Source organism: Polypterus senegalus, chromosome 13, assembly GCF_016835505.1.
Source record: "Polypterus senegalus isolate Bchr_013 chromosome 13, ASM1683550v1, whole genome shotgun sequence".
In the NCBI taxonomy this organism is placed as follows: Eukaryota; Metazoa; Chordata; class Cladistia; order Polypteriformes; family Polypteridae; genus Polypterus; species Polypterus senegalus.
The window spans coordinates 127893477-127965565 of NC_053166.1; the positions used below are offsets into that span (position 1 = coordinate 127893477).

The 72089-nt window shown below is 38.3% G+C and overlaps 1 protein-coding gene across 4 annotated transcripts; it reads right to left on the reverse strand.

Moving 5' to 3' along the window:
- Positions 1 to 28023: 28023 nt before the first annotated feature.
- Positions 28024 to 53218, reverse strand: zfand2a (zinc finger, AN1-type domain 2A). Of its 4 annotated transcripts, none has more exons than XM_039775104.1 (11): positions 53032 to 53213; positions 52392 to 52510; positions 41238 to 41326; positions 41040 to 41134; positions 40786 to 40917; positions 40534 to 40685; positions 38056 to 38178; positions 37623 to 37707; positions 34272 to 34345; positions 30032 to 30116; positions 28024 to 28373 (listed from the first exon to the last, which is right to left on the reverse strand). In XM_039775104.1, the coding sequence occupies exons 3-11, from the start codon at positions 41290 to 41292 to the stop codon at positions 28335 to 28337; spliced, it is 840 nt and encodes a 279-aa protein (XP_039631038.1). In that variant the 5' UTR covers positions 41293 to 41326; positions 52392 to 52510; positions 53032 to 53213; the 3' UTR covers positions 28024 to 28334. The 4 variants fall into 4 exon arrangements, with proteins under 4 accessions (XP_039631038.1, XP_039631040.1, XP_039631039.1 ...); XM_039775106.1 differs by having other exon boundaries at positions 29987 to 30116; XM_039775105.1 differs by lacking the exon at positions 52392 to 52510.
- Positions 53219 to 72089: the final 18871 nt, after the last annotated feature.

Genomic DNA, 72089 nt, shown 5'->3' on the forward strand with positions numbered 1-72089 from the left:
AACCCGACTTGCAATAACAAAAACAAGAATGTCACATGCACATCTTTTCACCAGTTTATTTTTTCTTACAGATTAACATATTTATGCATTTCATTGATTCCTCAAAACATACCCGTTACCCACTCCTATTGATAAATCTTTGGAATGCACGATCAAGTCATATATTTTTTCCGAGAAATGCAAATCACTAACTATGCATAGAGCTGTCTATTAAAATTAGTCTAGATGATAAATTTACTGGACAATAAATGAGATACAGTGCAACTCACCAAGATCTGCCTGCCAGCAAAAATTCTATTAAATTTTAGACACACTTTATCTTGATATTTATTCAAAAGTAACATACATGACCATTTGAATTTCCCATTCAGGGATAATGAAGTTTGACTTGAAATTGCTCTTTACTTTGAGTAAAATTTTAACTCAAAAAGAATAACTTTAGTAATAGAAAAGAAGAAGTATTCCTTGAAGAGGCATGGGAGTTAAGAACAAAGTACTCCTTGGTGCTGCGTTGATAGACCTGTAAACAACTTTGGGTGAATAGGACTTAATTGAAAATGTGTTAAAAATTACACCATTAATAAAATATAATGTACACCTTTAGAACACGGTGAATGCGGCCCCAAGAGGACGTGGCCATTCCTCCTAAACCCCCTCAAACAGTGATACAATGGGAAACAAACATAGCTTTTCATCTCTTCTTTGTAGATCAGCTGCTAGCCTGCTGCTTGCTGCCGTTCCACGTGTTCAGCATGTCACACATGGTTTTGAATATTTAAAAGACCGCACCACAGCTGTCCTAGTGTCTCACTGCCTTGTCTCTCTTCCCCGAGACATCCTCTGCTTTATTCTTTATGCTTTATTAGGCTGTGTTTAAATAAAGTTTCTGTTTCTTGAAAACCCTGAATGAATCTGTGCAACTTTGTGACCCAAGCATTAGAAGTGGTACCAGAAGTGGTTGCATAGACGGATCCTCAAGACTATGTTTCTGGGGGCTCATCATGTTCCACCTACTACGGACCCAGAGGATCTGCCACCTGTACCTGCTGTTCCACCGAAGGACCTGCTGGCAAAGATGGGTCCTTCAGACGACCCTAAGAGGTCTCACTGCTTTGTCTCTCTTTCCCCAGACATCTTCTGCTTTATTATGTTGTATTCGAATAAAGTTTCCATTTCTTGAAAACCCTGAATGAACCTGTGCAACCTGTGACCCAAGTGTGACATCCTAGAAATCCACATTTTCCTAGCAAAATCTGCCATCTAAATTCAACCCAGTTGAACCATTCCTTTTCCCTTACACTTTCCTTTGATTATTTATGGGTAATGGTATGTATCCTTTTTAGGGCAATTTGTTTCAACAGATACATTTTCATTGTATTACTCTAGAACCATATTACATAAGTGAATGGCAGTTTAGAATTTCTAGAATCCTGTAAGACTGCTAAGTTGCTTTCTCCAAACAAACATTAACAAGGCCCTAGGATCAGTTAAATATTAGCCAGCTAATTAGCCTTGTGGGCCCAGATGTGATTCTCAAATGAAAAAATATGCCTGGGGACAACCAGTTGAAAAATCTGTAGTGAATGGCAGCGAAAATTGGTGCTACAAAGGCTACACCCGCATTCTTCTTCCTAAAACACTCGCCCCAAATTCCTTCAGTTCATGCACTAAGCTGAACCGTCAGGGTTCAGGGAGAGAGCAAAAGAAACTGAATAAAAGACTTGACGTTCAAAGGAACTGCTGTTATCCACACAGAAGCTCAGTAGTACAAGGCTTACAAAGCTTACAATGAAGCTTAGTTATTAATTTGTATGTTGTAAGAAGCCCGGCAATGAAAGAGACAGACAGACACACATAGACCACGTGTTTGACAGATACTTCTGGGTGCTATGGTACAGTTGTGCTTGAAAGTTTGTGAACCCTTTAGAATTTTCTATATTTCTGCATAAATATGACCTAAAACATCAGATTTTCACGCAAGTCCTAAAAGTAGATAAAGAGAAACCAGTTAAACAAATGAGACAAAAATATTATACTTAGTCATTTATTTATTAAGGAAAATGATCAAATATTACATATTTGTGAGTGTCAAAAGTATGTGAACCTTTGCTTTCAGTATCTGGTGTGACCCCCCTTTTGCAGCAATAACTGTAACTAAACGTTTCAGGTAACTTTTGATCATTCCTGCACACCGGCTTGGAGGAATTTGAACCCATTCCTCAGTACAGAACAGCGTCAACTCTGGGATGTTGGTGTGTTTCCTCACATTAACTGCTCGCTTCAGGTCCTTCCACAGCATTTCAATTGGATTAAGGTCAGGACTTTGACTTGGCCATTCCAAAACATTCACTTTATTCTTCTTTAACCATTCTTTGGTAGAACGACTTGTGTGCTTAGGGTCGTTTTCTTGCTGCATGACCCACCTTCTCTTGAGATTCAGTTCATGGACAGATGTCCTGACATTTTACTTCCTTTCCTTCCTAATTCTCCGATATAATTCAGAATTCATTGTTCCATCAATGAAGGCAAGCCATCCTGGCCCAAATGCAGCAAAACAGGCCTAAACCATGATACTACCACCACCATGTTTCACAGATGGGATAAGATTCTTATGCTGGAATGCAGTGTTTTCCTTTCTCCAAACATAATGCTTTTCATTTAAACCAAAAAGTTCTATTTTGGTGTCATCCGTCCACAAAACATTTTTCCAATAGCCTTCTGGTTTGTCCACGTGATCTTTAGCAAACTACAGATGAGCAGCAATGTTTTTTTGGAGAGCAGTGGCTTTCTCCTTGCAACCCTGCCATGCACACCATTGTTGTTCAGTGTTCTCCTGATGGTGGACTCATGAACATGAACATTAGCCAATGTGAGAGAGGCCTTCAGTTTCTGAGAAGTTACCCTGGGGTCATTTGTGACCTCGACGACTATTACACGCCTTGCTCTTGGAGTGATCTTTGTTGGTCGATAACTCCTGGGGAGAGTAACAATGGGCTTGAATTTCCTCCATTTGTACACAATCTGTCTGACTGTGGATTGGTGGAGTCCAAACTCTTTAGAGATGGTTTTGTAACCTTTTCCAGCCTGATGAGCATCAATAACTCTTTTTCTGAGGTCCTTTCCTTTGTTCGTGCCATGATACACTTCCACAAACATGTGTTGTGAAGAGCAGACTTTGATAGATCCTGTTCTTTAAATAACACAGGGTGCCCACTCACACCTGATTGTCATCCCATTGATTGAAAACACCTGACTCGAATTTCACCTTCAAACTAACTGCTAATCCTAGAGGTTCACATACTTTTGCCACTCACAAATATGTAATATTCGATCATTTTCCTCAATAAATAAATGACCAAGTATAATATTTTTGTCTCATTTGTTTAACTGGTTTCTCTTTATCTACTTTTAGGACTTGAGTGAAAATCTGATGTTTTAGGTCATATTTATGCAGAAATATAGAAAATTCTAAAGGGTTCACAAACTTTCAAGCACAACTGTATCTTTCTGTTATTTTGACTATTGTATCACTATATAGCTTACCAATACAATACAATTTATTTTTCTATTGCCAAAAATCACACATGAATGCCATTGTACAATATAATCTCAAGTTGCAGAAAGGCTTTTTTGAATGTTAACAGGTTACTTTTATTTTTAACAGGTGCAATGTGCTCTCTGCACATGTGAAACACATAATAGGGCTTTTTTGGAGACATTTTGTAATCAAAGCTTGCTGTCTGTCGGACCAGGTTAATGAGAGTACCTGTAATCTTTACAGCTTAAAACCAATGTCCCTACTTTAAGTGCCACCCTCCTGAGGGGATGGATTGGTTTAGAAATGTGACACTCAGTGAGTTGTCTAATTGTTACCACCCACTTTTTGTCTCTGGAAGTATACATTATATGTCTCATTTTGGTGAGACTACCGGGTAACAAGATAGGTAAACTTTAGGGTGTCTCCACTTTTTAAAAAATATTTTTATGTTTGATTGGAAAAATCAGATAATCGGCTCAATTCTGCCCACTGAGTGTGAGAATGAATTGGAATCTGACTGAGATAAGTCAGAACACTTTCTTGATGGTCCTTACTTTTTGACACTGAGTTCAGTCTTGAAAATAGTCATCCATCTAAGACATTCAGGATGAATTAGCAATGTGTGACTAAAGTTGGGAAAGCATTGACAGTCTGATTGCGCTTTAGAGTGACAGGCATACACATCACAGAAATGTAATGTCTGAAGGAATAAATGTCTGCTATACTAGGAGAAAATATCAAATTCTCAGAAAGATGAAGCGTAGTAAAACAGAAACACAGCATACACTATGATTCTAGAACTTTCAGCAAAGAACCCTGCTCTCCGTAAGAAACATCTGGACCAGAAAGAAGTGAACTACAGAGCATAGCTTCATAGTCAGCAAGACAGCATCATCACAGTGCCAGGTTCTGAAGTTTGTGATAATTGGATGAAGGAGCAACTTTGTCGACATGAATGTTTCTGTTGCAGCCTCAATGTGTTTCTGTAGTGTGTGACAATGCTGGACACTAGCTAGGACACCTGAGATAAAGATGACCCTTAACACCAGAGCAACTTGCATTGTGCAATTGTATGGAGGTGGCTGATGTAGCATAATGAAAATCACCATTGCTTATTAACTCTTACAGGAAGGATGTCTACTTATGTCAAGAGGAGGTTAATGGCTATAAATGGTGACAAAACCTGCCGTTATGTTATAGTTGGACTCTCTCTGCTAGAAGGAAAGTTAGCTTCATTGGTTTAAATGAAATTATCTGTGCTTCCATGAGTAGCGAGGAGCAAACAATGACATCTGGCAAGAGATCAAAGCGTATGCATCAAGCAAAATAGTCCATGGACAATGTTTTGCCTATTCTTGTTGAATTGAACTTTGACTTGTTGGACTCCAAGTGACTGAAAATGAATGTGAGGTAGCAACATCAGCTGACTGATCCCCAGCTGAATGTGTGGCTGAACAGGGTTGTGTAGCTGACGCACCTACGGCAATGTTCGCCTGGAAGGACTGCCACTTACAATGACAAGAGTTACAAACCAGATTACGATGCACTGTGACTGTGACCACCTCTGCTGCCCTCTGCCCCCGTCACGCAAAGACAGCCTGGCAGCCAGCCTGCCACACATTCCTGGCGAACTGGTAGCCATAGCACACATCAACATCAACCATTGCTTTTTGTGCTATTCAGAAAACTGTGTTTTTTGGAAATGATATTCAACTCTCAAAGAGTTAAAATTTAGGTCTTTTGGGTGCTGGAACCTGTCCCAGTAACTTTAAACACAAGTCCTGGATAAGGTGCCAGCTCATTCTAGGGGTCATTGAGTCCCCAAAGGACCAGTCTAGACTTACCAGACAGTCCATCCTGCCCATTTTTGGGATATGGGAGGAAATCCATGTTGACCAGTGGAAATGTGTATATTTGACCAATACATTGCCAGAAAGGCTACATAATTTCACATCATTTAATATTCTTCCCCTGTAGTAAATCAACTCAGTTATATTATGGCTGTCAGAAACCCAAGTCTTGGTTTATACAAATCAAGTGGGCAAAAAATCAATAGAAGGAAAGAGATTTATGACAAATCAGATGAAATAAGAAAAACCTGAATGTGGGGTGGCCACGAAGTAACAAAAAAGGGGCTGCGAAGATGTGAAAAAAAAAACAAGAATCAACAATATGAAAAATACATCTATTGAAACCAAAACAAATTAACATTCTGATACTAGAAAAATATAGAGTTAGATAAATGTCGGTCGATAAAAGTTAAGTAGGTGTAATAAAATATGCATCTATGATATATCATTAATTTGAAAAGAACAATTTGGTATTAGTGGACTCCTTTCAAAAAACGTTAAGGGGGCGCGAATAAAACTGTTATGTAAACTGGGGTCACAAATACTTAAATGTTGATAAAAGCTACTCTAAATAATGCATCCAATTGAATAATTTGTCTTTGAGGTCAGATATGCCTCTATCCTCTGACAGTTCATTAATTTGTTGGATGTACAGGTCCATAGTCAGGTTTTCTTCACCCTCTTTGATTTTTATATGTTTTCTCGACATGTTGCCACTCATTTCTTATCGTTTCTGATAAAAATGCTGGACATCTCAACATAAGTGCATGCAAAAAAATGAATAAAATGTAGAATTCAAAAGATAAGCATGATTCTACTTGGTGTGGACACTAAAGGGCACTGTTGCTTCTCAAACCTAACACAACAGACACAGGGCACAGGTTAAAAGCACAAAGAGCTTATTTATTGTTAGGAAACTCTTTCCAAGGTGTTCCCCTCCAACACATCTAAAAATACATAATAGGCACCACACACAATTCTTCTTCTTTATCTTTTGTCCTCCTACCACCTGACTCTGGTTTGTCCACGTGAGGTCAGTCAAGTATTTGTGACACCTCGTGTAGTGAGAATTGGGGGACACCAGCCTATACTCTAGGTGTCTAGTATGTGGGACTGAGTGTGACTAGGATGATGGCGTAAGACAGGGAAACAAAGATACAATATGGTCGGGTTTTTGCAAAAATAAAGTGAGATTTTATTTACAGGTGCACTTAAAATAAAACAAAAATAACATCCTGCAGAAAATATATATCAATACATAGTCCAATACCGCAAAGGACACACAAAACAGTAATGCAATGGAGGCCAAAATGATGACTATATACAGTATTTACAGTGCTGACTGAAAGTTCAAAAGGAAAAAGAAAAATGCACACATGGACACATCTACAAAGAGTGGCATCTCCTGCTCCGCAACTGTGAGCAGCCAGCGCGCACGCACATACACTCACCTAAAGGATTATTAGGAACACCTGTTCAATTTCTCATTAATGCAATTATCTAATCAACCAATCACATGGCAGTTGCTTCAATGCATTTAGGGGTGTGGTCCTGGTCAAGACAATCTCCTGAACTCCAAACTGAATGTCAGAATGGGAAAGAAAGGTGATTTAAGCAATTTTGAGCGTGGCATGGTTGTTGGTGCCAGACGGGCCAGTCTGAGTATTTCACAATCTGCTCAGTTACTGGGATTTTCACGCACAACCATTTCTAGGGTTTACAAAGAATGGTGTGAAAAGGGAAAAACATCCAGTATTAAATGCCTTGTTGATGCTAGAGGTCAGAGGAGAATGGGCCGACTGATTCAAGCTGATAGAAGAGCAACTTTGACTGAAATAACCCCTCGTTACAACCGAGGTATGCAGCAAAGCATTTGTGAAGCCACAACACGCACAACCTTGAGGCGGATGGGCTACAACAGCAGAAGACCCCACCGGGTACCACTCATCTCCACTACAAATAGGAAAAAGAGGCTCCAATTTGCACGAGCTCACCAAAATTGGACAGTTGAAGACTGGAAAAATGTTGCCTGGTCTGATGAGTCTCGATTTCTGTTGAGACATTCAAATGGTAGAGTCAGGATTTGGCGTAAACAGAATGAGAACATGGATCCATCATGCCTTGTTACCACTGTGCAGGCTGGTGGTGGTGGTGGTGTAATGGTGTGGGGGATATTTTCTTGGCACACTTTAGGCCCCTTAGTGCCAATTGGGCATCGTTTAAATGCCACGGGCTACTTGATCATTGTTTCTGACCATGCCAATCCCTTCATGACCACCATGTACCCATCTTCTGATAGCTACTTCCAGCAGGATAATGCACCATGTCACAAAGCTCGAATCATTTCAAATTGGTTTCTTGAACATGACAATGTACTAAAATGGCCCCCACAGTCACCAGATCTCAACCCAATAGAGCATCTTTGGGATGTGGTGGAACGGGAGCTTCGTGCCCTGGATGTGCATCCCACAAATCTCCATCAACTGCAAGATGCTATCCTATCAATATGGGCCAACATTTCTAAAGAATGCTTTCAGCACCTTGTTGAATCAATGCCACGTAGAATTAAGGCAGTTCTGAAGGCGAAAGGGGGTCAAACACCGTATTAGTATGGTGTTCCTAATAATCCTTTAGGTGAGTGTAGCTGTGCCAGCCTTTGAGACGTGTACTGAACTTCTCCCAAAAGTGTAAGTAAGCACTTTTTTTCTTCCCTCCCCAGAGCTACTGCCCAGACAACTGCCGATATGGGATCCCTTTTATAAGCTGAGGCAAGCTGATACTAAGACACTTTGCACTTTGTAAATGGACAAAACGGCAAGTTTTTATTCCTTTATATCTATTTCTCTTTTCTTTTTCCATAACAAATGCCTCTTTTAACACTGCAGAGGACATTAAACTAAATTTATTTAATGACTGGTAATGCCAGTGAGGCATCTTACCACAGTCCTCCTTCCTTTTTCCTCTGTTCCCTCCTGTTTTTTTATATAGTAATGAGCTGGATGTAACTGATTGATTGTAAACAGGTTTTTTCCATCTTGGGGCTGCGGTCTCCCTCCATCATCTGTTCCCTCTGTATTTACGGGGACAACATTCACTGACGCACACATGATAAACAGCAAACGGGACGATGGAAACAAAATGCACTCAGCACAAACATTGACAACACTATTACTACTATGCAGCTCCGCTACAACATTGTAAGGAAACCTCAAGCCATTTGGCTCCTCAACTTCCACAGCACCCCCGGGAAGCACCTATGGTATCCAACAGGGCTGAGATATAGAAATCCAAGTCCCATAGTGCCCTGTGGGAATCTTGGGCACTACTGCAATCCAGGGGACCTGCTATCTAGTGTTCTGGGGGAGGCACTGTCCTAAAGAAGCTCATCCTTCCATCTCCTGGGTGTCCTGGCTGGGTTGGGCTGCATTCTGGCTCTTACATTGGCTAAACCAGCAAATCTGTACAGATCTGATGAAATTTGAGTGATAGGTTGGCCAGAGTTTTGGTAACATGTTCAGTTCGTGACTGAATCTCAGACTCCCAGCGAGACAGACAGCAGAGATGATCATTTACAGAGGAGAGATGTTTACAGAAGATAGAAGAGAAACAAATGTTGAGTAAATAAAAATTGATTGGTAAGTGGAAATTAGTCCAGTTTGAGGGAGTGTACATGAATGTAAGATCTTGACCTCAGGAATTATCTACAATAATTTCATAGTTATTTCCTGAGACCTGTTGGGGTTTGTTTGTGTTGAGGTTTTATTTGTGAGAACTTCGACAAATCATTTTCTACTCAACTGACATTGTTATGGAAATGAAGTAAAGTAAAGTAGGTGCAGCTGATGAGCATCTCATGCAGGGTTAGCTCCTGATTGCACACAATAATATTAGGATGCCACCAGCACCACACAATCCTGAAAAAGGAAATACAGGTTTAGAAAATGGGTAGATAAGTGGAATAGACTTGAAAGGCATGATAATGGCAAGTGGGTCATACATCTTGTTCATAACTTCAGGCACCAAAATTTGATTGCTGGCTTAATAATTGTGTGGAATTTCAGTCCTAAGATTCCCTCCTGTAGTCCAGAAACACAAGCCCAGCCTGTGACAAAGACGACATAGAGTACTCCCACCAAAAAAAGCAGTGCACAAGAGCTTTAAGTCACATATACTGGACAAATTTAGGCATTTTATATGAACTCAAGCCAGACTGCTGGCCTGGTTATCCTATATCTGTTCATCCCTCTATTATTTTTTTTTAAATAATAGAAATGGATCAACACTGACTACATTTTAAGAAAGAAAAAAAAAAAAAAGCCAAAAACAAATGTACTAATATCTGTTTGATTTTTTTTCCACTTATAGATTCTTTTGTTGTAAGAATCCACTTAGGATGTGTTCTCAATTTAAGTGTATTTTAAAGTGGAAAGCAGACACACACAGAATAGAACATTCCGAAGGACCAGGATGAAACTTTGACAGGATCAGTTAGGAGAAGGACAGAAACATCAGTACCGCGCAGACATCCAGCCTGTGAAGGACAATCTTTTAAAGCATGTATGTTTGGATGGTGGGCCATATAATACCCTCTTCATTTCTGTTACTAAGGCAACATATTAGACTGGGATGGCCAAGCAAAGAGGCAAATGTTAGATGAGCTGGTGATGACTGAAGGCACTCTGAAATGGACTGGCCACTCCAGATGGCCTCCCGACAGCTCTTTAATGGAGAAATGTATGGATTGATTGATTGATTGATTGATTAAAGAATTAAACCTGAGTGATGATGTAGTGCCAACCCAACAGATAGGCCATTTTATGAAGGGTGTCATTGTCACTTTTTTAGAAAGTCAAACTAAATTTTAATATGAATACACCAAACATCATAAAAAGGTGTCCAAAATATAACTTTTGAGATGTCAAAAAATATAACACTTCTATGGGATAAAACCTCGGAATAGATACAACCTGCAAATTTTAAACCTGAATCCTCAGAGAAAAGACTTCATTCTATTCAAAGAAATGACAAGTATGAAATTGGGAAATTTGTGAGATTATTGCTGGCTGAGAAGAGTTACAGATGGGGAAATGTAAAAGATACTTATCTGGAGGATTATGACTCTGTAGCCGTATTTATTTCTTAGCCAACTGAGCTCACTAACGTTATATTTGAGTGCTTTAGGAGGCTCATTTTCTCTCTGGACAAAGGTGAAAAAATCTTCTTAGGTATAATAATTGAACATTTATGCAGATTGATTTCACAGCTTATAAACTTTTGAAAATAAACTGCAGCTAAATTCAACATATCACAAAACCATATATTCATTTTACTAAGTGAAATCAGAAAATTAATATAAATGAATTATATGGAGGTGGAAAACTCTCTCTAGGGTGAAAGAAGCACAATGTCATCCTACAATTAACTTTAATCAGGATCCAAAATTGCTTATAGCATTGCAGAGCTCAAGTGCTGAAATTGTTCAGTCCTGGTATATGTGTTCAGCTATAAGAGCAAACTGATAAATCTCTGAGGAGGATAAATGGAAGAAAGGCCATTGATGGGACTTCTTTAAGTGATGCCTGAATTGTCTTTAACCCTACAACTCAACCTCTCATCAGAGGTGCGTGGAATATGAATTTATATTCCTAAAGAAAACACAAGTCAAAAGGCCCATGTCAGCAATGAGTTAATACATTTTCATAACGTGTTTCTAATTTTTATTGCTATTTTAGTGATGTCATTTCATCACAATTTGGGTGTTACACTAAATCAGGGGTGCCCAATATGTCGATCGCGATCAACCGGTAGATCGGAAAGGGAGTGCAGGTAGATCGCGTTGCATTCAAAAATTTTTTTTTTAAATGTTAGTCTATCATGTATCCTCCCTATGGCATTTGTCACTTGATTGACATACAGGGCGGCCAGTCTGAGATCTCTTTTCTTCTAACACATCGGTCATCCCGCATGCACGATCAAATGCGCGAGCTACTGCAAAACTCCGGCTATCTAAGTGATCTAGTTAGCCTTCCAATTTATATCGACTAAAGAAGGGATTTAAAAAAAAAATTGTTGTTTATGGGCTGCATGTGGAATTGGAAAAGGATTTTTTTCTCTCACAATGTCACAATCGAAGTGCGTTTGTCTGATCTGTCGATCTATCATTGCTATTCCAAAGAAAGAAAATGTGGAAAGGCACTTTCGAACTGTTCACATAAAAACTACGAAACTGACTTCCTTCTGAAAATCAATCTGAGAAAGAGAAAGGAAAGGGAACTAAAATCGCAGTTAATCGGGCAGCCATCATTTTTCACTCGGCTGAATTCAAAAGCAAAGGCAGACATACCGAGGCATTGTTCCGGTGAGTCACTCGATCATTAAGATGGAGAGATGATAAAAGATTCCTTCGTTGAGGCAGATGGCTAGGGAGAAATTCCTGCTGAGATTTCAAGACCCCTGGCCGGAGAAAAAGGAGTTTGTCATTGTCAATAAACATGCAGAATACAAGCAACTTAATAACGATCAAAGGCCGCTACACTTGATATTTTTTCCCGATCTGACCAACATGTTTAATGAGCTTAATTTACAGCTGCAAGGAAAAGAGAAAACCATGGCCATTATGATTAGCTCAGTTAATGCTTTCAAATGAAAAATGCAACATCTATCCTCAAAGCTACAGCACCTTGATTTAGGGAACATCCAAAACCACGCGTCAGAGCTGGAGACGCAATGGAAGGCATGTGTGCAACTTGACAGCATACGCTACACAGAGCAGATTGAAAATTGTCTGTCAGACTTTATCTAATGGAAAAAAAGTAACGATTCAAGTGTTGCCCAATGTAAAAGAGTAAGAGTAGCATTGATTCTTCTTCACAAATGTACTCAAGTAAAAGTAAAAAGTACGGTGCAGTAAAACTACTCTTAGAAGTACAATTTTTTTAAAAAGTTACTCAAGTAAATGTAACGGAGTAAATATAACTCGTTACTACTCACCTCTGATACTCAGTATATATGTATATATGTGTATTTATCTATATATATAAAACTAGCAAAATACCCGCGCTTCGCAGCGGAGAAGTAGTGTGTTAAAGAAGCAATGAAAAGAAAAGGAAACATTTTGAAAATAACGTAACATGATTGTCAATGTAATTGTTTTGTCACTGTTGTGAGTGATGAGTGTTGTTGTCATATATATATATATATATATATATATACTGTATATATATATATATTTACACACACATACATAAACATATATATATATATATCTATAAATATACACATATATATACATATATATCTACATATATACACATACATATACACACACACATAAATCCATACATACACACAAATACATATATATATACATACATACACACACACATATATAAACATATATACATATACATACATATCTACATATATACATACACAGCTATTTCGTATCAGTGCAATACGCTGCATTTGTTAAAACGGATGACTCCCGCTCTTACGTGCAAGTCTGCGTGGATATTATGAACTATCGTATTTGTTCAAGTTCTATTTAAATTTTAAATAGAAGGAATTTTTATTTAGTCGACAGAAATATCTTTGGTAGGAATGGTAAAAACAGACAGGAATATTATTCGTGAATAAATCAACTCAAACCTTAAACAACTTATAATATTTTGCTCTCCATAAAAATATATCCTGTCTAAATTATACAAGTTAGAAATAAAGTAAACGTTAAAAGAACAAACATTCAAATTTCTTTACTCTTATGTAATTTTATATAAAAAATAAACTTAGATTTTAAATATCCCAAAAGATTTTGCTCTCCATAAAAATATATCCTGTCAAAATTATACAAATTCAAATATGAACATGCTGCATAACAAAACCTGGAAATATAAATAAAATGTGTTCCTTTCAGCAATAACAAATCAAATCATTCAGTTGTCTTTGCTCATATGTCATTTTAGAGCTGGACGCCTGGCATCTTTTTTTGGCAACAGGTTCGTTTCTGTTTGCTGTGAGGTTCTGTGTTGTGGAGATTCTCAGGATGGATTGCAGGTGCTCATCAGTGAGGCGACTCCTGTGTGCTGTTTTGTTAGTCTTTATCACTGAGAAGAGCTTCTCACACAGATATGTGCTACCAAACATGCACAAGGTTCGAGCCGCATGTAGACGGACTTTTTTTGTTCTTCAAAGTCACCAAAGCGCCGTGCAAACTCAGTGCGCTCAGTTTATCAGCAAAGTGCGTATTTGGGAACACCGTAGTGACGACTTGGTTTAACATTACTTGGCAACAGGGAAAGTGGGGCAAATGCACTGGTGCATTTGTGTCTCCCATAAAAGCAGCTTCACTTGAAATCACTTTGTGATTGTGCACGGGTTAAAACGTCCGCTGAAGTGTCAGATTCTTATTTAATTATGCTGCTTTCTGTATCTTCTGCATTGCATTCAGGTTACCCTGATGTTTTATCTCATAGTGCCGTCTTAGATTAAATTCTGTAATTACAGCCACATTAGCTCCACAAATGAGACACACGGGGGTTCAGTAAACATATACTCAGCCTCCCATCGGTTTTTAAAGGCTCTATTTTCAGAATCAACTTTTCTCTTCAGCATCATGTGAGCTAGCTTCGCAATAACTTGTTCGACAAGGCGGCTGAAGCGCTGCATTATGGGATCTGTAGTTTATTGTGTTACCAGCGCTTCATATACCCGGGCTTTAATAACAATAATACAGTATATAAAATGATCTCGGGCGGATATAATTACACGCGGGTCGGATGTGGCCCGCGGCCCTTGAGTTTGACACATATGGACTAAATAGAACTTGAAAAGATATATTTTTTTCAAATGTGATCGCGCAATTCAGATAGAGTTGACGCGCACTACAGCCTGCATCCTACCCTCGCTGTTACTTTTTTACAGTTCATCTAATGAATACACTGAGTATGGCTTTACCAAAACAATCATTGATGGTGAATAAAGTATCCATTATTCGAGTATGTAGATCGGCATATATATATATATATATATATATATATATATATATATATATATATATATATATATATATATATATATATATATATATATATATATATATATATATATACCAGCGTATCGCAGCGAGAAGTAGTGTGTTAAAAAGGTAGAAAAGAAAAGGGAACATTTTAAAAATAACGTAACATGACTGTCAATATACAGTATTTGTTTTGTGAGTGTTACTGAGTGTTGCTGTCATCAAGGATTTGATTATCATTATTTCTTTCAATCAGGTTCGTATTTGTAGGATGTGTTGTGTTCAAGTTACATTCCGTGTTTGTCAATCGTTGTAAAGATGACAGGTTTCATTCATCGATTCGTTTCTTACTGCATCAATAAACAGCTCGTCTTCTTCTTTATCTGAGACCTGACACACTGCATGCACGGGTTTTTTTTTTTACACTGTCTTCCTTTAGCGGGACATTGACTTTTTCCACCGTGTGCTTTGTTTCCGCAGTAGCTGGATTTATGAATATGCTTATCAGACGCTTCATATTTTTGCTGCCTTTTCAATTGTGTAATTCGGTTTTGTTCAGCTCTTTGGAACTGTTGCCTTTTATCTGTGCACTGCGCCAGTTCACGTGAGCGCTTCGGTGTACATGCATCGAAGGTTCCCAGCTGTGCTGGTGCCATCTCGTGCTATGTCCATGGCTGTATTTAATGTTACCTTAGTCCTGGCACTTAAAACTTTCTCTCGCAGTTTCGCTGAGTTTGTGTCAAACACCACCCTGACCATCTCATCTTCCTCTCCATAAACACAGTCCTTCACCCGTGAATATTTAGTGGGAGTTTGCTATTGGATTGCCGCTGACGGACGGCCTTATATGGGCAGGCACTAAATTACAAACGCCAGCGGCAGTCTGTCTATGAACTTAATTTAAAGTGTAGGTTTACATCGTGCTTCGTTTCCGAAGTAGCAGAACTCATGAACATGGTTGTATATGTCACTCGCTCGCTTCTTATTGTTTCGCTGCCTTCTCAATTATATAATGCATGTTTTCTTCAGCTCTTTTCGAGGTCACAGTAAGCGGAAACACGTGACCTCCACAGTCGGAGCGGAAACACGTGACCTCCACAGTCGGCGGAGACCGCCTTCAAGCATTCACGCATGCGTTAAACAGATTGGGCTGCACCGTAAAGTGTGTGATGACGTAGCCTTTCAATACGCACGCGCACGCAGATCGGGCAGGCAACGAGAGGTCTGGCTGCGGCCACTGTGGAGTATGGAGGAATATTTCGGACAAAATGAAATAAATAAATAAATGCGTAAATAAATAAAAGTACTGTGAAATGTGAGCATAAATAAATAAATGTGTCATGAAATGAGAGCATAAATAAATAAGTCACGAAATATGTTTTTCGTTGCTTATTTATTTATTTCATTTTGTCCGTAACATTCCTGCAAACCATCATGAAATACGGCTTGAAATAAAACTGTCACTTTCACTCGTCAAAGTTGAGAGGATGGGTTCTAACACGCCCTCTAGTTACTGACTGGTGAATCGATAGCACAAGAATGAATTAGAAAAATGCTTACTACTGCCGATGAAATGGATTCTGCCGAAGATATTACGTATTTCAGAGAGAGAACTGAAGATTTATCGGAAGAAATTACAATGTTGGCGGCCCTTTTAGACTATAGATGAAACTATTTTTGAAATTATCGAAGAACAGGTGGAACGGACTCGACTACACTGCAGTTCAGGTGACGCAGTTCCCTGCTCTGGACGTCCATCCTTTGACATTCCAGCTGAGTCAATAGAACACCTTCTGTTATGCGGTTTAAAAGTACGACAGATTGCAGATCAATATGGTGTATCGGAGAAGATGATCACAAGGCAAATGAGCCAGTTTGATATACGGTAAGCTGCAACGGCTGTATTAGTTTAGGTACTTTGACATGGAATGCCCAAAGCAGCGTCAACTAATATTTTGAACTGAGTATTTGACCCTTGTTTTACGAGTATAAAGTCAGGTGCATATTCGCAGCTACTTTTTCAAACAACTCTACAGCTCTGATCAGTGGTAAAGTTGTTCAGTTCAAAATATTAGTTGGAGCTGCTTTGGGCATTCCATGTCAAAGTATGCTACCTAAACTAATACAGCCGTTACAGCTTACCGTATATCAAACTGGCTCATTTGCCTTGTGATCGTCTTCTCCGATACACCATATAGATCTGCAATCTGTCGTACTTTTAAACCGCATAACAGAAGGTGTTCTATTAACTCAGCTGGAATGTCAAAGGATGGACGTCCAGAGCAGGGAACTGCGTCACCTGAAGTGGAGTGCAGTCGAGTCCGTTCCACCTGTTCTTTGATAATTTCAAAATAGTTTCATCTATATCGGAGTCTAAAAGGGCCGCCAACATTGTAATTTCTTCCGATAAATCTTCAGTTCTCTCTGAAATACGTAATATCTTCGGCAGAATCCATTTCATCGGCAGTAGTAAGCATTTTTCTAATTCATTCTTGTGCTATCGATTCACCAATCAGTAACTAGAGGGCGTGTTAGAGCCCACCCTCTCAACTTTGACGAGTGAAAGTGACAGTTTTATTTCAAGTCGTATTTCATGACGGTTTGCAGGAATGTTACGGACAAAATGAAATAAATAAATAAGCAACGAAAACATATTTCGTGACACATATTTATTTATGCTATCATTTCATGATACATTTATTTATTTATGCTCACATTTCACAGTACTTTTATTTATTCACGCATTTATTTATTTATTTAATTTTGTCCGAAATATTCCTCCATATCTCAGGGTGTTTTACAAAGATGCCTTGAAATAACATTAAAAACATCACTAAGAACAAATGTATTATAAATATGAACTATAGCAGCAAGCAACTTACTGTAAAAAAATTGATCAAATAGATTGGTTTAAGTGATAATAGCTCATTTCCTTAATTTAAGTCTGTGGATATAAAGTTAAACTTATTTGTAAGATTAATAGCCATTGGAATAAATGAGTATTTGAACCAGTGGCTTTATGCACTTCATTTCTTCGCATCTGACCTGATTGCACAACTCAGAACGAATTAAAGAATTTTAACAAGTGGACAGTAACAGCACTAAGGACAGGGACAGTCAGCGACACAGTGTTCTTTTCTTTTTTTGAAAAAGGATCATACATTTCTTTAAAAACTGGTTGGATACGTTAGGTTTTATAAACCTGATGCCTTAAGACAAATGGCAGTTTTATTAATAATAACTGATGTCTAAAGATATCCTTAAACAAACACAATTTGCTCATAAGAGGAAGTTTCAACAATAGATCAAAACGGAAAGGAAACTTTATATGATTTACATGAGTGGGAAAATAAAAACACTACATACTTATATATATATATATATAGTACAGTACCTGCCAAATAATACAAAGAGTACACCGCATGTGGTTCCCCCTAATTGGGGCTTATCAGGTGTGCACACCTAAGCTTCCTCTTACGGCGGTTGAACATTGGACATCAACGTTACGCCACAAAGGCTGCTTCGTTTATTTTGCAGGATTAATATTTTCATTTTGGTCAACTAATGTGGAACTAAAATGAATAATATACTGTAATGTCAAATTGTACATCATGCACTGTTCCGATCGGGCCGTAAAGTGGATATTTTTGTTTTTAATATTTTTTTCATTAAGCGCATGCGGTGTGTCACTACGTGATTCCCGTTGCCGGCCCGATCTGCGTGCACGTGCGTATTGAAAGGCTACGTCATCACACACTTAACGGTGCTGCCCAATCTGTTTAACGCATGCGTGAATGCTTGAAGGCGGTTTCCGCCGACTGTGGAGGTCACGTGTTTCCGCTTACTGTGGAGCTCCACAGTGGCTGCAGCCAGGTGCTCTTGATGTACTGCGTGATTACGTGGGAGGCGTGATGATGTCACACGAAACTCCGCCCCCACGGCGTTGAAGCTCATCTCCATTACAGTAAATGGAGAAAAACAGCTTCCAGTTATGACCATTACGCGTAGAATTTCGATATAAAACCTGCCCAACCTTTGTAAGGAAGCTGTAAGGAATGAACCTGCCAAATTTCAGCCTTCCACCCACACGGGAAGTTGGAGAATTAGTGATGAGTCAGTGAGTGAGTGAGTGAGTGAGGGCTTTGCCTTTTATTAGTATAGATTCTTTTTGCATTTGAAATGGAAATTACGTATAACCGCGCAAAACGGAAATTATGTATGACCACAGAACATATTATAATACAGGAACTAATTACTTTGTTTGTGGATGACATTTTTATATCGTCTTTACGAATTGTTATTATTTGTGTGAGAGTTATTTTACTGATATTAAAAAGAAGTAAATACAAACTGCCACATTGCAACTGTTTTTTAATTGCCAGTACTTGATAGTAGAAGAGATGAGGAAAACATCTTTGCGTCTTTCTACTTTTTAACTGCTCCAAGCTATAAACAATGTGAAGACGAGACCACCTTCAGCGGCGAGGGGTCGTGAGAACAAAGTGGATGCTGGGAGGCGAGGAATGTTGGGCTGCTCATGGCGGGTCGAGAGCTTTGCAGTTTCGGGCAGCGTCCTCTCTTCTCGCACTGTTTGTGACACTTCGAGTGCCCTGTTGGCTCCTGGGAGAGTGGAAATCTTTGCGAATGAGTGTAATCGGCGCCATTGAACCAAGACTCTTTTTGTAAATTGCGCTGCACGACTACTTATTGTCCCTTAGTGTTCGGGTCACTAAAACCCGGCAACATTCAAGGTTGCTTTTGTGATGAATCCTTTTAAGAAGATGGAGGGTTTACATCAAAGAAGATGTACCGACCTCTTAATGTAAAGTATTGGACTTGGGAATTGTTTTGCCCGTTAAGCACGGAAGGGCAGCGTCCACATTTCTCAGAATAATTTTTCTCTTAAATCACAGTCATGTAGTACAACGTTGTCAGGAAGAAATTTGGAGGATCACATAGAAAATGTTATTTCCGTGCCGTGTAGCGCCTTTCACAAGGGATTTGCTACCGAGAGACGATCCAAATATGTTTAAGCTGCTGTTAGTACTACTTACCTGTTGTGTTATAGCACCTTTAAAATGTACTTTACCCGAAAATACCTCAGTAGTGCTCAATGTATCTTTGTATATAATTTATTATATATATATATTCATATGTATACATATATATATACTGTATATATGTATACATATATATAAACTGCTCAAAAAAATTAAAGGAACACTTTGAAAACACATCAGATCTCAATGGGAAAAAAAAATCCTCCTGGATATCTATACTGATATAGACTGGGTAATGTGTTAGGAACGAAAGGATGCCACATCGTTTGATGGAAATGAAAATGATCAACCTACAGAGCCCTGAATTCAAAGACGCCCAAAAATCAGAGTGAAAAATTATGTGGCAGGCTAGTCCATTTTGCCAAAATTTAATTGCAGCAACTCAAAATTGTACGCAGCACTTTGTATGGCCCCTGTGTTCTTGTATACATGCCTGACAACATCGGTGCATGCTTCTAATGAGATGACAGATGGTGTTGTGGGGGATCTCCTCCCAGATCTGGACCAGGGCATCACTGAGCTCCTGGACAGTCTGAGGTGCAACCTGGTGGCATTGGATGGACCAAAACATAATGTCCCAGAGGTGTTCTATTAGATTTAGGTCAGGAAAGTGTGGTGGCCAGTCAATGGTATCAATTCCCTTATCCTCCAGGAACTGCCTGCATACTCTCACCCCATGAGGCCAGGAATTGTCGTGCACCAGGAGCCACTGTACCAGCATAGGGTCTGACAATGGGTCCAAGGATTTCATCCTGATACCTAATGGCAGCCAAGGTGCCTTTGTCAAGCCTGTAGCGGTCTGTGTGACCCTCCATGGATATGCCTCCCCAGACAATCATTAACCCACCACCAAACTGCTCATGCTGAATGATGTTACAGGCAGCATAATGTTCTCCATGGCTTCTCCAGACCCTTTCACTTCTGTCACGTGCTCAGGGTGAACCTGCTCTCATCTGTAAAAAGCACAGGGCACCAGTGGTGCATCTGCCAATTCTGGTATTCTATGGCAAATGCCAATCGAGCTGCATGCTGCTGGGCAGTAAGCTCAGGGCCCATTAGAGGACATGGGGCCCTTGGGTCACCCTCATGAAGTCTTTCTGGTTGTTTGGTCAGAGACATTCACACCAGTGGCCTGCTGGAGGTCATTTTGTAGGGCTCTGGCAGTGCTCATCCTGTTCCTCCTTGCCCAAAGGAGCAGATTCTAGTCCTGCTGATGGGTTATGGACCTTCTATGTCCCACTCCAGCTCTCCTAGAGTAACTGCTTGTCTCCTAGAATATCCTCCATGCCCTTGAGACTGTGCAGGGAGACGCAGCAAACCTTCTGGCAATGACACGTATTGATGTGCCATCCTGGAGAAGTTGGACTACCTGTGCAACCTCTGTAGGGTCCAGGTATCGCCTCATGCTACCAGTAGTGACACTGACTGTAGCCAAATGCAAAACTAGTGAAGAAACAGTCAGAAAAGATGAGGAGGAAAAATGTCAGTGGCCCCCACCTGTTAAACCATTCCTGTTTTGGGGTCATCTCATTGTTGCCCCTCTAGTGCATCTGTTGTTAATTTCATTAACACCACAGCAGCTGAAACTGATTAACAACCCCTTCTGCTACTTAACTGACCAGATTAATATCCCATAAGTTTCATTGACTTTATGCTATACTCTGATTAAAAAGTGTTCCTTTAATTCTTTTGAGCAGTATATATATGTATATATATATAATTTTTAATGTAGGTATATCATTTTGACCTGGTCATTTTAAAAGTAGCTCACAAGCCAAAAAAGTGTGGGCACCCCTGCACTAAATGATGATTATGGTTGCAGCCAGGGTTACATCTCTAACTCAAGTGCTTATTTAATATTTTTGTTTTTTAAATATTTTTAATTTTTTGTTATTCCATTTTTAAGTTCTGTTCTGTATGTCATTCATTTATTTAATCTATTGCTGTTATAGCTATAGGTATAGGTATATAATAGCTATATTTAAGTTTTGCATCATATATCAAGTATCATGTATATCTCTTTGTTTTCGCTTTTTCTAACTTGCCCCATGTATATGTAGCCAAGGGAGGCGAGGTCACTGCATAGTGCAAGTAAGGGACTCCTCCAGCAATACAAAAGAAGAAGCCATAGGTTATCCTGAAGGTTTCATGTTGCATTTGACTTCTGGAGTTCTCATCTTAATTTTGAAACTCCCTTTCCTGGTGAGGTCTGCAGTGACAGCAGGGTAAGCAGGTTAGCACAAAGTTTCCTGTACCCAGCTACACATTCCAGCTCTTCCTGAGGAATTCCCAGACCCCATGAGAGACATAATCCCTCCAGAATATCCTGAGCTTGCCATAGGGTGTCCACTCAGTGGGACGTGTCCGGAATAGGTCTAAGGGGAGCTGTCCTGAGTGCATTCTTATGGCAGGCCCAAACCACCTCAACTGGCTCCTCTTGATCCAGACTGTCTTTGTGGGATTTTTTTCATTCTTCCTGAGTCAACAGTAGTACTGCTCCCACTTCCATGAAAAGTAAGTAAATAGAAAACTCTGATTTGACCCAACATCAGTGAATATATGTGTTTGTGTGTGTGTGTATGTCTCATCTGGGGTTGCTTCTTGCTTTGCTTTTGATACAGTTGAAACAGGACCTAACCACAATGATGCTGAACTGGATTAAGCAGGGCTGAAAATGAAACGCTGGATGAATGAATAATTATGGGTATGTAAGGATAATAATAACAATTACATTTTATTTATACAAGGCGCCTTTCTGAGAACTCCAGGACACCGAACAAACAATAAATAAATAAATAAATAAAAAAGACACATTATAAACAACTTAAAACATCAGAAAAAACAGAAGATATAAAAATTAAAACCAAACAAAGCCACTGTAATCATAAAGAAAAAACATTTTAAACAGATGCATTTTAAGTTTACATTTAAAGGTTGAAAATGATTTGATATTTCTAATCTCAGTAGGTAATGAATTCCAGAGCTCGGGACCAGAACGGCTGAATGCTCCGCTCCCCATGGAGGTTAGATGGGCGAGAGGGACGGTCAGGTGGATGGAGGAAGAGGATCTAAGGTTACGGGAGGGAATGGCAACATGAAGAAGGTCAGACAGATATGGAAGGGCGAGGTTAGGAATGGCCTTAAATGTTAATAGCAGAATTTTAAAATCAATTCGAAAACCTAATCAGGAGCCAATGAAGCTGCTGCAAGACCGGAGTAATATGGTGAATAGATGATATACTTTGCGATGTCTTGGCATCTCATTCACAGGTGGATCTTGCCTTGGATCATCTACTGTGGGTGCTGCTCTGCCAGATGTACAAGACAGGCTACAAAGACTGAAAAATACTGGCCAGAAAATGAACACAATGAAAATGCCTAAACTAAAAATAGTGTGGTGGAATTCAGCACAATAAACAGTTAAAAGAGCCTAGAGAAAGTTCAAAAACCGAGACACCTGTTAGAAATAAACACCAAAAACTTTTTACGAAAACCCCCAAATATCAGATGCTGTATAGTGCATAGTATCAGATTTTATTCATCTTTAAAAAATTTTTTAACTTTATTGAATTTATTTAAAACATGCAACATTCCATACAATCAAGTCAAACTTAACAAACCTAAATTCAATTCAACCCTCAACAATGAGAAACTGAATACAAAGAGGACATTTTCATTTATGCTAGGTAGAATGCCCAGAGGGGACTGGGCGGTCCCGTGGCCTGGAACCCCTGCAGATTTAATTTTTTTCTCCAGCTGTTTTTTTTTTGTTTGTTTTTTTCTGTCCTCCCTGGCCATCGGACCTTATTATTTTTCTATGTTAACTAATGTCTTATTTTAATTTCTTATTTTGTCTTTTATATTTCTTCATTATGTAAAGCACTTTGAGCTACTTTTTTGTATGAAAATGTGCTATATAAATAAAGTTGTTGTTGTTTCTCCCCAATGTAAGTGCTTATTCTAAAATGTTACTGATTAGATCCTGCCAGGTTTAAAAACAGATCTTCTCCTTTTAAAGCATCACGTCCATTATGTCACAAAGTGTGATTTCTGAAAGCCTTGTCCCTAGCAATGAAATGTCATGCCATGGAAATACTAATGAACAAACCAAAACATGACGGTAAGTAGGGTGGCACGGTGGCGCAGTGGTAGCGCTGCTGCCTTGCAGTTAGGAGACCTGGGTTCGCTTCCCGGGTCCTCCCTACGTGGAGCTTGCATGTTCTTCCCATGTCTGTGTGGGTTTCCTCCCACAGTCCAAAGACATGCAGGTTAGGTGCATTGGTGTTTCTAAATTGTCCCTAACGTGTGTGAGTGTGCGTGCGCCCTGCCTAAGGTTTGTTTCCTGTGTTGGCTGGGATTGGCTCCAGCAGACCTCAGTGACCCTGTAGTTAGGATATAGTTAATATATATGCAATATATAGGATATTGTAACAGTAATAAACGAGTCCAACAATAATATAACACTGTCAGACACACTTAATCCAATTCAAGGCAACAGGAAGGCTGGAATCTATAATCTATAATGGCAGTACTCTCACAAAGATTTGGACAAGGTGCCAGCCTAATCGCAAGATTCTACTCAACGACAGATAGGGCACAATTAAAAAAACAAAAAAGACAGATGGCTAGTCAAAACAAAAATGTGGCAATATTGACCTCTAGTGTATGAAACGTGAATAGGTGAGGTCCTGAGTATAAACGGAATATACAGTCATGTGAAAAAGTAAGTACGCCCCATTGAAATGGTTTATTTCTCAACATTTCTGAACAGGAAACATTCAGTTTTCAGATAAAAGTTGATATTTTTGGAAAAAAAACACAAGAAAAAATAGCCTTTTCAATCATGTATTCAACAAATAATATATCAGTACTGGGGAAAACAGTAAGTACATCCTTAGCCTCAGAGGCTGGAATTAGCCCCTCTGGCAGAAATTACTTCTTTTAGGTGTTTTGCATAATTACCCAGCAGTTTCTGACATCAACTCCTTCAGTTTCAAGATGTTTGTAGGATTCCTTGCATGAGGCATCCATTTCAGCCCCCCCCACCCCCCAGTTACATTCAATTCATGTCTTTCATTAGGCCAATGCATAATCCTTTAATTTCTTTTTCATGAGCCTTCCCTTGATGGGTTTTCTAGTGTGTTTTTCATCATTATTGTGGTGAAAGGTCCAATTCTAGTCAAACCTTTCGACAGACGACCTCACATTCTTTTCAAGCACACTCTGCTATGATGCAGAATTCAAAATTGACACTGACTGAAGGCTGCTCAGGCCCTGAGGCAGCAAAATAACCCTAAACCATTTCATTTCCACCACCGTGCCTCAAAGTTGAGATGAGGTTCTTCTCCTGAAATGCTGTCCTTGTTTTGTACTTGTTACTGTGGCCAAGCAACCCTACACTTGATTAATCTGTACTAAGTCCATCATTCAGAAGGCCTAGAGTAGTGCTATTCAATTACCAATTCAGTTGGGCCAGATAGAAATTTAACTGGTCCAGACATATTCATCGACTGGTATAATTTTTAGGCCAACACAAATTAATGCATTAAAAAAGAAGTGGAGTTTATTGTTTCCTTTTTAAATTTAGTCACATCTGACAAACTTCAGCCTTCCTCGGTTTTTTTTTTTTGGCCAACAAAGGTTTTTTTCTTGCAAACCTTGCATGCAGGTCTAATTTGTGCAATCTCCTTCCATTTGTAAATGTATGCACTTTGACACCCACTTTTACAAAAGTTACCTGCAGATCAACTAGTGAAATTCTGGGGCTATTGGAGACTTCTTCGGATATCAAAATATTAGCTTTTGGGTTGAGTTTGCTGCCAGTGCTGGACAAATTAGCAGTTGTTTGAAATCAATGCCACTTGTAGATTATTTTTCTTTGCAGTAGAATAATGGACTTCAAATAATTTGATCTTTTTTTTTTTTTTTTAATCCCTTGCCAGACACATAGGGATCTACAACCATCTAACTATATCACATTTTTCCAGTCATCTTCTGCCAATTGTTTATATTCTTTTGCCAATTGTTAACTTTTCTTTTTGCCATTTTCAGGTGTCTTTTTTTAAATTTAAAGTATAAAGCCAGCATCCTGGAATTTTTCTCTTGCAGATGTAACTGGTATTTGAGGAAGAAGTCAACTGAGGCCCAGTACAGCATTTGTTTCTCAAACTACACACTCTGATGTTCTCAACTTCTAATGCAGTTGTGCAACTGGGCTTTCTGTTTCTTTTTCTATACTCATGAGATCCAGTTTGTCCTCTTCTCTCAAAACAACACTCTATATGTCTGAACAAAATCTTCAGTTTCTTGGCAATCTGTCACACAGAATAACCTTCACTAGCATAAAAAAAAAACAAAAACAAACGACTAACCTATTTCTTAAGAAAGCAGTTTCATGTTGGCCACTTTTGAGCCCATAACTGAATTTAGTAATGCTAGTGCCTTGCAAACCAACATAAGACAATTAACTTACTTTACTGAACAGAATTAACACATTTCACCAGTGCTAACATACTTACCAATGTGTCCATAATAACCAATAAACATTTAAACATGATAATTTAATTAAGGATAAGACTTTTTACAGGACATGGAAATAACCGCTACTGAAAAATGGGGCTTTGCAGTCCAGGATTCTAAACATTTGAATGCTAGTTTGGTTAAGATTACCAAATGTAATGTAGTGCACAAGCGCCTCAGATCATCCCTCTCCTTCAGTGTTACTTTCACTCTAGTTTTATCAAACGTATTAGTAAAACAGGAAAGACGGATCATTGAAGTAACAGCTTATTTATGCATTTTGCTTGCATCTTCACACATATTGGCATTCTCAGCAGCTGGCTGAAGAGGACTTACCTAGGGTGTACTCAGTCACAAAGCAGAACACAATTTATTGCCTCCAACTATAACAAAGCAGTGAAAAGCAAATCATATAAACTTCAGCACCCTCAACAGGTTACACTTCACAACAATTTTTTGCAGTCTTTATCGGCAACTTCTTTACCATTTATTTTTCTCAAAAAGGATATGTGAAATAGATACATAAATGAGGAGGTACTGCATTCTTAAAATTAGGACAACTTTGATTTGAATGGCACCCTCCAGTCCTCTGCTTCCTTCCATACCCCAAAGTGATGACTATGACGGACAAGTTTGAATGGCTACACTAACAACTTCAGGGCCTAGTATGTAATGTTTGGCATTATCCACTAGCTGGCAGCAAATGTCATGATATAAAAAGAATCTGTACCCTTCCAGCATTCAGTTTTGGCACTGCACCACACGAAGGGGGAAGAAAAAAAAAAAATTTAAAAAAATAAAAAAAACACAGGAAAAACAAACAACTGCACAAATGTTTTATGTATTTTTGGTAAGTTGGATCCTAACTGTCATGAGGATTTTGGGCTGTTTGAAAAAAGTGACAATGGGAGTGCTGCTGAAGTGTCACCAAGCACAAGTGACAGCAACATTGCCACATAAATATTTAGCCACCATCAAAAACAAGAAAAACACAAGCCTGACTCTACTGTTTGTGGCAATGGCCAGAAAACAGAAGGAATTACCAAAGCAGGCAACCTGTTGCTCTGAACTGTATGGTTTACTCATTTCAAACTAACAGGTGCACAGTGTTCTTACATTTGGTAGTTGTGTATTTTCCACGTTTTATGTATTAAATAAGAGTTGATATTTTTTTAAATAAAAAATAAATAAATAAATAAAAAAAAAAAATCAGTCTACAGTTATAGTTAGGCAACATATTAGCTTCAAAAGAGTTAAAACAGACACTTCCTGGATTGTATAATTATAATGTATAATTGTCCTATTTCTTTAGGCAGGTCCCTGGCTTGTGCCCAGCACTGTTGGTAAAGGCTGTGGTGCATAATATGCCCACAACTGGATTAAATAGCTCTGGATGTGAATAAATGTAATAGTATTGTCACATATTTTTTAATTTGTATGTATGACTAATGTAAAAAAGAGGGGTGTCAGGGACCTCTGGAAATGCGCTAATTCGCAGGATTTAGCTAACAGAAAACGGAGCACAGAAGTCACGGTCAGATGACTGGCGATATGAGACTGTTGAATTCCAGTATTTATATTTATTTAATGAAAATGAAAAAGAAAAAAAAAAAAAACCCAACTGAAACAATAAACAAACAAACATGCTGTAGATAAACCAATATGGCGGAAAGAAAAGTCTGTCGTGAACAGGCAACCACTTCTAGTCGAGGGCGTGACCTCATTAAACTTTCTTACAACCAATATAACACGTTGACACTCTCTGGCACCATTGTAACAAAAATGTATTAAAATGTATTCCCAAACTGTCTTAGTTCATTTTTGGGTTGCCTGGAGGAAAGGGGAAAACAACCATAATTAAAATGGCAAAATGTAAAAACTAGGACAAATGTACATAATAGATTAAGATGAACTCACCCCCAGTATTGTTAGAACTATATACTAGGATATAATCATCAAGCTCACTCACAAAAAATAACTGCTGAAATGGAAAATTACAAACAAAATGGGAATTAAGACAATACTGTAAAAATGGACACAAACTTTTTAATAAATAGATATTTTATTCACCACCATTATTACATAGTTCAGATAACATAAATCAAGATAAAAAGTTTGTGTGCATACTTATTTTTTTAAACATATAAAAATTGTGTTTATCATATTTATTGTAAGAAGTGTGCAAATTAAAGGAGATAACATCCAAGTAGTCCTTACTGTATAATTTGGTCATATAGAATATGTTAAACCCTGAAAATAGTTTTAAAATCATTCTTAACTTAAGGTTCATACATGATTAGAATAAAGTAGTTCATTAGAAGAAGGCAGTTTCATTGTAGCAAAAAGGACAGACATTATGACAAACTGCAATTTGAAGGTTTTGAATCTTGATTCTGTAAGGAAAAAAAAAAAAAACAATTTAATGTTGACCATTATCAGATATAACAAATGAAATGCAATGTAATAACCTTTAGACAACTGAAAATTTCAGGAAACAATTTGTTCTATTTCTGCACCTACTAAATCGGTAGATTTGGAGCTCTAAAAATATAGTATACCAATTTAAATACTTTATTTGTTAGGCATTTATTTGGTCTCCTCAAATAACAAACTATTAAATACTGTTTAGATGAAGTAGATTTAAAACCAACCTGAAACCTAATAAGATAACTCCAGCAGATAGTAAAAATAATAAGTTGAACATGACAAAGTTACTTTAAATATGAGGTCTGGTGTGCAAGACACAAATTTAAAAATGTAAAAGCCCTATTTACATATGATTTTTGACCTACAGTTATAAAGAGTTCCCAGCTGTATATCCAATGATAAGGTCATATGGTGTTTTTATTTTGATATAGATCTTACTAATACAAATAATTATGTGAATTTTTCAAAAAAATTAATAAAAAAGACAAAAGTTTAAGAATAGTTCTCTATAGGATTAATAATGAAATATGTAAAAAAAAAAAAAAAGTACTTTAAAAATAACACTTCTAGCAAGAATTTTGCTGCTTTTTGAGAAGCTTAAAAGGGAATGTGTACAAAGCCAATCTTGAAGTGTGTGTGAAGTTTATCAGTGAAACTTTAGCCTGTACAGAAGTCAAACTGCCGAGACGAGAAAGGCTGAACCTGTCAGATCACCATTTAGTATTATTAATAAATTTCCAAAAATGTCTCCTACAGGTCTCTCTGTAGTATGTAAGGTACATGTAGCACTAGGTTGGAAACTTAACCTAACTCAACATATACCACAAGGGATTTCTCCATTTATATATTTCTGTAACAGGTGTTAATTTAGATATTATAAAATTTAAACAATTTTGGTTAGAGGCACAAGATAGAGGAAAAAAATTGCTGATCTATACATTATTAAAAAAAATAAAAAAAACCCTGCTGTTTTACTTAATTGTATCATTAGTGCTACGAACACCAGTTTGAAAGGCCTTATTATTAGTATTATTAGAAGCAACACACAAAAATCAACAAGTCGTTTCCTTTACAGTTAGGTAGATGGATGCCACAAATGACCATCAATAACACACACAGCGTTTCTCCCTGCTGCTATTTTTTGCCTGATTAGTCATTTATAGATTTTAGTCTATCAATAAAGTGAATTTTGCTCTTCTGAGTTCAATTTATTCTTAAAACAAAACAGTAAAAGTTTTATTTTTGTTTTGTTAAATGGCATATGGTAAATATGTAATAAGTAAGCAAGCTGGGGACCTGGTCCTAATGAAGGAAAATGTAAAGCGTTGATATGGCATTTATTGGCCTGAAGTCTCTAATCTCCTTATATGTGTATACCAAGTTTCAGAGAGCTACTAATTGAATGTGAAGTAAAACTACAACAAAGTCATTGTATTCCTCAGAAATCAAACTCTTAACTGCATATTTTCTTTCAATTCTGTACTAATATTATAGATAATTTTTTGTAAATCCCTTTCATTCAGCAGGACTTACAACCAAAACAAGATAAAACGTTTTTCAATGCCGAGAAAGTACCTACTTCAAATCCTTTATCATGCTATTGACTGGTAACTTTTCTGGATACCTGTTGTCTCTGCTGCTGCCGTGAATATTCTTCTTCGCTAGCAGCCAATGCTTGAGCCAAAGCCAAGTCTTCTTCTTCCTGAGGGCTAAACAATTAAGAGAGAGATAACAAATCTGAAACAGGCGATTAAATGTATAGTGAATATTCTCTAACGGCTCTAAGGATATTAAACTTTTATAAAGGGTACTGTACAACTAGCTATGGAAATAAAAACTCTACTATAATACTAAAGATCAATACAGCTGCATTTTCATTTACAGCACTTTAAATTAAACGAGTAACCTCCTTTAAGCCCAAATGTATTCCTAGCTGAAAAAGCCAGGTAAAGGGGAGAAAAAAAGTCAGTTTTACAGCTCACATGAAACTTGGCCAATTTGTACTTCAGGTAGCTCGCAGAACATGTAGAATAGACAAATATCCATAGATATTAGATGGATTTATGTAATTATTTTTTACTATATTCAGAACAGCTAAACAGTAGCATAATGCAAAATCCAATCAAACTTAAAGAAAAATTTCAATTGATTAGTAAACTCATGTTTTCATCATCAGCTTGGACTGAATCATGCACCAGTTCTAAAGCATATTATGACATTTCTTGTGGTGGAAGACCATTGTTGATTGATGTGTACATCGTGAAAAATATGAGCCTTAAGATGTGTTTTCAGCCCATTTCCTGATAAAATGGAGAACAGCAGCTCCTCTCACTGCTTTATCTGTTTGGGGAGGCCAGTACAGTATGACAACTCGTCCTTTATATTTTGTTAATATTCATTTTTTAGTGTGGCTAAATATTGTGGTAATGAATACAAACATGGGGAAGTGACGGTTTGTGAATCATGAAAATTCCACTGCAAAATTAGAATATTTGCAATGCATGCAATATCAGGTGTAATGCAAATATAGTATAATCATGTCTCTGAATTATGAATGTAGCATATCCATTATTCGGTGAGTTCAGCATATTCATTGTGGGTGGGTTAGGTAGGTAGGTAGGGTGGTGAGTGGCTGAGGGTGGTACCCAGCTGGAACGCCCAGCAGGACCAGAGGAGGTCTTACGTCTCCTCCAGACCACGTGGGGGCGACCCCCTTTATGGCTGTGGGGACCACGGGAACAGAGCTTAGAAGCTCAACCCTATAGAGGCCCGTGGTCACCGCCAGGGGGCGCCCGAATGCCTGAGGAACCCTGGCCCTCAGCACTTCTGCCCACACCTGGCAGTGCTGGTTGAGAAGACCAGGGACACCCGGAATGCTTCCAGGTGCGCAGCCAGTACTTCCTCCACACTGGGGAGTGCCAGCGGAAGATTATCGGGAAGCACCTGGAGCATGTCCAGGTGGGGATAAAAGGGACCACCTCCCTCCATTCGATGGCTGGAGTCGGTTGGAAGAGGACAGAGCTTGGAGGAGAGGAGTGGAGGCAGACCAGAAGAGAGAAGAGGCATTGTGAGGCCTGGACTTTGGGGTGATTGGTGCTGTGGCACTGGGTTGTGTGTGGCATAATTGTAAATAATACTGTAAATAAACGTGCTGTGGTGCATTTAATGATGTCTACCCATCTTTGTCCCGGCTGTTGCCTACAATATATATATTTTAACAACACACACACACACAAATCATAGCCGAAATTATAGGCACCCCTGGAATTTTCTCAGAAAATGCACCATTTCTCCCAGAAATTACAAATGTTTTGGTATACACATGTTTATTTCCTTTATGTGCATTGGAACAACACAAAAAAACAGGAAAGAAAGCCAAATCGGACATCATGTCACACAGAACTCCAAAAATGGGCCAGACAAAATTACTGGCACCTTTTCAAAATTGTGGGTAAAATGTTTTATTTCAAGCATTTGATGCTTGTTTGAACTCACCAGTGTCAAGAAACAGGTGCTGGCAATATAGCAATAACAACTGAAGCCAGTTAAAATTAAGAAAAGTTGACTCAACCTTTAGGTTGTGTGTCTGAGTGTGCCACACTAAGCATGGACAACAGAAAGAAGAGCAGAGAATTGTCTGAACACTTGATAACAAAAATTGTGGAAAAATATAAACAATCTCAAGGCTACAAGTCCATCTCCAGAGATCTTCATGTTCCTTTGTCCACTGTGTGCAACATAATCAAGAAGTTCACAACACATGGCATGGTAGCTAATCTCCCTGGACGTAGACGGAAGAAAAAAACTGATTAAAGACTGCAACGAAGGATAGTCCGAATGGTGGATAAACAGCCCCAATCAGCTTCAAAAAGTATTCAAGCTGTTCTGCAGACTCAGGGTGCAACAGTGTCAGCTTGAACTATCCATCGACATCTGAACGAAATGAAACGCTATGGCAGGAGAGCCAGGAGGACCCCACTGCTGACACAGAAACATAAAAAAGCCATACTGGAGTTTGCCAAAATGTACTTGAGGAAGCCAAAATCCTTCTGGGCGAACGTTTTGTGGACAGATGAGACCAAGGTAGAGCTTTTTGGTAAAGCTCATCATCGTACTGTTTATAAAAAACGGAATGAGGCCTAAAAAGAAAAGAACACAGTACCTACAGTCAAACATGGTGGAGGTTCTAAGATATTTTGGGGATGTTTTGCTGCCTCTGGCACTGGAATCCTTCACTGTGTGCAAGGCATCATGAAATCTGAAGACTACCAAAAGATATTGGGGCGCAATGTAGGACTAAGTGTCAGAAAGCTGGGTCTGCCTCAGAAGTCATGGGTGTTGCAGCAGGACAATGACCCCAAAACATACTTCTAAAAGCACCCAGAAATGGTTGAAGACAAAGCGCTGGAGAGTTCTGAAGTGGCCAGCAATGAGTCCGGATCTAAATATGATTGAACACTTATGGAGAGATCTCAAAATTGCTGTTGGGAGAAGGCGCCCTACAAATCTGAGAGACCATGAGCAGTTTGCAAAAGAAGAGTGGTCGGAAATTCCAGTAGAGAGGTGTAACAAGCTTGTTGATGGTTATAGGAAGTGCTTGATTTCAATTATTTTTTTCCAAAGGCCGTGCAACCAAATATTAAGTTGAGGGTGTCAATAATTTTGTCCAGCCCCAGGTTTTGAGTTTTGTGTGAAATGATGTCAGATTTGGCATTTTGTCTCTGTGTTGTTCCAATGCACATAAAGGAAATAAACAGGTGTATACCAAAACATTTCTAATTGCAACAATTTTCTAGGAGAAATGGTGCATTTTCTGGGAAAATTCCAGGGGTGCCGATAATTTCAGCCATGACTTTGTATGTATGTATAACACACACACCCCAGGCCGGGACGCCCCTTCTGCATATATTCCAGGGGAGCAGCCATGGACTCCTCAGTACCTCACCTGGGACGCTTGGTGGCAGCCTCCCTGGGTTACGTGGGTGCCTCAGTTTCCCGCAGGGCTCCATGGGAGTTTTCCAAAACCCTGTGAGGACCGCCGCCAGGGGGTGCGGTCTGGATCCTGGAGCCTATATGAACACCTCTACAGCCCCACCCGGAAGTGCAATTAGCCACGGTTGATCAAGCACCTGGAGCACTTCCGGAGGGGCTATTAAAAGGGCCGCCATCCACCACTAATAAGCCAGAGTCGGGAGGACGAGGACTAAAAGCTTGAGAAGGAGTGGTGGTAAAGGACAAATAGAGTGTGTTGCAATAGTGCTTTGGGACTGTGTTGGGCTGTGTGGCACAGGGAAGACGTGTCCCACAGCTGAAGATGAATAAAAGTTTGTTCATTTTTATACGTGCCTCCATGTCGGGTCAGGCGCCTATATAGGGTCTTTGTTACTATATATACATATATAAGGTTACTGTTAAGGATTTATTAGTCTGTACATGACTATTATTTTGTTGTGGATAACCCAAAAGCACTTTCAATGAAAAACTGAGATTTTATTTTTTAGCAATTAGGTAACTTCATAATAAACTCTTAGTTCAGTTAACATGAATTGATTTACTCTTTCCAAAATGCTTTAATGTATTTAAAGTGTTTCATAATTTTATTTAATCCTATGCTGCAAAATGAAAAAAATATATATTAACTAATCAGCATTCAATTTTGACATTCAATTAATTTCATTAACTAGTTATACTCAATCCAAGTTTAAAAATGTCACTATAGTTACATGTGGACTCATATTTCAAAAAGAAAAAGTATGGTTTTACCCCAAATATTTACTATGTAATACTTTTCGGGAATGCAAGGAAATGTATATTTGGTTACAATTAATTAGGTGCTAAACAACAAACAAACCAGAAAATTATACCTCAGGGACTGTTGCTGTCTTGAAGTTTCTGCCAAAGACATCTGTAAAGCTCTCTGCAAAGCCTGTTCTTCAGTCTGTACAGAGAAATAAAAAAAAATACAGTTATTACAGTTAATAAGGATGGATATCTGACTTGAGAGCACAGAAGAAAAAGTCAAGCTCTGTCAAATTTAACAATTCATATCAGAAGTACAATTTAAAACACAAAGCAAAGACCAAGTCAAACTTGTGGTGCTGGTGTTTCTAGTCTACTTATGAGTGATCATGCTATGTAAAATAATGTATTCTCCATGTTCTGTTTAGGGGAGGGATCTCAACAAAACAGCCAGTGAACTAACTGTAATAAAGCTTAGGTCATGTGTAAATATGAATGTGAACAATTTAAAATAGTAAATCCAGCTGTACTGCTTTATGACAAGTATCTTTATCTTTCAGAAGTGGTGTAGTTTAAGCTTTTCCTTCTTTGCACATGATAAGCAGTACACCTTTTTGTAAATGAAGCCACTAGAACGCAAACTTCAGCATGTTTAGGATCAGGAAAACTTTTTTTTTTTCACACAGCAGTTTACTTTGTTATATTAGTGAAATATTCAAAATGTTGGACTACAAAAATATAACTAACATTATTTCTCATTAATTCACACTATGAGCTGGTTCAGGGTCAGGGAAGTTTAGCTATGATACTGACAGACCTAGGTCACATGTAAAAATATGGAGTAAGAAAAAAGAAAAAAAACACAACACCACACACACCACTTAAATTATTTTTCATACATTTTGGAAGAACATATGCTGGGAATGTCTAAACCTAAACTGCATTTGTGAATGGACATTTACTTTCCTTCAGGTTCTCTCCCTATTGAATTCAACTATTCATTCAACCTCTCCTTCCTTCCAAGAAAAGCAAGAAACCTCAGATTTTTTTTTTTTGTTTTGTTTAATTACATCTGGTTAAGTCACCCAAGCGTATGAAGAAACTGCAGTTATACCTCCTTTTACAAGCAATTATACCATTTCAGTAATAGTTTATACAGTAACCTTTGGCAACAATGATATATAAGATTATTAAGTGAAATCATTAGATTAACTAGTTTGCTTTTCTTCTGCTTTACAGATATTATGAGATGCAACACCTTCATTTTATGAACTACACCTCAAAACTGTCCTTGCCTAAAGGTGTGTGTGTGTGTGTGTGCACATAAGTGTATCCTGTGAGACAGGCTTTGCCTCTAATGCTGCCTCAAAAGCCACCACATGTCTGCATCCCTAAACTAATTAAGCAGGTTCTGAAAATAAATGGATGATTTATACTGTAAAATAAAGGACTCTTCCACCTTAATAAAATGACAAGTATCTGTGTATGTCCGTCCAGTTGCTATGTCTTTGTTATATGACATTTGGCATGGAGTTTATAAAAGTAGTACTAAATGTTTGTGATGCTCCTTCTGTTGGAATGAATGCATTTTATTACTACATACATTAAAAACACATTCCAATAGATAGTGCACTACAAACGTTAACACTGAAAACACTGATGTCTAAGTTGATTACTGAGATTTCAACCTGTCTTAGACAAGTAGTAAAGCTAGTATTTGAATAAAAGCATAATTTAACAGTGTTTGCAGGATTAGTATATTGGCAATATAGTCTTACATTGCTGACCAAATATAGTAAATCCTTAGTCCCCGTGCAGCCACTTTTCCTACATAAATTAAAATGAACTTGTTTCTTGCCTTGTGTAATACATTCCTCTAGATACAAAGTATATGTTGCTCATGTGTACAAATCAATCACATATTTGGGGCTAAATTTTTGGACAGTATAGTCATATTTTGTAATTCGAAGTAAAAAAAGAAAGCAAAACAAAAGCCATGGGCGGTGAGATAGAACCAAAAAAGTGCCATTCAAGGCATTATTTTACTCTTGCACTATCAAGGAGTTTTCTATAAATGAACAGTCAATTTTATAGAGCACAAATCTCATTTTAAAATGCATGACATCACAGCAATTCAACTGCTAAATATATTCACACTTTTGATTATGTCAAAAGTAACCTAAAGTCAATGGATGGTCCCTTGCAGGCAGACATAAGCATCAGACGGTTACTGTGACACTTTTCACCAGCTTTTCATGGGTTGTTTTTTTTCCCCTTCTTTATTTTCATTTATTTATTTTAATTAAGCTTGGCAACACTACAAAGAAAGGTGTTGGAAATCACACTCTTTAGGTTACTTCACTACTATCTACATTGCTTTAAATAAATAAATAAATAAATGTGTCACAAAATATGTTTTTGTTGTTATTTATTTATTTATTTTTTTTTTCAAATAACAAGTAACTGCGAATATGCCCCGGACATTATACTCGTAAAACAAAGGTCAAATACTCAAAATATTAGTTGGAGCTGCTTTGGGCATTCCATGTCAAAGTACCTAAACTAATACAGCCGTTGCAGCTTACCGTATATCAAACTGGCTTATTCGCCTTGTGATCGTCTTCTCCGATACACCATATTGATCAGCAATCTGTCGTACTTTTAAACAGCATAACAGAAGGTGTTCTATTGACTCAGCTGGAATGTCAAAGGATGGACATCCAGAGCAGGGAACTCTGTCACCTGAACTGGAGTCTAGCAGAGTCCGTTCCACCTGTTCTTCGATAATTTCAAAAATAGTTTAATCTACATCGGAGTCTAAAAGGGCCGCCAACGTTGTAATTTCTTCCGATAAATCTTCAATTCTCTCTCTGAAATACATAATATCTTCGGCAGAATCCATTTCATCGGCAGTAGTAAGTATTTTTCTAATTAATTCTTGTGCTATCGATTCACCAATCAGTAACTAGAGGGCATGTTAGAGCCCATCCTCTCAACTTTGATGAGTGAAAGTGACAGTTTTATTTCAAGTCGTATTTCCCGACGGTTTGCAGGAATGTTACGGACAAAATGAAATAAATAAATAAGCAACAAAAAACATATTTCGTGACACATTTATTTATTTATGCTCTCATTTCATGACACATTTATTTATGCTCACATTTCACAGTACTTTTCTTTATTTACGCATTTATTTATTTATTTCATTTTGTCCAAAATATTCCTCCATACATACCAGCCCAAATGAGGCATACCAGTAAATCAAACGTACACACTTTCCTATTGGATGTGGAAGGAGGGAAGGAGAACCGAAAGATCCACAGAAGCACACAGGGAAGAAATACAAGACTACAATCAAATCTTAACTGTTTTCTGAACTTCTTAATTTTATATATTTTAACCTTTAAAAAAAATGAAGTATGGATTATCCCAAACTACCATATTTACCAAACTAAGCATCAGAAAAATGTACTTACCAATCCAGCCTGCATAGAGGTTGATGGAGGGATTACTCTTTGCTGTGGTGGTGCCGACACCTTAGACACATTCGTTCGGTGAGTGCTAAAAACAACCAGTGTTCAATATTAATTGATATTAGAACCACTTTGTTATAGAGATGTTGCATCGCTATTCATACAAAATGCTAGTTGGCAGTGACCCAAGTTTACAGGCTATATGATTTGATTCACAGTTTAATTCACAGTTTTGTAACTGAAGAGCTACCGGTACTTAAAAGGAGATTAAACTGTAGGTAGTAACACCTTAAATATAAAATTAACAAAAAACAAAACACTCTGGGAGAAAAACCACCTTCTACAGTTATTTTAAGAACACTTTCTTTTTTTAAAAAAAGAATATGAATGAACTAACTTTGATTATACACATTTTTAATAAAAACAAAACTTTTACCTGCTTTGTTGTGAACTTGCATTCCCACTCAAGCCATTTGGAACGGACCTAGAGAATGGTTTACTAGATGAAGCTGTAGCAGATGTTGAGTTTGCTCCTTGGGATCTCATTAAAGCAGCATTCCTAAAAACATCCATATCATTAAAACAGTATTCCACTTTACTGAGGTGTAGAATAACAACCACATCACTGATCGTATAAGGAGTTGCAAGACTCCCTTATGTACCATTAGCCAAGTCTCAGCGATTACACTCCAAGTGAACACATAAGTGCCAAATCTACTAAGCTTCTTTCTCAAATATGTTCTAGAGAATACTGTATAAAACCAATAAGAGGCTTCTACAGCAGAGTGAAAAAAAATATAAATTTCCTCATAAAATAAAAATTGCAGATTTACTATTAAATATATTTAATAAATGATTAGACCAACACTGATATTAAACATAGATAAAACAGAAAAATTGTCAAAACAATTTTGAAAAATTATTAAGTATTAGCTGTCCAGAAGTGATTTATTGACAGTAGTGATTTATTGAAGTGCCTGGAGCATGGGAAAGGTGCTATATAAATAAAATGAATTATTATTATTATTAGTCAATAAAAATGTGTTGTTGGATACATGTTATCTATCTTAAATTTCAAAAAGCTATTGAAATGGTTTTCTTGAGAGAATAATGAAAATTACGGCTGGCAGGGTTGTAGGCAACAGAGTGTATAAGGTGAATTCACATGCTGGGTTCACTGTAATCAGTGCTGCAGGACAATTCAATATTTTCTATATATAAGCTCTAAACACAATTATAATAATTATGTGGAAAATGATACATTGAAAATATCACACTTAAATAAAAATAACAATTACAATTACACTAAGTAAGCTAGAGAAATAAATATATAAATGAAAAGAATCTTAGAGGAGCACTGTCTGCAAAAAAAAAAAAAAGAAGTTGCTAGATGGACTCTGTGTCCCCAAATTAGAAAAGAGACTAGATTAACTTTTTGTCTACAAGGGTTCATCCATCTGTGAATGGGTAGTTGGATTTTACTCTTAAAGTTTACTCTCAACAAGCTCTAAGATGTGCCACTTTCTTGGAGTAAAATATTATTATTATTATTATTAATACTTCAATTTTAAAGTAATGGTTTAAATCTTGCTTATTTAAATAAACAATTCCATCATATCACCCATTAATCTCGATTTTCTTAAACTGAAAGAATTAACTCCTTAAAATAGTTTTTCTTAGCTGTTTCCATCAGTTCCCAGATACATCTGGTGCCTCTTAGCTAGACTTTGTCAAAGTGCTCCTAAAACATTTCTGAAATATGGAGACCAAACCTACTCAGGATTCAGGATGTGAACTCACAAGTTCAGAAAAAAAAAAAAAGACATTTTGAGCACAGCTGCAACATTTTTATCCTAGATTATGTTGTTATTTCCTACAATAATTCCACAATACAATAATCAACTTCACTCAGTGCTGTTGGATAAATGTTATCTAGTCCTAGAAATCAGTGACTCTACATAGGTTAGCATAGTTTAGCATGAAAAAGATGAACAGGAAGTTTTTGCTATTTTTCTTATCTCAGTAATGTTTTTCCGCAGCTGTTCTTGATGCACTTCATGCTGAACATTCTTGCACTGCTAAGATGCATTTTAAGCAATCTCTGTCAGCTGGAGAATCTGACAGACATTAGAGAGATGCAAAAGGCCACAAACATCCAATTTCAGACAGCAATGCTTTTTATGGCATCTAACTACTGCTGTTCTGGGCTAAGTTCACAGTTCATCCACTACTGCTTGCAGGCTGCATATGAACATTTTATAGAAGCATTACACAAAGAGAATAGAAGTGAAGCTGACAGAGTAGTGTCAATGTCTATTACGAAAATGCATTCAATGTTTACCAAAAACCACAAAAGGATGCCATTTATGGATGTCTAACACAATATTATTTTTTAGCCATGAACATTATCTAACAATATGGCACAGTTGTCATGATAGTAATAGCACACAAGGACCTATAACATTTTTGATCTTGGCAATTAATTAGTACTCAAGATGCCTGCAAGAAACATAAATCAACCTTTCACTCCTACAACATAAGAACGATGCTTAAGTAAAAGCAAAAAACAAAACAAAACAAAACAAAAAGGCTCACAAGAAAATCGAGCACAGGGAACCCCTGAGAAGACGCACAGTCAAGACTCCTGCCCCACTGATGGCTAACAAATAAGTTATGTTGGTACTATTATTAATTAATTAAAACGGTGTTCAACATATTTTTCTTGTTTAACATTAATGTAATATAAGAAATTAATGAATGAAATACCAGCCTCAATTATTGCTTCAAATTACTGCCCTTTCTCCCACTTGATTTTTGAAGCTAGGCAATTTAAAGAAAACTCTCGATACCTAGTGATAAAATATACATACTCACATGACAATAGTTGAAAATCATAATGAAGCAGAAAGCTTACCCTGTCTTAGAAAGGGGGTGACCATCTGTTTTGCAATCATGGTCATTAGGATGTCTGTGTTTCAAGCAGAAGTTCATATGGCACTGAGAACAGGTCACTTTAATCATTTCTTTTTGCTTACAACCCACTTGGGAACATTTATTAACAAAAATCTACAGGACAGAAAACAAGAAAAGCAAAAAGAAACCTGAATAAGATTATTTTCTAATCTAACCAAATAAATATTAAACTGTAGTAACTGAAGAAGCACACCTTTCTTTTCCTTTGAGCGGGATCTGACCTGCAGTCTCTATCAATGTGTTCTCCCACCTTTATATCTGGCATTTCCCCTCTTTTAATAGGAACTGGAGTGTTACAGAGCGGGCATACAGGGACCTGGATATCCTGGGAAACATAATGTAATTCATAATTCAGTTTTATTTAAAACTGAAATGATAGGAACTAATAAACTTAACGTTAACTTAAAATCATGATAATCGTATGTGATTTGCATCAAGATAGCTAACCTTTTTATATGCAGAAGCACAACTGTGATGCACATAGGTAATGTGATCTTTACAGAAAATCTCTTCACAGGCATCACACTTCATTGGAAGAAAATCTGAAGGACACAGTAGCAAAAAATGTGAATACAACTGCATATGTATAGCAATTAAAATTTTAAGAGTAAGCAATCATGGCATTAGTAACCTAAAACAACTCACCCAAACGTCTGCATGTCTTTTCAGAGCAGTGCTTTCCCAGATCTGGAAATTCCATGTTGAAACAGTTTTCCTAACAGATGTGAAAACACCTAAAAACAAGGTGATTTCAGAATAAATAAACAGAATACAATTTACCTTACAATATAATCTAATACATATAAAAATAGACGTATTTAGAAGCTTCTTGAGAAAACCTGCTACATCAACATGGGCACTAAGAACTTCTAATCTGCAATTACGAGAAAAAATAGCACAAAAATCCTTGAAAACACCATTTACTTTAAGCATTAATGTTACATAACCTCTTATAGAGACAAATGAATATAGAAACAAGGGAAAAAATTAAATACAGTACTGAATGTAAGTTATAGCTGAAATGAGACAACTCAATCTGCATGAGTATTTTCCATCTCAATATACCTTTTTAATTATATGATAACCTTGTTTACAGTCTGCAAGTACAAAATTATGTTTATAAATTTTCAGAACTTGGTCAATTGAGCACAAGGGAGCACTGCCCTTTTTGCTAACCTTGGATACAAGGTATGAATCAACCCAGGACAAAAGATGCCAGAACACACACACCCCAACATAATTCAAATAGAAATTAATTCAGCAGTATGTGTTTAAACAACAATTTGTAATGCATTTGTTACATTTCATGTCCTCTACTTTTAAGTGTTAAAATTTCTAATGGAAAAATGGTCTGAAATATTATAAAGGTTACTATTTATATCACAGATTTTTAAAATATCTTACACTTTTTTGTTGTTTAAAATGTGTGGAGGCCATAAGGAATCCCTCATTTCTCATTGTAAAAAAAACATTCATTTGGGAACAAGTCATGGCCTTTATTTATTTTTTTACACTTTACCAGTAAAGGACCCGGTTGAGTTTACTGCAATACTACCTTCGAAGGCAAGGTTCTGTGAAGTCATGCATAAAACAATAAAAGATTTCTTAGGCTAAATCTGCCTCCTCAAAAATAGTATGGATTGCATCCCTGTTTAATTTGATTTGTCCACATTTATTTTATTTACATGTGAGAGTTTCCAGACAACTTCGTCCCTTTTTCTGACCGGTTTTGCAATTCAAGATATGCGAATAAAATGAACCTTGTCATAAAGTGGTAACAATTTGTCTTGAGCACTCGCCGAGAGTAATGCTACCACTATATCTGTCCTAGCTAAAGGCAGATGATAAAAGGTTAGGCCAATATCACACCTTAATACTTTTCCGTATCACCTTTATTCATATAAAACAACCCCCAAATATCAATACATTTATAGGTTACTACCACCAATAAACCATATTTATACTTGCAGTCCATCAAAATAAACAACAAAATAGAAAAACAATCCCCTACACATAGATCACCCCACTCGAATATAAGTAACCCTTGATTTGCAGCCACACACATATACATGTATCTACCCATAAACCGTTTTCACCCCTTCAATTCCTGTTCCAGAGGTAATAAATAGATCCCAGGTAGTCCCCTGTCATACTCCCGCCACGGCGAGCTGATGAGGAGTCCTGAAAATAGCGGACTACACAACCTATCTCCTCTTCGTCATAAAAGACATACAGTCATACTTGCGCCATGATTAATGTAATAGTAAGTCCGTTTGTAGCTCACCCGAGTCCGTCGGTAATAGCGGAACGATCGTTTTCAGGTATTAAACAGAAGACCATCCACCTTCAGACAGGACTGAATAGGAGCTCCTAGGCTTTTCCCATGGCCAGAGCAAAAGCTGATCTGCCTTTTCTTTTATCCAATGTTCTTCCTTCTTTCTCTTTCTCCTTCTCCTTCTCCTTCTCCTTCTCCTTCTCCTTCTTCTTTCTCAAAGACGGCGCTTTATGCTAATGAATCCCGAACCAACCGGAAGTTCCACCTCTGGGGTACGCTGTCAATCTCTGTCAGAAGTAATTCCCCAACAACCGATCGACAGCAGAACACATTATCTTTATGTGGCAGCGCTACATAGATCCCCACCCCCAGTCGGCGGCACGGCGGGTCCAAAGTAGGGCTTGATATTGGCCACATGTATTGTTTCCACTATGGCATCTACACCACTACCCCTTTGTATGCGGAAATTAACCGGTCCTAATCGCTTTATTATTCTTACTGGACCCCCACTTGGGCTAGCTTAGCAGCAAATCTGTTGACAGCACTGGAGAGTGGGTGTGTCCTAACCCAAACCAAGTCCCCGACAGCAAAGGGTACCCGCCGTCGTGCATTATAATACTTAGCCTGTCTGGATGTAGCACTCACTAACCTCCGTTGTACTTGCTGCTTTAATTTTTCGAGGATCTGAATTGTATTGTATGTCTTTGAATCTGGGAGAGGTGCTGGGGTGATAAGACGATCCAGGGGACTTTTGAGTTGTCGTCCGATAGCCACCCGAGCAGGGGTTTCACCAGTGGCCTCATGCACCGCTGTGTTGATAGCAAATCTGAGCTCCGCAGCCACTTATCCCAATCTTGGTGTCGTTCACCCACATAGGAGGCTACCATAGTCTTCAAAGTCCTATTCACTCTTTCCGTTAAATTCGTCTGCGGGTGGTAAGCCGTGGTAAGTTTCTGTTTGATACCCCACGCTGTATATAGTTCCTGAAGCATAGAGCTAGTAAATTGTGGGCCCCTGTCAGACACAATATACTTTGGGACCCCCCAGCGGGTGAAAATCTCATCTTTGAGCGTAGAACAGATCTTTGGAACCTTGGCGTCCCGGAGAGCAAAGAGTTCTACCCATTTTGAAAAATAGTCCACTACCACCATTAGCACTGTCTTTTGGGCTTTGGATGAAGGTAAAGGCCCCATTAAATCAACTCCCAGCATTTCACCGGTTCAGATGTAATCGTGGATTGGAGAAATCCTACTGGCTTACCAGGGGTTCTTCAATTGTTGACAGATTTTACATGATTTCACATGGCTCCAACGTCCCTTGAATGGTGGGCCACCATGCTACTTCCAGAATCTTCATCAAAGTCTTCATTGCCCAAGATGCCCACCAAAAGGACTGTCGTGGTAATAATTAAGGAAGTTGGGTACATATTCTTCCGGGACCACTAACTGGCATTTGGATCCTCCGAGACTGGTCGGCACCACCGGAAAAGGACACCCTGGATGTCCTTGAAATGTATGCGATCCGTCCCATCTCATTAGAATCTTTGCCAACCTTCTGGCACCCAGGACAGTTGGTTTGTGCTTGAGCTAGGTCCTGCATACTTAAAGGTAGATCTGTCCATTGAGTATGAGTAGTTACCATACATATATCCCCGGACATCCAATAACTCCGGGACAGCGATCCGGGACAATGTTATTGCAGCCCTTCTGATAAAATACCTTGAAACTGAAAGCTTGGAGGCAAAACCCATCTGGTCAGTCGAGATGACGTCTTGGTTGATTAAAAGCCCAAGTCAGTGCATTATGATCTGTGAAGACCTCGAATTCCACCCCTTCTAGGAAGTGGCCATTTTTCCACGCCCAGACAACGCTCCAAGCCCGATGTTGCTGGCATCTGTATGAACTTGAAATGTGAGCTGAACATCTGGTTGGGCCAGGATGGGTGGAGATTGGAGGGCCCCCTTTAATTGTTCCACTGCATCCTGACATTGCTCTGTCCATTCCCATGGAACACCCTTCTTCTGCAAGTGATGCAAAGGTGCAGCTATGTCGCCAATCGAGGGATAAATTTGTGGTACCACCCAACAAGACCAAGAAACCTCTGTAGACTTTTAATATCGGTGGGGTAGGATAGTTCTGAATTGCTACCACCTTTTCAGGGTCTACTTCAACCCCTTTTCCGATACCACATGGCCCAAGAATTTAATCTGGTGTTGAAGGAAACAGCACTTCTCCACATTTAGTGTCAGATGTGCCTGCTGCAGCCTCTGGAAGACTACCTCTAGATGTTGCAGATGCGTTGCAGTGCTGGGGAGAACACCACTATATCATCAATATATACATAGCAGATTTTCCCAATTAACCCCTTGAGAACTTGCTCCATCAGACGCTGGAAACTAGCCCCAGCATTCTTTAGCCCGAATGGCATGGCTCTGAATTGGAATAATCCCTCGGGGGTAATTACGGCTGTCTTTGGTTTGCTATATTCCTCCATCTGCACCTGCCAATACCCACAGCGGAGGTCCAGGGTGCTAAAGATGTTTGCCCCATGCAGACTTTCCAAGATTTCTTGAACTAGGGGCATCGGATAAGCATCATGATGGGTTTTTGCATTTAATCCCCTGTAGTCTACACAGAAACGATATGTCCCATCCCGTTTTTTGACAAGGACTACCGGAGAGGCCCATGGTGAAGTAGACGGTTCTAGGACACCATCCTGCAACATCTTGTCCAAATGTGCTCTTATAATCTCCCTCTTCTGGGGGGATACTCTGTATGCCCGATGACGAACTGGGATCTCATCTTTAGTCCTTATAACATGAGTTATTATATGTCAAACCCAGTTTTTGTCCACACCTCTGACCATCGACATAACAGAGGCTGCACCTCCATGGGTTGTTCCAGAACGCTTGCCAGTGAGTTGGTTTTGGAGGTCATTACCTCAGCAGCATAAAAATTGAGACTAAACCATCCCAAATCTTCGCGCGCCTTGGATAAGAAAGGCCTCATTTCACCCCCATCTATAGAGTAGCTTCTCAAATGCAGATGGATAGACATCCGGATGGAGGTAGTAAAATCCAAACCAAGGAGCAATGGAATGGTCAAGTGCTTGTCCTCCAGAACATAGACTTCAGCCTGCCATTGGGTCAAATCCATGTGGAATGGTAACGAAACCCTACCCACGGCCACATGCTTGGTGCCATCAGCCAAAATAAATTTGACGGAGGTTGCTGTTTCGAGGTTTTCCCCTGGTAGTGCCATTCTTTTCCACAAGCTTTTCTTCATTAAAGTGAAGTGGCTCCCAGTATCCACGACTGCATCTATGTGTAATCCCCTCACCTGAGTCGAGACCACCAGAAGAGAAGTCTGAACCTGGACCACCGAGACCCCCACTTCAGTTAGGCTGCTTCGTTTTTTAGGTGCTTGGACTGAACTTCCTTTTTGTAGTCTGCACTTTATTCCAGTATTCTTTGGAAGCAGCCCAGTCTCGTTCCACAAGAGAACCCACCTTCACCAGCTGTTCCACCGAGGTCACTACTCCCCTCAATCCTCCAGCCAAGCGTGGATTGCATGCGTTTAATATACGGCATACCAGCTCTTCCTCTGCCATGTCAGGTTGCCACTTCAAACACAGAGCCCGATAATCGTAAGCAAAATCTCTTATGGACTGTGTAGGGCTTGTACCATAGACCGGAGACGCTCTTCAAGTTCCATCTTATATCCGGAAGGCAGGAAAGCATTAAGGAATTCCTGTTTAAAAGAAATCCAGTCAGTAATTTTGTGTCGGGCAGCTTGCCACCAGCTTCTACCTGGACCTTGTAAAGAGGTATTTATCACCCCCATAAGCTCTTCATTGCCCAGCGTGTAGCAGCCACAAAAGCTTCCCACGCTCCAAAAGTCAATTACATCCTCTGAAGTATAGTCCGTTTTAAACTTGGGAAATTCCAAGCGAAGCGCCGGCACATGAGGAAGCGTATGAGATTGATAAACGCGCGATGCTCCTCCCGGCGTTGACTGTGCAGCCGGCATTTTAATCGCGGAAATACTTTTCCGTATCTCTTTACGCAGTTCCTCCTTCCACTGGCGATCTCGCCGCTGTAAACACTGCACAATCTCTCTCTCCATAGCCGCTAGCTGGGCAGTGAAGTTGTCTTTAAGCTCTGCGATCGCTGTATCCACATAGACGGAGCCCCTCTTCCCGGATATTGTACTTTCCGCCACAGAGGTTATTCTTTCGTCCAGCGCATCAAGGCGTTCGGAAACCGCCCGAGTAACAGCGGGTTGCCATCGACGTCTTCCTCGTCCGGTGCGGGTGGATCTTCCAGATACATGGACTGTAACAGACTAGATAGATCATGGGTTCCTGCAGGAGTCCTGACGGTGACGTGGCGGCTTCGGCTACCGGATCCCCACGCGATACATTGGACTGGCATCCTCCAACTCTAGCGGCATCAAGACACACTCATAGTGACTCAGAGTAAATTTAGACAAAATACGGGGAATACAAAGACGTATATGTTCCTAATCCTCAGAGAGGGCACCAACTGTAACAATTTGTCTTGAGCACTCGCCCGAGTAATGCTACCACTATATCTGTCCTAGCTAAAGGCAGATGATAAAAGGTTAGGCCAATATCACACCTTAATACTTTTCCCGTATCACCTTTATTCATATAAAACAACCCCCCAAATATCAATACATTTATAGGTTACTACCACCAATAAACCATATTTATACTTGCAGTCCATCAAAATAAACAACAAAATAGAAAAACAATCCCCTACACATAGATCACCCCACTCGAATATAAGTAACCCTTGATTTGCAGCGCCACACACATATACATGTATCTACCCATAAACCGTTTCACCCCTTCAATTCCTGTTCCAGAGGTAATAAATAGATCCGCAGGTAGTCCCCTGTCATACTCCCGCTACGGCCGGCGAGCTGATGAGGAGTCCTGAAAATAGCGGACTACACAACCTATCTCCTCTTCGTCATAAAAGACATACAGTCATACTTGCGCCATGATTAATGTAATAGTAAGTCCGTTTTGTAGCTCACCCGAGTCCCGGTAATAGAGGAACGATCGTTTTCAGGTATTAAACAGAAGACCATCCACCTTCAGACAGGACTGAATAGGAGCTCCTAGGCTTTTCCCATGGCCAGAGCAAAAGCTGATCTGCCTTTTCTTTTATCCAATGTTCTTCCTTCTTTCTCTTTCTCCTTCTCCTTCTCCTTCTTCTTCCTCTTTCTCAAAGACGCGCTTTATGCTAATGAATCCCGAACCAACCGGAAGTTCCACCTCTGGGGTACCGCTGTCAATCTCTGTCAGAAGTAATTCCCCCAACAACCGATCGACAGCAGAACACATTATCTTTATGTGGCAGCTACAAAGTGTTTTTTCCCCCAGCTGGTGGTGGTTTGGGGTGGTCAGATTCCACACACATTTTAATAATATTACTGTATTTTTTTATTAAAGATTAAAATGTGTGCAGCATAGGTAAGGGCACTGTAGACCCAGCACCCATAATTACTGGTTGAATTCTGGCTAAGTTTACGAAAAGATGGAAATTGCAAGCTCCTCTTTTCCCCTTGTTTCCTAACCCAGAATAGAAGTATAAAGGTGCAATAAGTGCACTGGAGAGACAACAGCAAGACAACCCCCAAAAGGGGAATGGTTTTGCCTGTGGCAAATACAAACTATCTCCTTATCCTTCCTGATTGATTCTTCTCTAGTTTTGGGTTTTGCTAGTGTACTTGTCACTACTGGTAGCATGAGGTGACACCTGCGGCAAGTTCAGGTTGCATAGGTAATCCAACTCCTCCAGGATGGCACGTCCATACATGCTGTTGAAATTAATAATAATAATACATTTTATTTATATAGCACCTTTCCCATGCTCAAGGTTGCTATGTCTCCCAGTAAAATCTCAAGAGCATGGAGGAATTACTACGGGCTCATGTATAAATGGTGCATATACACAAAAATGTGTATGCAATGTCCATGCTCACTTCAAGATGTACAAAAATTAAACTTGGCAAAAAGCCAAGCACATTTTCATAGCCATCTCGCACCATGCATACGCACTTTTCTGTTCAGTTTTGCAAACAGGCGGCACCTAGCGTCAAAGCAATGCTATAGATTCTGTGTTGTTTCCCTTCTTTTTCATATTCACATCCTTGACACAGGCTTTATCAGATGCACTTAAATTAACTGCATATCATTTACAAATTTAATTCACTTGATTGTAATGATTCTGTAAGAATATAATGGTACACGGAATGGCCAAACTATTCCAACTACCATATCTGCTTTTGCGTTACAACGCAAATGAAAGAATTACAGTAGAAGAGAGCGCATATTTATAGATGATGACGACTGGTTTCTAAGTCAATTTCAATTTCCAAGAGCTATCCTCTTGAAGCAGTGTGCTGAACTGGTGCCGGCTTTACAAATGCAGTCTTTGAGCAATTCAGCTCTAATTCTGCAGATTCTGTCCACCCTCAGATTTTTAATCACAGGAGCTTTGCAATGTGATCTTGCTGACCAATCTGGTATTTCACAATCATCACTGAGTTACGCCATGCCAGCTGTATAGAATGGTATTATCCTCTTGTCGTCCAGATATATAAGATTTCCTTACACTTTGGTTGAACTGAGAAACATCAAAACACAATTTGCAGCAATGTCCAGTTTTACAAATATAATCAAAGTGGTCAGCAGCATGCACATTACTATTGCAATAGCACTGGACAAGTTACATCAGCCAGGGATGATTAACCAAAAGAATGAGCTGACAATGCATCAACTATAGCAGGAGAGCCTATAAAAATGGCAACTCCACACAGTTGTTAGTGCTTTTTCCAACTAATGTGGCAATGAGCAAGCAGTACTTTTAAGGACAGCGAGAGTCACCTCAAACAGCAGAGAATCTATCCGTTGTGGTGCTTGGTGCCAACGCTACACTATAAAGGTGCCTTCAGAAAATGAATTTTCTTATATAAATAGAAAGCATGTGCTGCTCAAATAGTACACAGAAAGTGTGTCATATTGTGCAAGCATGTAGTGTGCTTCATAATGTGGCACACAATAATGGTTTACCCGTACCTGAAGAAAGTATGCAGTATGATGAACCTTACCCTGATCTACCAAATTATTAGCTAAATTGAACAGTGTAACATCATTCAAATGTAAATAGCAGAATATAAAAATAGGTAATCAGATGCCGCATTTACTTTTTAACCAGCTCACTCCATTTGTGGTCAATATCACATAGTACAGTCATTACATTCCTTATTTCATTGGCCACATTTCTTATAGTATCTACTATTGCATTTTGCGACTCCAGGACAGTGTCCGTCAGCACACAGCCAGATGGTCACCCAGTGGTTTCCAAGGCAGAAGTGTGTGTGCAGCCAGCGCCAAAAAATGAGCTAGGCACACCGTGTGGATTCACATACTCGGCATGGGGGTCAGCTATTGTAATATGGTCTGAAACAGAATAAACAGATGATGGGCCTTTTCATGTCGACTTTGATATCTGACCACTTTTTTATTTCAGGCACCGTGTAACTTTCTGAACTTAAACTTTTGAGTGTCTCTGTCATGCTTCATCAATCCATCACTTTCCTTTTGTTGCTTATACCACGATTTAAGCAAACAAATAGCATGTTTTTCCATGTTTCCACTTCACATTCACTAAAATTCTTCTTCCCCCATGTGCTTTTGCCATCATCTTTTAACAAAACACTGAACGGAAGGGGCTATTTATATTGATTTGCATATTGAAATATTTGAAATTCTGAAATAAGTGAGTCGGAGTGGGGCCGTACGCCCATGCAAGTGTGTTAAATGTCCCATTCATTGGGATTTATAAAGGGGAAGTGCATGGAACTTGGCATATGCACAGTTTTATGGATCTGAATTTTTTTGTGTACACACATTTCCAGTTTTGTCCATACATCATGTTTTAGTGTGATTTCTACACAGAGTTTATACATGAGGACCTAGACGGGCCATTACACAAGGTCCACTGAACAGGGCCACAGAAGGGCATCAACCCAAGCAGCGGGGCCAATACCTGCTTCTTTATGCAAGGAAGAACAGGAGGAGCACTGCCAGAGCCCTACAAAATGACCTACAGCTGGCTACTGGTGAGCATGTGTCTGAAAAAACTGTCAGAAACAGAGTCCCTGAGGGTGACATGAGGGCCCGACATCCTCAAGTGGCTTTGTGCTCACAGCCCATCACTGTACAGCTTAATTGGCATTTGCCAAAGAATACCACAATTGGCAGCTATACCACTGGCACCCCATTCTCTTCGCATGGGAGAGAAGATTCACACTGAGCACCTGGGACAGATGTAAAAGACTCTGGAGACACCATGTTGAATGTTATGCAGCCTGCATATAGCATGACTGGTTTGGCGGTGGGTCGGTGATGATCTAGGGAGACATATCCTTGGAGGTTTGTACAGACCTCTACATGCTACACAATGGTACCTACACTGCTGTTAGGTACCTCAGAGCCACTGTCAGATCTTACACTGATGCAGTGGGCCCTGGGTTCCTCCTGATGCAGGACAATGCCTGGATAATGAAGACAATGATGCCATTGACTGGCCTGTATGTTGCTCAGATTTGAATGCAATCGAGAACCTCTAGGACGTTATGTATTGGTTCATCTGACACTGCCAAGTAGTGCCTCAGACAGTTCAGGAGCTCTCCGATGTCCCGATCAAAGTCTGGGAAGAGATCACCCAGGACACCATCCACCATTTCATCAGGAGCATGCCCAGACGTTTTGGGGCATACACACTGCTGAGTTACATTAGCAGTTTCTGTAATTAAGTTCACGCAAGTTAGATCGGCCTGCTATTTCAATTTTTAACTTTGATTTTCAGTTGTGATGTTGAGTCTAGACTATGGTGGGTTGGTGATTATGGTTTCTATTGACTGTGGTCATATCATTTTACTTTCAATGAATTACACAGTTTTACTCAGTAAAGATTTTCCACTTGAATATTTTGTTCACTGAGATCCGATGTGTGATTTAAGTGTTCCCTAGTACAGTGGTGACCGTAGAACCTTAGTGACTACTAAAATTTATGTTTTTTTTTTTAGAAAAATTAAGTGGACAGGACTGGCGAGCTTTGTTGCGCTTAATTGCCTGTTCTCGCCATTGATTGTTCTAATGTTCTAAAAACTCCAATATATTTTTTTTTATCCATTTTAGCATCTTAACTTGAAAGTAAAAAAAGTTAAAAAAATACACATACTGAAATAAAGAGAACAGTCAGTATTGCATAACATGCCAAACAATTCTAAACTTATAGTAAGTTGACTAATGTAGTTAATACTTTCATCAGCATTTCTAACAGCAGTCTTTCCCTGTTTTTTTGTGGTCAACACATTTTTGCTGAATCACTGCCGCTGTCTGGCCAGGTGTGAGGTAAAGCTTTGTCATGTTTACCATGATGACATGTACCTGTAATAACACTGCACTTGAGATATTTTACTTACCGTTTAAAGGGTATTAAAAACTGGTAGGAGAAGACGAACAGTGAGAAGTGTCAACATTCAGTTTTAACATCAAGGTGTACAGTACATGCGGAAACCGAAACTCCAGTTCAGTACGTGATCTAAGGCGAAAACGACAAGTTTTCAATAAAGTATATATCGAATAACGCTATACTGTATTAGAAAATGAATCGCAATGATAAGTAATTTGTTTTGGTACCCAAAAAGAAGGGATGATTATCAAAGTGTGCGATCACCTTCGAAACAAGCACAGATTAACTGATTTAGCAAACTTGACAGATGAAAACAGAAGCGCGAAACACAAAGCTGAATGTTTTGTCCATCAACAAATCCAAAACCAGCCCGCCAGGACTTCAATAGCACTATGGTGATCATATTCGAGTTATTTTTCTAAAAGGGACAAGTCAACGAACTAAATTTGTATAGTGCGGTAAATAAACAATTTTCAGTAGTCCTGTTAAGGACAGTATAATAACTATAATTTACAAACTGGTTGTTCACTTACACTAGACTTTATTATTGTCCCACAGAAGACTTACAAAATCGCGTTAAGCCTTTCTTACGCAAATACACAAACACTTTAAACAGCTATATCAGGCAATAAACCAAAGATCGTACTTACCCAGACTATCAAATATATTCGCTACCAGATATCTTGTTTAAAACAAGGCTGCCAATTTTGCTGCGCCAAATACAATGACTGCGAAGAAAAAGTAGCGTTTAAATTGCTAAATCATTCAAATCTCGAGTCATCAGCTTTTGAAGCAGCTTTTCCTTTTCTCCTCCCCCTTCTCCTCCCGTGTTGACGCGCTTCCGGACGTCGTCCGCCACTGACGTCATGAGGTCATGTGCCGCGCGAAGCGTCCAGAAGGATCTGGCACTGCCCATCTCTGACGTGGAATTTGGAGAAATAGGGACGCGCAAACGGGAATCATCAAGCACTTTTGTCCTAAAGAATAAATGATTGTAAAGAATTACTACGTTGGAAGGTTTTGCTTTTCATGACAAAGTATGAAAATCACTAACCAGTATATTAATTTCGGATTGCACTTTAGCGCGCTGTCGAACAAGCGATGCTTTCTATAGGGCGCCATCCGGTGACGTAATATCAGAGCTGTCGGTAATCGACAGTCCCCCTACAAGTTTTTTTTTTTTTTACGTTTTCTGTTTTTTTCATTTTTTATTATTTACAGTATACTAAAAAAATACAGTCGTAAGGAAATGTACAATACACTCCACCAACAAACAGAGATATCAAGGATACATCAACGTACATTGTTTTTACATATTTCAGTTGTCCTCTTCGCCTTATTATTTCTCATGTTACTTAATGAATTCAAACACCACTGAAATTGAAATGTAAATGTAATAAACAGTGGAGGACGGGTTACCCATTTAGTTGTGGGGTATATGAAATCTGTCCATCAACAATTGTTAAATTTGGCCAGAGATAGCTTAACTAGGTCATTATTTGTACAGTTCTATAAGTGACTTAATATAATAATATATATAATTTATAAGAGCTACATTTTTTTGTATGAATATGTGCTATATAAATAAATAAATGTTGATTGATTGATTGACATTGGTTTGGGGTTGTCCTACCAGTTTTCTAGTCAGTAATATCAAATTTTGCAATACAAAAGGAAATAAATGAAGGTATTATACAATGCTTACACCATTTCCTTATTGAGTGTTACATTTTCTGTCAAAAAGTGTAATGTTTTCTATATATAAATAATTCAAATTAAGAGTGAGGGTGCACAATAACAAATCTGCATGTCTGTTGATAAAAGTGATCACCTCGACAGGAATTGCACTAACAATGGTGGAAAGTTCAACATGGGAGGCAGGAATTTGAAATGTATCTAAAATTTCAATGTAAGACAACCTGCTCTTCATATTTAATAACTGATTGAACAACCAAATATCATAATTAAATTGTGGGTGTAAAAATAAACTGTTGTTTTTTATGTTTATTATCAATGTTGTCTCAAATGTAATATTCAACAAGGATGAAACATTATGTTTGTAAATTAACATCTGTGACAACAAAGTCTGCTTGTGAAAATTAGAACATCCCATTGGGAGTTTGTTTATGTGACGGTATATCTTAACAAAAAATCTAAATTGCCTATATTTTGAGACACTAGTTTTGGAATGAGATTCTAAATTAGCATGCATCACGCATCTTAACCGGTTTATTTTAAATATTATATTTACTGTAAAGATCTAAAACATTCATTCCACTTTATTTTTGGGTGGATTTCCTTATATAATGAAGATTATTTTTCCATATAAAATAATTAAGAGATTTATATTCTACAATTATATTGTTGGAAAAATTTAATGAAAGGGTCATATACATAAATCATAATAAAAAGGGCTATATGCACAAAAAATTAATAAAAAATAAACAAATAAAGATACCCTTCTGTGCAAAGTTACAGTCAACCTACGAATCCGACTTTTTAAGCTAGTCTAGATATTAGAGTCAATAATTTAAAACCTATGCTACAATCAAATATGGAAAATAAAGGAAATAATGCTGAAAGATACCATAGTCAGGGTCTGGAACGATAATATGATAATTATTATGTGAAGTCCCATGCAAAAGTTTGGATCAAATTATATAATTCGTTGACATTTAAAGTAAAAAATAGGAAACACTACTTCAAAAACATGCAAACTAAAACAATGATATTTTATGAAAATGATAATGAAAGTTATAATTTATTCAATGAATTAAAAATGTTAAAAAGAAAATAATTATAATAAAAGAGTAAAAGTGGCATTTGCAAAACTTGGGGCACCCAACTAAGTCAGTACTTAATAACAACCCTGTAGCCAGTTATGAGCCTTTGAATTCTTGTTTCGGAATTTTTTTTCTCATTGTTCCTTGCAGATCACTTCCAGCTGTGAGATAATCTTGGGCTGTCTTGTGCACATAGTATATTTAAGAACTACCCACAGATACTCAATGATGTTTAGGTTTGGCCAATACAAAATCTTCATCTTTTTTTTTAGTTACTTCAGTAAATTTTGAAGCTTGTTTTGGTTTGTTATCTTGCTGTAGAAACCATCTTTTATATATATATATATATATATATATATATATATTATAATAAAAAAATCTTGGGACAAGATGTGACTTTTTGGAATGAAGTCCTGCGAGACGGAGACTTCTAACATGAGATTCTTTCAAGTCACGCCCTGCTTACAACCATTTTCAAACAAGATCACAGTCATCTAACCTCTCAGTCGTGTGAATATTTTTGCGAGACACACTTCCTGCGCTTTCAGCTCTTATAAATTTTACCAGGACAATAATTGTATATGTTCTAGATGACACGTCAACAACTAAGCTAAGAAGAAAGAGCAGCGCATTGAAAAAAGACCCAAAACCGTTAGAGAGAAAAGAATGCAAAAAAGAACAATAACAATCTACACTCACCTAAAGGATTATTAGGAACACCATACTAATACAGTGTTTGACCGCCTTCAGAACTGCCTTAATTCTACGTGGCATTGATTCAACAAGGTGCTGAAAGCATTCTTTAGAAATATTGGCCCATATTGATAGGATAGCATCTTGCAGTTGATGGAGATTTGTGGGATGCATATCCAGGGCACAAAGCTCCCGTTCCACCACATCCCAAAGATGCTCTATTGGGTTGAGATCTGGTGACTGTGGGGGCCATTTTAGTACAGTGAACTCATTGTCATGTTTAAGAAACCAATTTGAAATGATTCGACCTTTGTGACATAGTGCATTATCCTGCTTTTGAGGTGCTTTTGGTCTACTTCTCTGTGTCAGGCAGCTCCTATTTAAGTGATTTCTTGATTGAAACAGGTGTGGCAGTAATCAGGCCTGGGGGTGGCTACGGAAATTGAACTCAGGTGTGATACACCACAGTTAGGTTATTTTTTAACAAGGGGGCAATTACTTTTTCACACAGGGCCATGTAGGTTTGGATTTTTTTTCTCCCTAAATAATAAAAACCATCATTTAAACACTGCATTTTGTGTTTACTTGTGTTATATTTGACTAATGGTTAAATGTGTTTGATGATCAGAAACATTTTGTGTGACAAACATGCAAAAGAATAAGAAATCAGGAAGGGGGCAAATAGTTTTTCACACCACTGTATGTTGTGTTGTAATGATCTAAGTCCAAACACGGAATCAAAATTCAATGCGATCTTAAAGAAAAGTTTATTCGAAATATTGCTTTTACTGAAGTTTTAAAGTAAAAGTGAAAATAATGAATTTGTAACAATTCCCATGAAAATAACAGTCTCTTTAAATTGCATATCTGGTTAACCAAACCTGGGGGTTGGCGAGTGAAGCCCCCTAGTATGTACAGTATATATATATATATATATATATATATATATATATATATATATATATATATATATATATATATATATATATATATATATATATATACAGTGGAACCTCGGTTTACGAGTAACTTGGCTTACGAGTGTTTTGCAAGACGAGCAAAAATTTTTAATAAATTTTGACTTGATAAACGAGCGATGTCTTGCAATACGAGCAGTATGGATACACTTTGTCTGCTGAGCGTCATGTGATCACAACTAAGCTGATGGTTCTTCTCTCTCTCTCAATATCTCGCTCCCTTGCCCAGCACCTCTCTCTCCTTATCTTGCTTGCTTGCTCGCCAAGCGCGTCTCTCTGTTTACAGCGCGTCTCTCTCTCTCTCCTTATCTTGCTTGCTCGCCCAGCGCGTCTCTCTGTTTACAGCGCGTTTCTCTCTCTCTCCTTATCTCGCTCCCCCAGCGCGTATCTGTTTACAGCACGTCTCTCTCTCCTTATCTCGCTCGCCCAGCGCGTCTCTCTGTTTACTACAGCATTGTGACTGTGTGTGTGTGCGCTGTGAAGTCGAGTCCCCATCTTGCTCCCCAAAACACGAAGCTGAGTCTCAGTACTTTAACACTAGTTTTATTCAGCTTGAAACAGCAACAGCGCTGTTATTTATTGCAGCGGGATCTTTATAATGTTCCTTGTATGACCCATTGATGACAGGCGCTTATAGCATGTCTGCGATCTTTTTGGATGCGCTTATACGGTGAACTGCTACAGCGCTGGGAGACTGCGATTGCTTTGGGACACTCTTCCGCGTGTCTTCCTGTTGGGTGGAATCCCACATGTGTTTAGAAACTCACACCAGCCATGATTCTTTTTAAAGGTAAAGTGCAGGTTAATTTTTATTATGTATTTTACTTTAGATTTTGTCTTAATCATTTTTATATTAATAGTTTTGGGTTGTGGAACGAATCATCTTGAGTTTCCATTATTTCTTATGGGGAAATTTGCCTTGATATACGAGTGTTTTGGATTGCGAGCATGTTTCCAGAACGAATTATGCTCGCAAACCGAGGTTCCACTGTATATATATATACATATATATATATATATATATATATATATATATATATATATATATATATATATATATATATATATATATATATATATATATATATATATATATACACACACACACATACACATATATATATGTATATTTCGTTAATGAGATGCAAGCAAGGTTTCCTTCCATGAAGGCCATGTACATAAGACTGCACAGTAAAGCAATGCACCACCACTTCTTTCTCAGCTTAACCTTTCTGTAGGTCCCTTTCAGTCATAGCAGGTTTTCTATAACTTCTGTAACAGTATACAGGTTGTTCTATCTGTCAGTTTTTTTGCTTGTCTTAAGCATATATTTACTGTATTTAGAATATAAAAGCTTTAATGAGATGCAAGTAATATATTTATATTTTTTGTGGAATATGGCCGGCAGCTTATTCCTGCAATGTGGAGATGGCCTGAATTCCAGCAGAGCATCATGGACCTTGGAGTTTTCCTTCACAGTCCTGCTGGATACCATGGGGGCCACCAGGGGACGCTGCAGGGAGGCACAAGGATTTATATTTTCATTATAACCCAAAAGTACTACCTCATCACAAGGACGGAAGAAATAAAGTACTTCCAGGCTGAAGAAAGAAAAGGAGTTTTCACCCGACCTGGAAGTGTTATAAAGTCACATGGACTGAGGGACAGAAACATTTCCGGGTCAAGTACTTTAAAAGGACTATGGTAGATCCCAGCAGTGAGCCGAGTTGGGAGGAAGGGTGACTGAGCTGCTGGGAGGTGTGGAGGATTGTGAATTGTGTATTTGTTTATTGATTTATTATTGTATTATTAAGTATAGTGGAGGTGAAGGTGCTTTGTGCACTTTATTGTATGAATAAAGTCAACATTTGGACTTTTATCTGGTGTCTGACATCTGGTCTGAGGGGTCAAGGGGACGACAGCGCCCCCTATCTGTCACACTTTATATTCCTCTTTGTCTGGCCCTGGTAAAGGAGTAGTAATCCTGAAACATGTTGTGCCTTGCTGTGTTTTGCTTTGAATTTTTATTTTGAGTTTTCTTGGTTGTCCACATCTTGTATTGACCTCCACAGTTCCTCTTAACTGCCATTTCTTAGTGACATTTTAGACTATGGAAATTGCTGACTGAAAGTACTTTGATATCTTCTTACAGCCTTTCCCTACTTTGTGGGCATCAGTAGGTTTCATTTTCAGATCTGGCATTAGTTGCGTAGTTGAATGCATGGTTTGTAGAATGTTTGAAACATTGGCTGACAATTCCTAATGACAACTCTTTATGAAAATAGACTAACAACTTGAGTTTTAAGACCTTATAACTGAAAGGGTACCTAAATATTTGCAAATGGCAAATGTGTTCCCTTTTTAAACATTTCTTCAGGCCATCAAATAAATGGTAACTGTATATTAATCCATCCATTCATTTTCTAACCCGCTGAATCCGAAGACAGGGTCACGGGGATCTGCTGGAGCCAATCCCAGCCAACACAGGGCACAAGGCAGGAACCAATCCTGGGCAGGGTGCCAACCCACCGCAGGACACACACAAACACACCAAGCACACATTAGGGCCAATTTAGAATCGCCAATCCACCTAACCCGCATGTCTCTGGATTGTGGGAGGAAACCGGAGCGCCCGGAGGAAACCCACGCAGACACGGGGAGAACATGCAAGCTCCACGCAGGGAGGACCTGGGAAGCGAACCTGGGTCTCCTAACTGCGAGGCAGCAGCGCTAGCACTGCGCCACCGTGCCGCTCCCTGTATATTAATATTTTTTATAAAATTCAGCATGCACTTTTACCCAAAGAACGTTAACAAAGCAAACAATAATACACATGATATCGGTGATTTGAATTTGCATAACCAATGGCTATCTAAATTCATAGTACTTTGAAATGAATTTTACAATAAGGATGCAGGGAGCACAGCTGGAAGCCAAAAATTGACTCAAATAGTAGAACATATTTTTCATATGTAGAACCATAAATGTGTACAATCAGAGCACAGGGTGTGCCTGCTTTGCCGAGTATCCGGTAACTGTCATATTTTATTTTGACAAGTCAGGTGTATATGCATCAAGCTTTAGTGTATATCAACTACTTTGCTGGCTGGCTTGTGAATCCATTACATATCCTTGAGATGGGAGCTCTCTCCACTTTCTTATAGTTTACTGTTTTTTTTTTCTGACTGTGGTGTTTGAACATAAATAAAAGTTGGCGATGCTGCAGTTATATCATCTTTCAATATATTGAAACTGAAGAATGAGCGTCCTCTAGGTCTAAAAGCCAAATGAAAAATAATGAGTATTGTCAAAATGTCTTAGGAAAGGTAACAATGAAAACTGGCTTTTACAATGACTGAAATTCATGCTGTGAAGCAAAATAAAGCAATGTACTGTTTTGTAAAAATGTATTTCAAAAGAAAAAAATTACCATATGATACTCATAAATATATGTTATCATCTGACTAAAAATTGGAATGCTGTAAACAAAAACTTATAGCAAGCAGCAATCATCTAATACTCATTACAGCAGCTCATGCGTTTTGTTCTGAACACCTTAAGTGGGGCGTAAATCTGCAATTGAATGGTTTTCACTGCATACACGATAAAAAAGATATCAGGCTGTAATTTCAATGGCATGTTGAATTTCAATAGAAATAAAAGAAAAATCAAAATTGCAATGTTTCTGTAAAAGCATGTTGACAATGCCAGAGGAGAGGTAAAGAAAGAAATTTTATCTGGAAAAAGGCAAAGACAGGAGGATTTTAATTTTGTGGCTTTTGTAATTGGTAGGAGGAGGGGAACGAAATTCCATTTTATTGTTGCGCAATTTATTTTCAAGATGGGTTTTGACCCTTTATATTTTTTTATTTTTAAGCTGGGTTTTGACCCTTTAACATTTATCAGTCACAATCTTCAAACAGTGAAAATGTGGCTTTTACTTTAAAATGATAATATACAGCGTGTACATATATTATAACACAACTTAAATGAAGTCATGTAATCTAGAAAACATTTATATTTCTATTATAATATTTCAGAAGGAATATGGCGAATAGTTTATATATATACAATACAATACAATACAATTTATTTGTGTATAGCCCAAAATCACACAAGGAGTGCCGCAATGGGCTTTAACAGGCCCTGCCTCTTGACAGCCCCCAAGCCTTGACTCTCTAAGAAGACAAACCTCAGCAGGGAAAAAATAGAAGAAACCTCGGGAAAGGCAGCTCAAAGAGAGAACCCTTTCCAGGTAGGTTGGCGTGCAGTGAGCGTCAAAAAGAAGGGGGTCAATACAATACAATACAATACAATACACAGAACAAAACATATTCTCGATACAGTATATGTACAGTATGTAGCAGAATTTAACAGTAGATGATATCACATAATATGATTTGGATTTGTTTAGAGTATTGGAGACCTCATCCATCAAGCTGCCTCCCCCATTTGGCCATTCCACAGCTGAAATAGTGCTGGGCCAGCCAATCCGATGAAAGGACCCCTCTTTCTCATGATTCCATGATCCTCCATCAGGGATGACTTTACAATAGGCAGGCACAACAACTTGGCAGGTGGGCTATGGCACCAAGTGCCACATTTCAGTACCGAGAAGAGAAACAGAATAGGTGAGGGTTAGTATCAAATTATAAATATCATTTTACTTATGTTTTAGTGCTAATGACTGACAACAGAGATGCAGTCTGTACAGTTAATCAGCAGCTCTAGTCAGGATATGCTAAACTGAAGTAGTGAGTCTTCAGCTGGGATTTAAAAACTGAGACCGAAGGGGCATTTCTTATAGAAGCAGGAAGACCATTCCACAGTTTAGGGGCCCTGTAACTAAAAGCTTGACCTCCCACTGTTATTTTATTAATCCTTGGAATCATAAGCAGACCGGCATCTTGAGATCTTAATGTGCGCTTTTTCTAGTATTTTAGAGAGAAATGGTAAATTTGAAATAGACCTATAATTATTAAGTATGTGTGGGTCTAGGTCTGACTTTTTAAGTAATGGTTTAATGACTGACACTTCTAGTGCTTCAGGTACTGTGCCATGCAATAATGAACTACTGATAATGTGTAAAATAGGCACTGCAAGAACATCCATGGCACTTTTTACTACTTTTGCTGGCACTGGATCTAGGGAACACGTAGTGGGCTTCATTTTAGAAATTAAAGTTAAGACTTCCTGCTCAGTTACAGGATTAAAATGACAAAAGTGCTAAATGCAATGTGAGGCAGAGTCTGCTAAGCTAGTATGCAGTTTGTACTGTGATGCTGAGATCTGGGATCTTATATTTTTAATTTTCTTATTGAGGAAGTTCATAAAGTCTGTACTGCTAATGTCTGTTGGTATGTATGTGTATATATATATATATATATATATATATATATATATATATATATATATATATATATATATACACTCACCTAAAGGATTATTAGGAGCACCTGTTCAATTTCTCGTTAATGCAATTATCTAATCAACCAATCACAGGGCAGTTGCTTCAATGCATTTAGGGGTGTGGTCCTGGTCAAGACAATCTCCTGAACTCCAAACTGAAAGTCAGAATGGGAAAGAAAGGTGATTTAAGCAATTTTGAGCGTGGCATGGTTGTTGGTGCAAGATGGGCCGGTCTGAGTATTTCACAATCTGCTCAGTTACTGGGATTTTCACGCACAACCATTTCTAGGGTTTACAAAGAATGGTGTGAAAAGGGAAAAACATCCAGTATGCGGCAGTCCTGTGGGCGAAAATGCCTTGTTGATGCTAGAGGTCAGAGGAGAATGGGCCGACTGATTCAAGCTGATAGAAGAGCAACTTTGACTGAAATAACCACTCGTTACAACCGAGGTATGCAGCAAAGCATTTGTGAAGCCACAACACGCACAACCTTGAAGCGGATGGGCTACAACAGCAGAAGACCCCACCGGGTACCACTCATCTCCACTACAAATAGGAAAAAGAGGCTACAATTTGCACGAGCTCACCAAAATTGGACAGTTGAAGACTGGAAAAATGTTGCCCGGTCTGATGAGTCTCGATTTCTGTTGAGACATTCAAATGGTAGAGTCAGAATTTGACGTAAACAGAATGAGAACATGGATCCATTATGCCTTGTTACCACTGTGCAGGCTGGTGGTGGTGGTGTAATGGTGTGGGGGATGTTTTCTTGGCACACTTTAGGCCCCTTAGTGCCAATTGGGCATCGTTTAAATGCCACGGGCTACCTGAGCATTGTTTCTGACAATGTCCATCCCTTCATGACCACCATGTACCCATCCTCTGATGGCTACTTCCAGCAGGATAATGCACCATGTCACAAAGCTCAAATCATTTCAAACTGGTTTCTTGAACATGACAATGAGTTGACTGTACTAAAATGGCCCCCACCATCACCAGATCTCAACTCAATAGAGCATCTTTGGGATGTGGTGGAACAGGAGCTTCGTGCCCTGGATGTGCATCCCACAAATCTCCATCAACTGCAAGATGCTATCCTATCAATATAGGCCAACATTTCTAAAGAATGCTTTCAGCACTTTGTTTAATCAATGCCACGTAGAATAAAGGCAGTTCTGAAGGCGAAAGGGGGTCAAACACCGTATTAGTATGGTGTTCCTAATAATCCTTTAGGTGGGTGTATATTGTGGTATCTGGCCGGTTTGTCATTCCGGCCAATACCCCCAGGCCACCAGATGGAGCCCTCCCTGCAATATGGAGATGCCCCGAAGACCAGCAGGGAGTCATGGACTGTAGTTTTTATCCTCCGCCCTGCAGGATACTACAGGGGTTGCAAGAGGGAGCTGCAGGAAGGACCGAAGTTTCCTTTGTGCCCTATAACCCGGAAGTGCGTCAGAGGAAGAGCGAAGTGTTTCTGGGGTGAAGGAAAAGGACTGGTGCCTGACCTGGAAGTGATACAAGATCATATGGACTGGGGATTAGGAACACTTCCGGGTCAGGGAGTATAAAAGAACTGTGAGAGCTCCCAGATGGCGAGCTGAGCTGGGTGGAAGGGTCGAAACACGTCTGGGACTTGGAGGATTGTGTATTATTGTCATTGGTGATTGTTTAATGAGTATAGTGGAGGAGAGGGTGTTTTGTGCACTGTGGCGATTTAATAAAGTCAAATCTTGGACTTTTACCTGGTGTCTGGAGTTGTGGACAGGGGTTCAAGGGAGCGATACGGTCCCAATCTGTCACTATATATATATATCTATCTGTGTGTGTGTCAAGAGTTCACTGCCTGGACCCATTTGGTCTTAAGAAAAGTGATTAGAGCAAGTAAATCCTTTATAGTTATTTATGAGTGTACTTTATCTATTCCTATATTATAGGCAATTGAAAGTCTGATTAAATAAATTACACATTTCAGTTAGTTCCAGTATAGTCCTAAATCAATGGTCCATGACTCCATGTTAACATCTCAGAAAGTATAAATAAACATGCATAGATCAATCCTTCTGCAACATTGACAGGAACAGACTCTGAATGTTTGTTTTATAGTGTCATCATCCAAGAGTAATATCTGTGGCAAAAGTTTTATGTTGAAGCAATGAAAAGACCAGAATGGTGGACTTAGATGCAGAATTTCAAAGAGAAGGGTACCTCTGAAACTGGCAAATAAAATGAAATGTTTAAAATAAGAAAAGTTTGGAAATCCATTCTTTTTCCCGTTTTAACCTTTTCTTTTCACTGTTGCAGATGACACTGGGATCTGGCTTATACTATTTAAGGAAGCATCCAGTTGAGGACCTGAAAAGCATCTCCTCAAATTACAGACTCTGATATTGTTATCCTCTTATGCAGTCATGCAACTTGGCCTTCCCAATTTTTTGTTCTATCCTAGTTTGATTCAATTTTCTGTTAAGACAGTGGTGGACACCTTTGTATGAAATCTTCAGTTTCTTGGCAATCTGTTGCATCAAATAATCTTCATTTCACAAAACAACAGTAGGCGTGTGTGCTTCTCTAAAAAGCTGTTTTGTTTTGGCCATTTTTTAATCAAGAATTGAATTTTAGGAATGTCAATGTCTTACAACCCAAAGAAGGATAATTAATTTACGTGCTTAATTGTACTGAATAACAGTTTTTGTCTGTGTAAATACAATTATAAAGGTTTATCTAATAATAAGTTACCATTTAAATATGATTAATTTAGGATTAGCTAAGGGAGTTTTCCATTAAGACATTAGAATAATGGCTGCTGGAAATGGGGCTTTGAAGTTATAAGTGAACAATAAATTATAATAAGTAATTAAAAAAAATAATAGATATTTGCAGCATATATTGGCTATAGTCTAAATTTCTCTCACCAGTCTCTATTTTTGTACATTTTGTTCTTGAGCAGTTTCTGTCTTTTCTGCTTTCTTTAAGTTAAGGTTTAATTTGTTTTCAGTTTGTTTGAAGATCTTGTTTTCGCACAATACTCCTGACTCTTCTCTAGCAACTTATTTTACTCAAATAACTGCTTGTTGCCCTTCTCTTGTTTTCTTTAATAACTTCCTCTGTATATTCTGTGAACTTTTATTTTTTAATTTCTGCATTTTTCTGTTTTGCACACTACTGCTATATGCCTTAGTTGATCACATTACCTACATGTTTTTGGTTGCTCTTCATAAAATATGAGTCCTCTTCCTTTCCCTTGTTATAATATAGGGGACAAATATTTAAGAATACCATCTTTATTTTTCCAAAACTTCACCTGAAACTAGATACAGTATACCTGTTCTTAATATCATTCTCATCTCTGTCTATCATTTTCATTTGTTTTATTCTTGGCTTTCTTACTTAGAACTTCTACTCTAATTTTTTCACAGGTATATAATTACCATTTTTCCTTTTCATTGCAAAACTGTCCAGTGCTGTTGAGAATTTCTTTTTTTCTCTCTATGTCTGCAAGCATTTTTGCACCCAGTTGGTAAGCACAACCCCAGATGATTAGCACATGCAAGTAAGAATTGAGCTGTATTCTGTACACATGGCAGTCATCACTCTTGTACACCTATAAAAGAGCCATTGTTCAGCAAGAGCAAAAAATAAAGTCCAGTTGCTTTCAGGTAAATCTAAATGTTTCTAGAAGGATTCCAAAATTACATTTCTTTTGGCCCATTAACTTTCCTCCCTGTAAATTGAAACATTTGTTCCTGCTTTCTCCTCCTCCATCTTCACCCATTGTCAATTGAGAGATGTTTCTGTGGCAGTTACATTCTCTTTTCGCAATAAAGAAAAGATCTGTAAAAGAACCAAAAAAATTGCTATGCACCCTAAGAATAGAGCTGACCTACTACAAACTTCTCCACAGACTGTAAAAAAGTCTTATATCCATCCATTCAACCCGCTATATCCTAACTACAGTGTCATGGGGGTCTGCTGGAGCCAATCCCAGCCAACACAGGGCGCAAGGCAGGAAACAAACCCCGGGCAGGGTGTGCCAGCCCACCATAGGGCACACACACACACACACACACTAGGGACATTTTAGAATCATCAATGCGCCTAACCTGCATGTCTTTAGACTGTGGGAGGAAACCAGAGTACCACACAGACACGGTTAGAACATGCAGACTCCACACAGGGAGGACCCAGGAATTGAACCCAGGTCTCCTAACTGCAAGGCAGCAATGCTACCCACTGCACCACCGTGCTGCCCCAGTCTTATATCTGACCAATGAAATATGAATTATACATTGCCAGGCAAGTAAGAATGGGGATTGTGTATTCTTTGTAGATAACTCTGTAAAATAGTTCCTGCTTCTGTGCCTGATTTGTCACCTTCAATCTCAGAGGCTGCTAGGGACTGTTATAACTTACAGTTATTATTACATAAACGACACCTTTAACCAAAATGACTTACAGTATTTGAGGTACAATTGGTTACATTTTGTTTTTGTTTTGTTTTTCCTATTTGAACACTGACAGGTTCAGTGACTTGTTCGTGGTCACACAGTGTCAGTATTGGGATCTGAACCCACAACCACAGGCTTAGAACTCCAAAGCTTTAGCCACTAAGTTTTTACCATTACATTTTTAAACTATACAAAAAAACTGACGCTGATGCACTCTTGATATTTTTGTGGAAATTCTGTGTCATTTTACATTAAAAAGCATCTTTACCCTTCTGAAACATAGTTGGGTGACTTGACTGTTCTGCATCGTACTGTGTTTGAGATCATTTCTAACAGTTTGTGAGGCACCAGAATTGCATGCCAGAGATGGTGGTCAACAACACTGGAGCATCACAGGTAACTGTCGTCTCTCCCTTTCTGTTCATCCCTCCATTGCCTTTTTTCAGTACAAACCCAATACAGTATATTTCATTTACACAAGTTCACAGATAAGGAGGGCACTTATAGAAATTTGGGCCTTGTTGTTTACCGGAACATTACAAAGACAGTTAGCACTATGAGGAAGGAGGTGGATGTGATGCAGACCTATAAATATATTTAGGTGTTTGTGAACAGTAGACTGAATTGGGTGTACAACACAGGCCTGGTGATTTAAAAGAATCAGCGCGCATTTTTGTTTGAAGCCCTTTAAAGTGTGTGACATGCCGTTGGGAATTTGGATTAGTGGCTGGTGTACTGCTTCACACTGTGGTTTGCTAGGGAGGTAATACCAGTGTCAAAGATAACAGATGCCGGAATAAGCTGTTCTAGATCCCTTTAATCATGTTGGTGAATGGAAATATGTTTAAGCTTGTTTTAATAAGAAGTGATAGTTGGTTTACATGTAAGAACCATTGATTTATCAATAGATGAAATAATACCAATTAAGCACCTTTTTAGTTAAAATACTAATAACTCTAGAGACCGTCTTCTAGCTGAACCATGCTAGTTGCCGTGAACCTAGTGTGCCATTGCCTGTTCTCCCAATTTGTGACAATGTCCCATAAGGTGTTCACACTATGGGTAATCAGCAGAGTGCAATATTTCACAACTCCTTATTTTTCTGGTAGATTGGAGACAGTAATTTGTTTAAAATCCATACTTATAAAGAGGTTATGATTTGTTACATTTTCCTGGAGATAAACATTAACAGTCTACTTTTATACTGCATGACACGCTTATTTGACTGCACCTAATAAGTTATTAGAGCCACCTTTGAGATGCATTAAACATTTTTTTCCCAAAAATAGACACATTGCTACTATGATGTTTGCATTTGCCATTGTAAAGCTGCTTTAAAGCTTATTTGCTTTGAAACAATTCTATTGTACTGTATAATCTCCAGGTTTTGGAGTTTTTTTTTGTTTTTCCTGTCCACCCTGGCCATCAGACCTTACTTATTCTATGTTAATTAATGTTGACTTATGTTTATTTTTTTATTGTGTCTTCTATTTTTCTATTAATTTTGTAAAGCACTTAGAGCTACATTTTTTGCATGAATATGTGCTATATAAATAAATGTTGATTGATTGATTGATTGATTATAGCGGTAGGATCCTAAAAACCAAAGGAAATGTTAGTTAGTGTTGGACAGCCAAGCCAAATTAGTCGCAAATCAGTGAGTGTGGATGAATGCATATGTGTGGTTAGTGAACTGATGCCATGCCCAAGGCTGCTGAATGCTTAATGCTACCAAGAATCTAAAACTGAATTAAGTGGCTTAATTCAACATATGAAATGAACACAATAAACACTGCATTTGGCGATATACAATTTTGTAAGTGTTATAAAGTATCTATCTATCTATCTATCTATCTATCTATCTATCTATCTATCTATCTATCTATCTATCTATCTATCTATCTATCTATCTATCTATCTATCTATCTATCTATCTATCTATCTATCTATCTATCTATCTATCTATCCTTAACATTAAGCTTTTTTAACTGTGCTATAGGCAAAGTAGCCTAGTGACTAAGTTGTTCATTTACAGGATCCCAGCACAGACTAACAATGTAACAATCATTATGGTACTTAGTCTTTCACAGAACAAAATGTAGAAATATGGAAACTGTTATACAGCTTTTAATTGAAAGACACTTTGAATAAAGGTTTCATTTAAATAAATAAAAAACTGTAACCTGAAAGTAATCAAAGAGGGTTTCATCATATTGTGGCTATAGAAAGTAATTCCTCCTTGGAATGTAGTAATCAAATAAAATGTGAAAACATCCAAGGGGAATATGTTTTTTACTGTTTTTGTCCAGTGTATTAACATCTGGAGCGTACTATAAATAAAAACTGGCAAGATTAGATTTCACTTTAAATGAAATTATATAAAATTAGTCTAAGGAAATTTACAGTAATATTGTGAGTGATGGGTGGCATGGTGGTGCAGTGGGTAGCGCTGCTGCCTCACAGTTAGGAGACCCGGGTTCGCTTCCTGGGTCCTCCCTACGTGGAGTTTGCATGTTCTCCCCGTGTCTGCGTGGGTTTCCTCCGAGTGCTCTGGTTTACTCCCAGTGTCCAAAGACATGCAGGTTAGGTGTATTGGCCATCCTTAATTTTCCCTGGTGTGTGTGTGTGCCCTGCGGTGGGCTGGCGCCCTCCCCGGGGTTTGTTTCCTGCCTTATGTCCTGTGTTGGCTTGAATTGGCTCCAGCAGACCCCCATGACCCTGTAGTTAGGATATAGCGGGTTGGATAATGGATGAATTGTGAGTGATGTTAACATTGCTTACAAATTTCTTTTCCTTTGTTACCGCTTTTACAGACTTTTGTAAGAAGTTACATTTAGTGATTTGTTGTTCATCTTATTTCCTAAAACTGAATAGCATAGTTCTTATTTTGTGTATGAGGTGTTTATAAGATGTACAGATTGGACCTGAGTCTGGCCTGGACTGCAACTGTCACCATATACCCATGGTATATACACAGTGCCAATATAATGCCTAAGTGTATTCACCCCTTTGGAATAGTTCACAATTTATTGTAATACAATCACAGCGGGTTTAACTGGGCTTTCTTGACACAGATCAGCAGAAAAAGATTCTTTAATGTCAAAGTGAAAACAGATCTCTGCAAAGTGATCTAAATTAATTACAAATATAAACACAAAGTAATTTACTGCATAAGTATTCATCCCCTCTAATATTACACTTCTAAATCATCACTGGTGTAGCCCATTGGTTTTTAAAGTCACAAGATTAGTTCACCTGTCTGTACCCAAGTTGATTGTAATTTACATTCACCTTATCTTTAAACTCCAACTTGTTGTTAGTCAATATCATGGCCCAATGAAGACAAAAGAGCACTTCAAACTTAGTGAAAAGATGATTGAAAAGCACAGGTCAAGCACATTCAATTATTCAACTTAAAATCCTTTATCGATGCATCCCTTATCTTTTAAGGAGTCTGGAGTTTTTTTTTTTTGTTTGTTTTTTCTGTTCTCCCTGGCCATCGGACCTTACTCTTATTCTATGTTATTTAATCTTGACTTATTTTAATTTCCTACTATGTCTTTTATTATTATTTTTTTTTCATTATGTAAAGCACTTTGAGCTACATTTTGTGTATGAAAATGTGCTATATAAATAAATGTTGTATTGTATTTAGATTGTCCAAAATGTTTCCAGGACAAGACTCAATCTGTGAACGTTGCAATCTACCCCCAGCCTCACTGGGCCACACGTTCTGTGCGTGCCCCAAATTAACATTATTTTGGACAAAAATATTTGAATGCGTATCAGACAGCCTTGGTGTAATAATCACTCTGAACTAATTAACAGCTGTGTTTGGTGTACTCCCTGATGGGCTTAAAGTGGAGAAGGACAAACAAACTGTATTTGCTTTTACCTCACTACTAGCACATAGAGTTGTCTTGTTCTGGAAGAATCCCACCCCACCACTTTCAAGTCAGTGGGGAACTGATGTTCTATACTATTTGAAATTGGATAAAAATCTAACTCTCTCTAGGAGGATCTGTTCAAAACTCTATTTTTTTAAATATGGCAGGATCTAATCATCAACATTTTAGAATAAGCTTCCAGTTCAGGGAAAAAGGATACTCTTTCTTTCTTGCTGCTTTTAAAGATTAGCTTTGGTTGTTGGCTCTCCTCTCTTTCTCTTGGGTGGGGATTGAATTTTGCTTTGTTAAATGTGACTTGATTATATGGAATGTCATCTGCTTCTCATTAAAATCAATAAAAACATGAAAAGCACAGGTCAGGGAATGAATACAGAATACCCAATGGAGCCCAGGTAAATCAATCATTAAGAAATAGAAAGAGTATGGCACAGCTGTAAACTGGACTAGAGCAAGCTGTCCACAAAGACAAGTCACAATGTAAGGAGAAGACTAGTGAAGGAGGCCATCAAAAGACCTATAATAACTCTGAAGGATTTACAAGGTTTAGACTGGAGAGACTTTACAGACAACAACAGTTGTCTGGGTGCTTCACAAGTTGCAGCTTTTGTGGGAAAGTGGCAAAGAGAAAGCTTCTGTTAAAAAAAATGCATATGACAAGGCATATGGGAGACTCTGAATGTTCTGATTAGTCCAAAACTGAGCTCAGGTTTAAAATCAAATATTGTACATTATCAAAACACACCATCTCCCCCATGAAACACAGTGGTAACAGCATTGTGCTCTGTAGGGGTGATGTACATATGCTTCTTTGTACCAGGCCCTGGACAGCTTGTGAGGGTTGAGGATAAAGTTAATGCAGCAAAATAAAGTGAAATGTTGGAGGAAAAATCTCATGTAGTCTGCAAGAAACATGCACCTTGGGAAAAGATTTGTTTTCAATAAGAAAACAACCCAAAACATAAAGCCAAAGCTACACATTAACTGCTTAAAAATAACAATTTTAATGTCCTGGGGCCTCACATATAAAAACTTGCTTATACTCCGAAACATGTGTAGACCATTTCTTATGCAAAAGTCTTGCTCAGAAATTTTTAGTGTTGGCATTTTAGCTACTTTGGGCTTTGGAACTATGAAATAAACCGAATTTTTGTTTAATTGAGCATTTCAATGTTGTGCCATACATATTTTGATGTCAATCTATCCATCTTTTACCAAACCCAGTTGGCCTAAACCTGTAATGGAATTGGGATCACATAATTTACATGTGATGGTCTCTGTAATTTAGGCTCCAGTTTAGCACAAAACTCTAAGAGGACGGCTCCAGGAAATCAAAATCAGCTTATAAATCAGTCGTCATCGTGATTAACGATATTTAAATGACAGAAAACTTTGTTTTTAAGTTTATTTATCTATGTATTTTAATTGTGGCAAAAAAACACTTTCTTATTATAACAAATTAAAAAATGTACACAATAACATTCTGGTACGTTAGT

Coding starts and splice junctions, on each gene's coding strand:
- zfand2a (XM_039775105.1), bottom strand. CDS start 41,292: ATGGAATTTCCAGATCTGGGAAAGCACTGCTCTGAAAAGACATGCAGA. Junction 40,918..41,039: donor GTGCTTCTGCATATAAAAAG/GTTAGCTATCTT, acceptor TATGTTTCCCAG/GATATCCAGGTCCCTGTATG. Junction 40,686..40,785: donor CCGCTCAAAGGAAAAGAAAG/GTGTGCTTCTTC, acceptor TCTGTCCTGTAG/ATTTTTGTTAATAAATGTTC.